Genomic DNA, 64,518 nt, shown 5'->3' on the forward strand with positions numbered 1-64,518 from the left:
TACTCTGCAGATGAAAGAATGCAAGTTGCCTGGCTCACTGCACAACACAGACTAGGTCAGGCCATATTTCTATTGGATCCCCTTATCCATTCCCCCATCACCCAACCCCGGGGGTCATAGTAAGAGAAAGTCACAGGGACTTCCCTGGTGGCTTAGTGGGAAAGAATCTGCCTGCCAATGCAGGAGACACACGTTCGATCCCTGATCCAGGAAGATCCCACATGCCGCAGAGCAACTCAGCCCGTGTGCCACAACTACTGAGCCTGTGCTCTAGAGCCCGGGAGCCGCAACTGTTGAGCCCTTGACCTGCAGCTACTGAAGCCCGAGCACCCTAGAGCCTGTTGCTCCGCAACAAGAGAAGCTACCATGACAAGAAGCCCACACCCCGCAGCTAGAGAATAGCCCTTGCTTGCCACAACCAGAGGAAGCTTGCATAGCAACAAAGACCCAGCACAGACAAAAAGAAAGAAAGAAAAATTTAAAAAGAGAAAATAATGAATTAAGCTGGGAAGGGTTCAGGGTCAAAGGACTCCAGAAATCCCCAGGTCCATGAGGGAGGGCTGACTCAGCTCATCAATCACCCAGCAGGGCCGATGCCTGCTGCTGTATCTCAGAGCCTGCCCAGGTCCCATGCACAGAGCCAGACATTGACCAGGCCTCCACAGCTGAGGGCCCATGCAAGGCATGTCTGACGTGGAGAATGCCTGAGACTCTGGAAACAATGCCCCTCACTCTGGGTATGGGCACAGAACCCAGGCCCTGGAGTCACACAGACTTGGCCTCAAACCCCTGTCCCTCTGGGACGTGGACGTGCTTCAAGGCGGCTTCTCCCATTGCCTTTCCTTGTCGGTTAAAATAGTATAATTTCATACTCTGCAGGCTTTGTCATTCGGGTGCTTAGTTCCATATGTTAAGCACTGATTAGGTGCCAGGCACTGTGCTAAGCGGTTCACACACTATCTCATTTAATCTTCATAACGCCCCCCTTAGGTAGGTATTTTTATTACCCTATTTTACTGACTCTCAGAGGAGTCAAACAACTCGCTCAAGGTCATGAGCAAAACCAGGAATATTCAGAGAAGGGACAGCCTGGCTCCAACCACACTTCTAACTGCTCTTCTGTCCTGCCTGGGGGGCAGGTTTTTGTAACAGATATCAAATAAGCCCCCCCCCACCCCCATAGCACCCTCCCACCCCTAATTTCTCTCCCCCCTGGTACATAGCTGAAATGAGGAGTCAGATCAAGGCACAGGGAAAGGACTGGCTAGGAGGATGGGTCCTTACAGCTGGGGGCTGGAACCAGAGGCCAGCAGGGGCCCAGGTTTACAGGAAATTGCCTGTACTTTCTACTTGCGTCCTGCTCATCCCACTCTCCCTACCCCTAAATTCAAAGCCCTTCAGCAGCTGCTCAGGCTCTTACCCAGGTCCTAGTTACCATCACCTGTCCCTCTCCATCTCCTGAACAGGCCCCTGCATACTAGCACATTTGGGGGGCCACACTTCCATCTGCAAGTCTCTTTCCCTTTCCCCTACCTCACCTGCCTCCACACTACAGCCCATGAACCCCTGGACACAAGGGACCCTCATTTGCATCCTCAGCCCCCACCTCTGCTTACCATGCTGCCTGGCTGGGACTAGCTGGGGTCGTCTGTCTGTCTGCTGCAAGACCAAAGCTGGGGACAGGTCTGTGAGGGACACAGAGCCTGCTGGCCTCCTTATACTCTCTGGTCTGCTCTCAGTTGGGGGGAATGTTGTTAGAAACAGCCCCAGGAGGGCAGGTCTGTTGACTTGGTTACCAGGCAGCAGGCAGGCGCTGGGCCCGGGCCCAGGCAGGGGAGGAGGTGCCTGCAGAGGAGGGGCCTGCTGGTAGCCCCACACAGGTATCCAGGTCTCTGGGTACACGGTGTCTGTTGCTCAGTCACACAACCCCTGGTGCTTCAGCCTGGCCCTCACAGGTGGGAGAGGATTTAGAAACTAAGCTGTCTGAGCTGCAGCACTACCCCCAACCCCTCCCAGCCCCCCAGGGTTGGTGAGGACTGGAAGAGGAGTGGGCGGGGCTAAGAAAAGTCTGCAGTGGACCAGAAATAATGAGTTACCTAGGGCAGGAGATCAACTTGGGCCTTTCTGGGTGGAAACTCAGAATACCAGAGAACAGCAGAAACTAGAGCTCAGGATAGCCCCATCTCCAGGAGATGTAAGAGACATGAGTTTGATCCCCAGGTCAGGAAGATCCCCTGGAGAAGGAAATGGCAACCCATTGCAGTATTCTTGCCTGGAAAATCCCATGGACAGAGGAGCCTGGTGGGCTATGGTCCACAGGTCACAAAGAATCAGACATGATTGAAGTGACTTAGCACACACTTAACTTCTTTTGCCTGAGTTTTCTCATCTGTAGACTGGGGAGAGGTTGTATACTGTGAGATTAAACAAGATGCATGTTCTTAGTCCAGAACTGGCTGTAGTCCACAGGCAAGGCAAGATACTGAGCAGGGTTTCAAGGCCATTCCTAACAGTCTCTCCCTGTTCTAATGCAAGTCTTTGCTTGTCTAGTCTGGCCTTATTTCCCACAGAAGTAGTCACCATATGGCCTGGGACAATAAAAATGTTACTCTCTCCCATTTGTATCCTGCTTTGTTGTTCCCAGGGCAGCCTCAACCCCCCACCACCACCCCACGCCCTTATCTCCTTTGAGTCCCTCAACAACTTTGTGTGAGGTAGGCAAGGGAAGGCCTCTACTCCCTGAGGAAGAAAAGGAAATTGCTGCCTCTTGGCACAAGGAAGTTAATTAGGGGCAGAATTATGGTTTCTCTGGGACTCAGGGTCTGTGCCTCTCCCATTTCCACATGGCAGAGTTTTCAATATTCCTCATCCTCTCCTGTGTTTTTATTTTAAATTCCGTGGTCAGTGGTGATCATTCCCTTACATACTCCTCAACTCCCTTGTCTCCCTTTAGCTTCAGTTTCCTTGACTGACCAAACCACAACTCTGGTTAAATCCATTTGTTCACCAATTCTGCCTGCACTGACCCACTAAACAGTGGCTGTAGAAAACCCCAGAACTATATTGACTGATCTAACTTCAAATGCATGACCACTAACCTCAAATGGTCCCTAATGCTGCCTGGAAACCACGTTGCCTCTCTCCAGTCATACTTCCAGCCAGCGCCGTGACCAGGAATAGGAATGTCAGATTTAGCAAATAAAAGAGTCTTGTCTATTAATAGCAGCCCTCTCCAGGAAGTAGTTTCTAATGTGAATCTTCAGTCAGTATGGCAAATGGTGAAAGAATTATCTTGAGGGCGGGGCTTTATCAGAGCCCTTTTCATCCTAGTATACCAGGGTGTGACCCAGAGTATTAAGATGGTTAACCCTGGTTTGGGCCATGAACTGAGGTCTTCTCTCTCCTGCTGCTGCTGCTAAGTCACTTCAGTCGTGTCCGACTCTGTGCAACCCCATAGATGGCAACCCACCAGGCTCCCCTGTCCCTGGGATTCTCCAGGCAAGAACACTGGAGTGGGTTGCCATTTCCTTCTCCAATGCATGAAAGTGAAAAGTGAAAGTGAAGTCGCTCAGTCGTGTCCGACTCTTAGCGACCCCATGGACTGGAGCCTACCAGGCTCCTCCGTCTGTGGGATTTTCCAGGCAAGAGTACTGGAGTGGGGTGCCATCGCCTTCTCTGCTTCTCTCTCCTACCTGGAACTAAAAGGCCAGGATCCCTGGAGAGAAGACACAGCCAACCAACACTTCAAAGGTGAGAAAGCCCAGTCTACACTGGGTTGATCCACGAAGCCATAGACCTCTGGAATTATTATCCAGATGGAAGGATTTGGGGCCCACTGTGCCCCAGAGTCTCCTGCTAGCACTCCAACTTCTCCCAACTGGTCTTTGAAGTTAGGCATCTCAAAGTCAACCTTGACAACACTAATTCTGCAGAGAAAATTCTCTTCAAGGCAGGCAGGGGGAGGAATCTCATATAAAACAAGAGTAAAGAGACTTATTTTTTAAGTTTTTTTTTTTAATATGGATCATTTTAAAAGTCTTATTTAATTTGTTACAATATTGCTTCTGTTTTATGTTTTGTTTTTTTGGCCATGAGGCATATGTGATCTTAGCTCCTGGATCAGGGATTGAACCCCCACCCCCTGTACTGGAAGCCAAAGCCTTAACCACTGGACCACCAGGGAAGTCCTGAGATTTTTTTAAAGAGCATGTAATGTATCTAAGTTATAAAATGAGAGGTAATCAATATTCTTCATTCCTTGAACAATGTTTACTGTCTGCTGTGTGCCAAGCACTGTTGCCAGAGATACAGTGGTAGTAGACAAAAAGAGTCTGTGCTTTCAAGGAGTTTGTATTTTTGTGGGAAGACAGAATAATTAAACAAACAAGAAAATTTCAGATAGCAATGAACACTTAATGAAAACAAAACAGATAATGGCACAGAAGGAGACAGGGTAGGGGGAGAGTAGGAGAGGGGGCTACTACTGAGAAGAAGCCACTCTCCAGGAAGGTGATGTTTGAAATTAATAAGGAGTGGGACACACCAAGATCTGAATTGTAGTGCTCTAGGCAGAGAGAATAGCAAGTGCAAAGGAGCAAGTCTGGTGTGTATAAGGAAATGGAGGGAGGGAGTTCACAGAGGTAAAGGGACCTGGGAAGGAGAATGGCTTTAAAAAAAAAATTATTTGCTTATTTGGCTGCACCAGGTCTTATCTGAAGCCTGCGGGATCTTTAGCTGCAGCATGCAAACTCAGCTGTGGTGTGTGGGATCTAGTTCCCTGACCAGGGATGGAACCCGGGCCTCCCGAATTAGGAGCTTAGAGGTTTAGCCAATGGGCTACCAGGGAAGTCCTGAGAATGGCTTTTATTACAAGTGTGATGGGGGATGGGGGGTTAAGCAAGCCTCATGGCCTACTTCGTGTTTTGTTTCAGAGAGAGTATTGCAGCTGCTATGTGGAAAGTACATTATAGAGGTTCAAGAGTGGGAGCAGGGAGCTGTGAGGAGACCATGGCTAATATCCGGTAATGAGGGGATGGTAGCTTGGACTAAACTAGGGGTGAGGGAAGTAGCTGGGTTGAAGCTATAGGACATGCTAATCTGGGCTGTGCAGACCTACCCAACAGCCTTACCTGACCCCTGCCTCCATGTCTTCTTTGCTGGCGTGGTCCTGATTTTGTATAATATTTGACCCTTCCACTTGGTCAAGGAAGATGGCCTTTCTCTAGACCTAAGGGTAAGTATGCTACTGCTAAGTCGCTTCAGTCGTGTCCGACTCTGTGCGACCCCATAGATGGCAGCCCACCGGGCTCCCCCGTCCCTGGGATTCTCCAGGCAAGAACACTGGAGTGGGTTGCCATTTCCTTCTCCAATGCATGAAAGTGAAAAGTGAAAGTGAAGTTGCTCAGTCGTGTCTGACTCCTAGTGACCCCATGGACTGCAGCCTACCAGGCTCCTCCACCCATGGGATTTTCCAGGCAAAATACCAGAGTGGGGTGCCATTGCATTTTCCAAGGGTAAGTATAGGTTAGTCCAAACCATTCATGGTAGTTCCAGTCCCCCCTTCCAATGACTAGTTTAGGCCTGAGGTCAGGGAGATACAAGGGAAAGTCTGTTGGGGTGCTTTAAGGAAAGGTTTTTCTCTCTGATAAAAAGAGATGTGGGAGGAAACCACCGCCTCCCTTTCCTGCCTTAGGATGGTGTCATATGAGGGCATGATACTTGGAGCTGTGGTAGTCATCCTGTGATCAGGAGAGAAGACATCACCAGGCCTTTGAGGATGCCAGAGCAGAAAGCTGGATATACTGGACTTATTGGTCACATCACTGAACCAATCCTGGAACTGCCCTCCATTCAGATTTCTTAAACACCCATTGTTTAAGCTGCTGGTAGCTAGGCTTTCCATGATTTGAAGCTAAAACATTCTAATTAATAAAAGAGGGGAGGAAGAAAATGAAATAGGAATAGAGGACAGTCCTCCATTTTTACCTAAGGACTTGGGAGGAAGGTGGTATTATTCACTCAGACTTGGGGCTTCCCTTGTGGCTCAGCTGGTAAAGAATCTGCCTACAGTGCAGGAGACTCGGGTTTGATCCCTGGGTTCGGAAGACCCCCTGGAGAAGGAAAAAGCTACCCGTGCCAGTATTCTGGCCTAGAGAATTGCATGGACTGGTATAGACATGACTGAGCGACTTTTACTTTTGGGAGCCTAGGACAGAAGCAGGTTTGGCAGGGAGTGTGATAAGAATTCTACTTTGTGTTGTGTTGAGATGTCTAAGGGGTTTTCAAGGTATGATATCAAAAAGCCAAACAGTCATGTGACTCTGAACCTCAGAGGAGAGGTCCAAAATGGAGGAGTACTTTTGAGAACCATCAACATATAGGTGATATGGCTTTCTTTTTATTCTATTCTTGCACTGCAGCTTGGGATGTTTATACTCTAGCTATTCTTTTTCGAGTAACCCTAGATAAGTTACAATTGCTTTTAATTACAGACATTTAAGAATACACCCCACAGTAGAGATAACATAATAAAATCCCATATACTCATCACCCACTTTCAACTATTGCTCCTTCAGGGAGAAAAAGCATGTGGAAAGCCTGGGAATGAGCTATGAAGAACACCCTTTAGAGGTAAGCCATCAAAGACCACCAAGAAGGAGTGGCTAGGACAAAAACCAGGAGCAGAAGTGTCATCAAAGCCAAGAAGGAAGTACTTCAACTATGAAACACTATAAAGGAAGGATCAGTTATGTTGCATACTGCTGAGAGGCTGAGAAAGATGAAGAGAGAGGCATGATCTCTGGTTTGGCAAGATGGAGGTCACTGGTGACCTTAGCAAGAACATCTCAGTGGAGCATGTGAACCAAGCCAGCGTGGACAGCAGGAAGGAGAGAAGACATGGAGCTATCCCATAGGAAAGATGGTGCTGTGAGGAGGAGGACAGCTAGTAGACGCTCCAACTGAAAAAAAAAAAAAAAAATGGATGTGCGGTAAGGCTCAGCTCCACCTCTCCCAAATGGAATCCATGGAGACATTTTAAACCTTGATGGGGACTTTCCTGGTGGCTAAGACTTTGAGCTTCCACTGTAAAGGGCTCAGGTTTGATCCCTGATCAGGGAACTAAACTCTCATGTGCCATGTGGCACAGCCAACAGCAAACAAAGAACTTTGATGACCTTGCCACACTGCTTCAAGATGGAGGTGAGACTCTGAAAAGGAGTTAGGAAAGATGGAGATAACAGTAGGCACAGTGAAGAGAGAGAGCTATCCAAAGAGAGAGTTGACACCCACGCTGGGTGAGTGGACTAAACAATACCTCATCAGGGAGTGTTTGGCATTGTCTTCTAGATTCTATGTGAATGTCCAAGAGTTTTCTGTTTGGTAATATGGACTATTACCTGCTCACCTACCAAGAGCTTATGGCCCTTATTCAGGGGATCTGTCTATATCCTGAGAAAATAGATATACACTCAGTCATGCCTGTTTGTGCGTGAGCATGCACGCTCAGACACACATTCCCAACCAGATGCAGACTCTATATTCCACCAACATGCCTTGGGTGTGTCTCCCTGCACCCTTGTCTTCTCCGTTTTCCCTGCCAGGAAGCCTTCTTAGGGCTGTGAACTCATTGCTGCAAGAGCCAAGCTAACATAAATGTGTGATGTGGGTTGAGCATGTGATGTTAAATGACAGTGGGCACTGGTCTTCTGTGTCAGGGAGACACAGCATAATGAGAGCTGGGTGAACTGGAGCAGCTTGTTGCCCATCCTAAGAACATAGCCATCACCCAGCTACATTTGTTGCCGCAATGGTTTCCTATCCAGGCTGTAACAAATTGCTACAAACTTAGTAGCTTAAAACAACACAAATGTATTATCTCACGTTCTGGAGATCAAAAGTCCAAATATATCTTATGGGGAATTCAATATTATGATTTATAAGAAAAAACTGGCTACTCATATGACCAAAATGTATTTCTTATATATTATTTGGTCTTTGCCCATTCTTCTTGGCTCACAGTTCCCAAAACCCTGAGAATTCCCTAAGTGTTGAGAGTGGCCAAGGTGTCTTGGTATGTTAATGAGGTGACTTTTGGACCCACCTAAGGATAGGGGCTGGAGAAGGCAATGGCACCCCACTCCAGTACTCTTGCCTGGAAAATCCCATAGGGTCGCTAAGAGTCGGGCACGACTGAGTGACTTCACTTTCACTTTTCACTTTCATGCATTGAAGAAGGAAATGGTAACCCACTCCACTAGTCTTGCCTGGAGAATCCCAGGGACAGAGGAGCCTAGTGGGCTGCTGTCTATGGGGTCACACAGAGTCGGACATGACTGAAGTGACTTAGCAGCAGCAGCAGCAGCAAGGATGGGGGCTGCTTGCCAGTGGAGCCAACTAAGCAATTAGAGGTTTAGAAATTTCAGTCTCATCATGCCCTTCTGACCTCCTGAGAGTGTTGGGTAGCTGGAGATTGAGTTCAATCACCAATGGTCAGTGATTTAATCAACCATGTTTATGAAATGAAGCCTTCATCAAAACTCAAAAGGATGGGGTTTGGAGACCTTCCAGGGTGGTGAACACATGGAAGATGCTGGGAGAGTAGAGCACCTGGAGATGGTATGGAAGCTCATGTCCTTTTACCATACATTGCCCTCTGCATCCCTTCTATCTGACTGCTCCTGGCTCATATCCTTGTATAATAAACCAGTGATCTAGTCGGTAAAACGTTTCTCTGAACCCTACGAGCCTCTCTAGCAAATTAGTTGAACCCAAGAAAGAGGTGATGGTAAGCTCTAATCTGCAGCCCATCAGTCAGGACAAGTAACCATATGGACTTGTGGTTGGTATCCAGAGTTGGAGGGGGGTTGTTGGAACTTCCAGTTTGTAGCAGGTGGGTCAGAAGCTTAGGTAACAACTGGGACTTGTGACTGACATCTGAAACAGGAAATGGGGGGACAGTTTTGTAGGATCAAACCTTTAACCTGCGGAACCTGATGCTATCTCCAGGCAGAAAGTGCAGAATTGAGCTGTATTCTAGAACCCCTTGCTGGTGTCTGAGGATTGCTTGGTGGTGTGTGGGGAAGCCCCCTCTCCCACCACTGGAATTGGAAACTTATTTACGGATAAATTCAAGGCGTTGGCATGGTTGCTTTCCTTCTAAAGACTTTAGAGGAAAATATGCCCCTTGCCTTTTCCGTCTTCTAGAGGCTGTCCGCATTCCTTCACCATGGCCTCCTTCCATCTTGAGAGCCTTCACTCTGACCTCTCCCCTTCCCTGACTCTGACTCTCCTGCCTCCTTTTTCCATTTAGAAGGACCCTTCTATTTCTCTTGGTAAATGTCACATTCCACTTGAAAGTAGGTGGGTTATTTTCAAATATCTTTTGATATTAATTTCTAACATGATTCTACAGTGATAAGAGGAGCATTCTGTATAATTTCAATACCTTTAGACAGTGAAAGTTTTGCACCTTGTTTTATTCCAGTGTCTTCTAGTTTACAGTCTACGGGAACTTGAACAGAATTTGTATTCTATTGCTGTGTGAAAATTGTATAAATCTTAATTTTGTTGAATTGGTTCATAGTGCTTTTCAGGTCTACTAGATCCTTCTACTCTGTAGAAGAGAATTGTTAATTTTTTGAGAAAATGGTATTGTATTCATTGTATTAATTTTTGAGAGTTTGATATTGAAAGCCCAACTAAAAATCTTAATTCATCTACTTTTAAAAATAACTATAATGTATAGTGGAACTATATGTAACCTTGTTCTGTATTTTCCAAGTCTCCTGTTAATGTGTTATCATACTTTCATAATTTAAAAAAAATTTTTTTAATTAAAAAAAGGACTTGTGATTACACTGGACCCACCCAGAAAATCCAAAATCTCCCCATTTCAAGACCTTTACCTTAATCATATTCACACTGTCTTTAGCCATGGAAGGTAACGTAGTCACAGATTCCAGGGACTAAGATGTGGACATTTTGGGGGGAGTGGTATTCTGCCTATCACAGTTGCTAAATGGGAATGCAGGCCTAGAATAGCCATCTCTTCCAATTTGTTTCATGATAAGCTAGGACCTGGATTTTTACATGATTAAAACAGTTAACCTAGCAGGCCTGAGACAGCTATCCTTGGAAAGGCTTGCTCACATGGTTGCCCCTCGGCTGGCATTTGAGAACTTGGCTCTTAGAGTACTCCCAGTCAACAGCTGATTGATCAGGATGGTTTGTTGTGCCTGGGCAGTGTGTGTAAACAATGTGATTTATGCTGAACACCCATTTTTCTTCTGAGTCTGGAATTTTGGCACATGCAAGGCATAAGTGCCTCTGTGAACAGCCCCCACTAAAAACCTTGGGTGCTGAGTCTCTAATGGGCTTTCTTGGGCAAAAGCACTGCAGGGAAATGTTGCTCCATTTTCATTTAGGAAAACGAGTACATTGTGTAAGCCCTTACGGGAGGGACAGAACATGGATTCCTTCAGACTCCTGTTGTGTCTTTTCCCCTTATTATCCAGCTGTGTATTGTTCTTGCATCACTGTAATAAACCCTAGCTGTGAGTACGAGTTTATGCTGAGTCCTGTGAGTCTGTCTAGTAAGTCTCCTAACATAGGGGTGGTCTTTGGCGATGCCCCATACAGAAAAAGTTCCTAATTTTTTTTTCATATTCTAAACGCAATAGCAGTTAACACTGTGGGGGCCAGATAAAACATTTCAGAGAGGAATTTGTTTTCCAATTTGAAACTTCTGGCTTCTTAAGAATTTTACCTTAATTTCAGTCCCATCTCTATAGTGAAACAATTCATCTGACACACACTTAGCAAATGTTACCATGTGCCAAGTGCCATACTGGGAACTGGGGAACACAAAAGTGAATGAGACACAGTCTTTTGCTTCAGCAAGATCACTGTCTAATAAAATGGACATATGCATGAATAACTGCAGCATAGGTGCTACACGCATGAAAATAAATGAACAAAATGCTCTAAGAATCCAGGCAGCTGGATACATAGTGCTTTATTGTGTACGTATGCATCCTCCAGTTCATCTGGTCCTCACAATCCAAGTTATTATCCCAGTTTTACAGAAAAAGAAGCTGAACCTGAAGAACAAATAGGTTTTGGGTTTTGCCTAAGATAGCACAAGTCTCTTAAAATACTCACTCTGCAGGGTTGGGCTGCACAAGGAAAACAGAGGGCTAGGGAACGTCTGAACGAGGCCATGTGTTCTGTAGTCACCAAGGCTCCTTGCTCTGTAGAGACCGTGACCCCATTTCCCAAAGCAACCTCATTATGTGTCCTTGCCAGGTTTCTTTTCTATGAATGAGTCTTGTTCTCCCAACCATATGGTTAGTCTACTGGGAAAAGAGACCTTGTCATATTTCACTGTATTTCTTTCCATGCCTTGGTAAAGTAAGGTATCAGTTAGCTATTTTGTTGGTAGAAAGTTGCCATTGCTAGTTATTTTATCCTGCTGTGTTACATTGTCAGGCAGTCTTGGCCCTAGGAAACACTAGGAGAAACAAATAGGAGAGACAGGTGAATCTTTTCCCAGGAGACAGGATGTACCAATAGGCACGTAGGGTACTTCTGATGATTTCTGCAGTGAAGAGAGACAGGTAGAAAATGTAAGGCATGCAAGGGAAAGCAGAAGTAGGTTGAAAAGCCCATTCTTGCGAGACATGGGGCTGAAAAGTAGAAAGAAGGAATAGCTTTAGCTGAGACCTCTGCCTGAGCTCCGAGGGCTTTGAGATGCAGGTAGCAGATCCTGCCCATGGCTTAAGGACAGAAGAGGATGGGAAAGTCAAAACCAGCCATGACAGAATCTCCATTTTGTTTTTTCCTCTTCAGGGTCAACAAACGTTATAACACCTTACAATGCTTTCTGGGGGTAGGATCGTTATCTCCTTTCACCCGTGAAGATGCCAAGAACTCAGCGTGGTTAAGTCACTTGCCCAAGGTCACTTAGGGCAGTCAGGATACGAATCCCAGAAGCTCCGGCGGTTCTGGCTGCAGGAAAGTGGGCAGGTGGCTATGGCGAGGGCCGGCTAATAGTGACGGTGCTGATGACGGGGCCACTGACCAGCGGGCAGCTGGAGAGACGCGACAGATTCCGGGGGTCGGCCCTCGCAGACAGACTGTGGGGTTAGGCTCTGCGGAGCAACCTAAGGGATCGGCAACCTGGGGCTCAGACTGTGCAGCTCCCGGTCCTCGGCCGCCCGCGGGCGTTGGCGAAGGCCAGCCGTCCCGGCCGGGGACCAGCAGGCCTCGTGCGACTGCAAGCAGTTCCTGGGGGAAGCGCCAGAACCAGGCAGTCGGCCGGAGCCTCCAGAGAGACGGGGCGGGGAGGGCACAGGCGAAGGCTGGCTGCAGCCACTCCGGAAAAACAGCCTCTGCAGCACCCTGCCTAAGTCAGAACACCTTAGAGACAGGCGCCCCCACAACGCAGGTGCAGGAGAGACACGTCCTGGCACCGCGCTTTGCGTCCCAACAGCGGAGCTCGGGAGCTCCGAGTGTCGGCGCAAAGCCGGGAGAGAAGGGTTTAAGCTCGGGTCGCTACTGCTCACTCACGCGGGACAGGTGAGGGACTCTGGCACGCCCCGGGGAGGGGACTCGCCCTGGCCCCACCCTCTCCGGGCCGCCTACCTTTCGGGGGCGTGGCGTTTGGGCCGCCCGGCTCCTAGTGGGCGGTCGGAGCGCGCGGGCCCGCCTCCGGCATATAAGAGCGGTGCGGCACTGCAGCTAGCGCAGTTCTCACTGAGACCCGTCACCCGGACTCTACGTGAGACCCACCACCCGGACTCACCATGGTGAGTGCGGCCCCGCCGGCATCGCGCCCGTCCCCTAAGTTCTCCTGTTCTTCGGGGAACCTCTCTCTAGGGCTGCTCAGGGCCCTCTATCCGGAGTTTCAGGTCTCGAGGTGTTGTGGGGGGTTGCCTTCCCCCACCCCCTCCCGGTGGCTTTGGCTGGGCCAAGTTGTCCACTTTTGGATGCTAGGGAGGGTGGTAGAGCGGGGTGGGAATCATCAGTAGCAGAGAGGAGTCCTCCTGGAATCCCCTCCTGCTCCACCAAGTATTTGTGTCCTAACCCTCCTGAGGGGAGTCACGCGGTCCTGCGGCCCGTCCTTTCCGCGGTCGAGGGAGACCCCGCTTGGCTGCCCTCCGCCCCTAGCCTCTCTCTCACTCCCGGGTCCTTGGAACTGACCAAACACGTGTTTGGTGCAAGAAGGTGGGAAGGGGTCAGATCACTTGGTTCAGCATCCCCCTTTCCTCCGACTGTGGGCGCATCCCTTCTACCCACAGTACCCCCCCGTGACTCAGCACCCCTCTTTTGATCCTGGAGGGGTGGCGAGAATGGGGTTCGGCCTAGTGAGGCGAGCCGGAATCTCTCCAGCCAGAGTCCGCGTGCACGGACGGGCAGAGACAGCTGGCGCTGAGCGAGAGCGCGGGCCGAGGCCAGGTTGGGGGGAGGGGAAAGAGGTGTGTGTAGGGGGTGGTATTTATAGCCCAGGGACGGGGGCCGAAATCCAATCCTCGCTTTCCACTGGGATGGACCTGGAAAGAATCTAGAAGGGGCGAATACGGGGCCAGAGCGCGGGATGGCGCTCACCCCGCCCAGGGCAAGGCAGGTTACCTTCGGGGCCTCACCGCAGGTTCCGTTTCCTTTTCTGGGTGTTTGCAAACCGTCACCCCGCCATTTCGGTGTCGAAAAGGGAGGCCGCGCCGGCCCTGCTCTGTACCACTTTGGCTCTTCAGAGGTTAATTCCAGACTGGCAGGAATGAGCCTAGGGCAGCGACTGCCCCAGTGCCCACAACCCTCACTGCCGGCGCCTGCCGTTTTTTGCTCTCTGCAGTTTCCGTGAGGGCACCGCAGTGGATGAACGCGGTGAAGATACCCAGGGTGTGGGGGTAGAGATGGGGAGAGCAGCCAGATGGGATTGATCCCCAGAGCCAGATGGGATTTAAAGGTGGTGAGAGCCAGGGCATCCTGCTGGCCAGCATGGTCAGTTGATGCCTGACTGGAAGGCTGAGACACCTCTATAGTTCGCAAGAATGAAAGGGCGAGAGGGTTATATGATATTCTAGTTGTTCATCCTCAAAGCAAAGAATTAATCAACAGCGGACCTCTAGCTATAAATTCGTGGCTCTGGAAAACCTTCTGTCCCTTCTCAGGCACTTGAGAAGCTGATCTGTGGGAGTAGGGATTGGGAACAGCTGAAAAAAATCGCTTGTCCTTGTCTCAGTGACTGCAGTGTCTTGCCTGTCTCATATGCACTTGACCTCTCCGTCCTGCCTGAGTGCCCTGTGAATATGGCAGGGTCATATGGAGCCACAGCTCTTACTTGACAAGGTCCCCATGGAGAAGTAGGCTAAGGGAACTGGCCTGCCCTACTGGGTGCCTCCAGTTGGGAAGTCCTATGCAGGAGAGCCTGGGCAGGATGCCAGCCTCTTTGACCTCTGCTCAGGCCCTTTTGCCAACTGAGTCATCCTAACTGGTAGGTGATTGGATGGGAGAGAGGCTCATGAGGTAAGGACTTATGTATGTGGGGCTTATGCCATGTCCCCTCTCTTTACCCTTCAGCGTGAATGCATCTCAGTCCATGTGGGGCAGGCAGGTGTCCAGATGGGCAATGCCTGCTGGGAGCTCTACTGTCTGGAACATGGAATTCAGCCGGATGGACAGATGCCCAGTGACAAGACCATCGGTGGAGGGGACGACTCCTTCACCACCTTCTTCTGTGAAACCGGTGCCGGAAAGCATGTGCCCCGGGCAGTTTTTGTGGATTTGGAGCCTACCGTAATTGGTGAGCAGAGAAAGAGAGGGTGGAATTAAGGGGCTGGAAAGTGACTCTAAGCTTCTCTCTGGAGAGAGGATGTCTAGACCTGGCTTTCCTGGCCCTGAAAACCCCTTGCCCTGCTGGAAGCTGAAGAAAGGAGGCTGATCGCAGACTGGCCTGGGCAGCAGCTCTGGGTTTCTCTCACACACTGCTATCTCAGGCTGGCAGGAGATGAATGCTTCCATATATCTGACCACAGCCACCAGGCTGAGGGAGGGAGGTCTGTGCTGAGCATAGCCTTGTGGTTTCTGCTCTAACGATGTGGTGTATGCCTTTTCAGATGAGATCCGAAACGGCCCATACCGGCAACTCTTCCACCCCGAGCAGCTCATCACTGGGAAAGAGGATGCGGCAAACAACTATGCTCGTGGTCACTACACCATTGGCAAGGAAATCATTGACCCAGTCCTGGACCGGATCCGCAAGCTGGTGAGAATTGGGGGTAGAAAGAAGGAAGCTTTTGAAACGATGCTAGTGGTCAGAAACATTTTTTTCCAAATCCATTTCATGGAGTCATCTCTAATTGTACATGTCCCAGAGTGTGCTGCAGCTGTGGGATACTCATTAGTCTGCCTTAACACCTGAGAAATTTTAGACTTTTGTGAAGCCAGAACATAAGAGATCCTGAGGCCCTTTCCCCACCCACATTGCTCTTTTCCTTCTTGTCTTTCAGTCTGATCAGTGCACAGGACTTCAGGGCTTCCTGGTGTTCCACAGCTTTGGAGGGGGCACTGGCTCTGGCTTCACCTCACTGCTGATGGAGCGGCTCTCTGTTGACTATGGCAAGAAATCCAAGCTGGAGTTCTCCATCTACCCAGCCCCCCAGGTGTCCACGGCCGTGGTTGAGCCCTACAACTCCATCCTGACCACTCACACCACTCTGGAGCACTCAGATTGTGCCTTCATGGTGGACAACGAGGCCATCTATGACATCTGTCGCCGCAACCTGGACATCGAGCGTCCAACTTACACCAACCTCAACCGCCTCATCAGCCAGATCGTCTCCTCCATCACAGCCTCCCTGCGCTTTGACGGCGCCCTCAACGTGGACCTGACCGAGTTCCAGACCAACCTGGTGCCCTACCCTCGCATCCACTTCCCCCTGGCCACCTATGCACCAGTCATCTCTGCAGAGAAGGCCTACCATGAGCAGCTGTCGGTGGCAGAGATCACCAATGCCTGCTTCGAGCCTGCCAACCAGATGGTGAAGTGTGATCCCCGCCACGGCAAGTACATGGCCTGCTGTCTGCTGTACCGTGGAGATGTGGTGCCCAAGGACGTCAACGCTGCCATTGCTGCCATCAAGACCAAGCGCAGTATTCAGTTCGTGGACTGGTGCCCCACGGGCTTCAAGGTCGGTATCAACTACCAGCCCCCCACTGTGGTGCCCGGGGGAGACCTGGCCAAGGTGCAGCGTGCCGTGTGCATGCTGAGCAACACGACCGCCATCGCTGAGGCCTGGGCCCGCCTGGACCACAAGTTCGACCTGATGTATGCCAAGAGGGCGTTTGTGCACTGGTACGTGGGCGAGGGCATGGAGGAGGGTGAGTTCTCCGAGGCCCGGGAGGATATGGCTGCCCTGGAGAAGGATTACGAGGAAGTGGGCATCGACTCCTATGAGGATGAGGATGAGGGAGAAGAATAGAATCTCTGCCTGGAGCCCACTCACTATGTTTATTGCAAAATCCTTTCGAAATAAACAGTCTCCTTGCACGGTTTCTCGTCCCCTCTGTGAGTGCTTGAGCTTTGCTGCCTTCCCCTTTTGTGCTGCTGCTGCTGCTGTTTCTGCTGCTGCCCTCACTATGTGCTGCTCATGACTTTTTCCTTCCGTGGCTGAAGGTTAGACCTGCCAAGGGGCCCTTGCCAGGCCCGGGAAACATGACCCATGTATTATCCTAGGAGTGCCCAGGATAGGGGGGAGATGAGGACTGGATCTTGGACCTGTCCAACATGAACCATTAAAGGATCTGAGGCTTCACTTCCTTTCCAAGTAGGAGTTTAAGCCCAGCAGTTTCTGTATTTGAGAGTTAGACTGCTACCCTATTCTTCCTGCTGCTCTGCATTCACCGACACTGGAAGCAAAGCTTGGCCCAGACACCTCTGTGCGTTTTAAGGGCTTGGGAGTGGGGCTGAGCAGGCCCAGAGTTCCTGGGCATGGAGCCTAGTCATAAGCTTGGGGGCTGGGAGGGAACAAGGGCGATCTCCTAGAGTTGTTTGTCAGTGCACCTCCCAGCAGCTTTGCAGAGCTTACTTTTGGTCTTGCTGTTTTGCTGGGGCCTAGGGTTGTGCCATTAAAAGTCAGGTCATCTCCCCTCTGTTTGTGCTTTCTTTCTGGCCTCAGCTTCTCTGCTAGCTGGTGGGAGCCTCCTGCCGGGGCCCTGGGGAAAACTTCAAGGTTGCTAATAGGCACTCCAGGACCCACACTGACGTCAGCACTTGGGGTGTAGGCACGGTTGGCAGGGGAGGGGGGCAGGAGCGTCACTCTCAGGAGCAGGAGACGCCAACCCTGCCCTCCCTGGTGATTCAGGGACGCAGTGCCCTTCCCGAGGGAACAGGTTTCCAGCCCAGCATAGGCAGGGCCCCTGTTTACTCAGCAGAGGAGGCAGGAAGTGGCAGCTGGATACTGCCACACCACACAGGCCCCATTAATCATTAACCATGTGTGAACCAGAACCATCTGGGAGAGATTCTGGACTAAAATGTCCACCACTTCCACTCCCCTTGCCCCTAGGCAGAGGCTGGAAACCAGTTGTGTGGTTGTCCCAAAGCTTCCTCAGGTGTCTCCACCCAGAACCCCTTCCTGGAAAACCAGCTCGGCTGCTCTGACTAAGCTACCCAGCCATGGCTATGAAGAAAGAATGAGGTGAGGGTGCTTTAAGGGGGCCCTTGGCCCAGTTCTTGGCGTAGAAACCAGCTCAGGCCAGGGCAGTTTGAAGTTTTTGACTAAGACAAGCTAGGAGAAGTGCCCACTCCCCCACCAGCCAGACCTAAGGTAGGGACACCTGCCTCCCAATGTGGAGGGATGGTCACGCCACCCCCGAGGCTTCGCCAGTCCCTCTTCTCCCCAGGCTCTCCCCGGGAAAAGGCAGCCAGCCTTTGGGCGCCCTGCACCTCCTCTCACTCCAGGAACAACGAGATTGAGATCACACCAAGCTGCTTTCACTTTATTCTTGTTTTATACATTCTCCTGCCCCCAGATTTGGAAGCAGATCATGATGTATGCTCAGCAGTCCTGCTCAGAGCCTTGACTATATTCTATCAGTTCCCCTCTCCCCATCCCCCACCGTGACCCAGGCAGGCCTCCAGTCCAGTTACTGCTCTTGGGGGTGAGACAGCAGAATCAGAGACAGAAGACTGAGCAAACTGTCCCAGCCCCCAGCTGCCCCCAGTGACAGGGGCGCGGTCCTGAACTGAATGGATGGAGATTCTACGGAGGGCGGGCGGCTCCTTGCCAAGGCACAGGGGCCACCTTCTCAACGTGGCCACAGGTTTGTTCAGATGTGGGTAGTGTGCTCATCTCGAGCCGGGGGCTGCAGCACCTCCAACTGACTCAGGAGCAGAGGAATGTGAGGGCGCTGCTGGGGGTCCACGGTCATCATTGAGGTCAGCAGCTGCCGCAAGGCTGAAGAATGCCTGCAGAAGGAGGAGGGGAGGGTGAGGAGGGCGGCCGCCCCCTGTGCTCTGACTCCTGCAAATGGAAGGGAGGAGCCTAAAGTGCCCCTGCTCCTTTCAGAGCTCACCTGGGGCTCTGCGGGATGCTAAGTTGGTTCTGCACTGCAAGGGCCACGCTGTCACCCTTCTGGAACACCATGTCGTAAGGGCCTTCCCCAAACATCATGGCATATAGCACACAACCTAGGGACTGAGCATAACTTGGTTATTCCTTGGAAGGGGACCAATGGAGTCATCTCTCTTTCATTCTGTAGTGAAAGGAGACTACAGTATGCTGACTTTAGTCACGTGACACCACCAGGGCCCCAGAGAAACTGCCAGTTAGCTGAGGCCTCTGCATCTTGCGCTGAGCCGCTGCCTCCAGCCCTGACATTTAGTTATACTTATCCTGCTCAAAGGACAAGATTATACCACTTCCTGAGCAACTGAGTCCAGTGTCAGTGACAGTTCCCAGGAAGGAAGTCGAGGGGGGATTGGGACATACATGCTTCCTGGGGCCCCATGCACTGGAAACCGAAGACTTGCTCCTCCAGTTCACAGCAGCTACAGAGCAGCACTCCTCCCCTCCCACACTCCCACCCACACGCTCCTCACCCAGACATCAGTCCGCTCATCGATGACACAGTGGCTTTGCACGGAAAAGAGCTCCGGGGCCCGGTAGGAGATGGTGCACCGCTGGGCTGCCCAGTCCTGGAACAGTGGCCCCAGAGCTCAGAAGCAGGGCACAGGTCTTGGTCATGTGACCAAACTGGGGCATGCACCAGAAGGGCTTGAGGATGGGGAAGAGATGAGCAAAGGACTCTGGAAACTCTTACCTGGAGGGCCAGAGCTTGGCGGGAGCCCTCCACGTGGATGCATGCTTGATTCATGGACCCCAAGTCCATTAGAACCGGCTGCCCCTCGTTGCCAAGCAAGATATTGGTGGGTTTCAGGTCCCTGCAGGGAAGTAGAAATGACCCATGAGCATCCCTGAACCAGAAGGCCAGGATCCTAGCGGGGCAAAAGAATCACAGAGACTGTTCCTAGAGAAGAGCACAGAGATCTCTCATTTCTCTTGATGAGGCTCTTCCTTTCTGTCCAGCAAGTGCATGGAGCCTCCCACTGACCTGTGGGCATAACCCTTGGCGTGAATAGCCTCAAGGCCTCTGCAGATACCCAGCAGCAGCCGAATGATTTGCTCTTCAGTCAAGAAGTTGCCTTTGTCCTTCAGCTTTTCTATCTCATTCCACAGCGTACCTCTCTGCAAAACAAGTTTCCCCGCAGTTGATGTTTTTAGCCTCCACTCCCTGAGCCTGATTCTTTCCCTATGTCAGAATCTATAGCAATTTCACCACACACCCTACAGCCCCAGGTGGGTTCCTTAAACCCCAAATCTGAAATGCTCAAACCAGAACATGACTTCTGCTTCCTAATGTGCTTGACTGCTCATAATAGCCCTTGGCACACACGGCTCTGTTGCAACCCCCTCCATAGCCAGGAGACTTTCTGACCTTGAAGAAGGGTAGCAGCAGCCAGGCCTCATGTTTAGTGCCTCGCTCTCTCAGACAATAAGCAACGAGGCGAAGGATGTTGGGGTGATGGAAGAGGCGATGCATGTCTGCTTCTCGTTGGGCCTCCTCCTGGTCCTGCTGCTCATGACACAGGATTCGCTTCAGGGCGTAGAACTGTCCATCATGTAACCCCTCCACTAGGTCCACAAAGCTGAACCCACTGTGGGCCAAAGGGGTCAGTGAAGGACCAAGGTCATCTCCCATACTGCTGGGATCCAGAGGAATTCCCTGGGGAGAAGTGCAGGGGAAGGGGGGGGGTGTCTTTCCCATTTACTAGCAACCCTCCCAAGGTGTGACTCTAAAAAGAAGTCTGAAGATTATTAACATTGAGCAAGGACACAGTCACTTCCTAGGTCCTATGGTCTTAATGCAGGGCTTCAATAAATATTAAATAAATAACAGCCAACCTTTATCAAGTGCTATGAATCAGGCAATAGGGGAGACACTTGACACGAATTATCTCATTTAGTCCTCACAGCCCTGCCATTGAAGCACAATTAGCTCTAATAAGCAGATAAAGCAACTAGGTTTTATCAAGGCCATACATGGTGACTCTAGGAAGACTGGTTCCACAATCCACTTTCTTGACCACCAAGGAGCTGGGCTCTGTCCGGTGAATTAGAGGCTCTGTGCTCCTATCCTGTGCTGACTGCTGTCCTTCAAACACCACAATTCTTGGGACTAAATGATTTCCAGAACACTCACCCCTCCCCCAGTTTATGGATGAAGAGATAGCGCTTATGGTCAATGGTGAGAGTTCCCCGAGAACAGATGCAAAGCGCGTGGCCCATAGTGTCTCAGTCATCCTCCTCAAGGACGGCCTGAAGCTGCCAAAGGGTTCGTCCAGGTCGAGTGGTCTCTTTCAGGCAAGTTGCTGGGGCTCCAGCAGATCATGCTGGAAGGAAAAGAATGACAGGTCATGGGCGGGGCACAATCCAGAAGACCCCCTAAAGGGCCAATGTGGAGCGCTCAGGCCCAGGTCTCCGAACCTAGAGAAAATAAGCCCTGGCAACGCCAGCTCCAAAAAGGCTGGGGTCAGGTGCCTTAAAAAGGCCCAGTCCCCGCGGCGACTTCTAGGCCACTTCCTCCAACCCCGGCCCACCTTCAGGCGGCCCCTCACTCGCACACCCTACTGGGCTGCAGAGGCAGGGCACGGGGTAGTTCCGGGAAGAAGTGCTAGGCCCGGACCCACCACTTGCTGAGCCCACTCCGGGTCTCGGTCTGGGTGGGCCAGCCAGAACACCGCACTCACCCGGCTTTAGCTGCAGGGAAGCGCCAAAGACCGGAAGCATTGGGTACGTCATCAGTCCGCGCCGGCGTAACGGCCCGCAGTATCCTAGCAACCAATGAGCTCTAGGACGATGTGGGGGCGTGGAGCTGAGAGGCCGGGGGCGGGTTAGGCCTGGGGGAGAAAGGGTCCCAGGACCCGGGTGAGGGTTCCACACCTGGCCTGCAGTGGGGGTCAAGACGCAGGCACCTACGTCAAAGGGGAGCAAAGCTGGGCTCGGCCCGAGGCCCCCAGGACCTGCATCTCCCAATGCCAGAGGTAGGAGGCGTCATACCTCCCGTGCACCGGGTGGCCGACTGGGGGTCCAGCCCGGAGGTGGATGCTCAGAGCGGGCGGGAGCTGGCAGCCTGCACCCCTTTGCAGCTCTGATCAGTACAGCCTTGGGGGCTCTGGCCTGTATCCTATTACCGTAGTCTCAGTAGTTAAGAGCTCAGGCTCTTGAACTAGACTAGGGTTCTGAATCTTAATAGCCCATTAGCTGTGTCACCTGCACAAGTTACTAGCCTCTAGGAACCTCACTTTCCCTAACTGTAAAATAGGTGTAAGAGTACCAAAAGTTAAATGCATGAACTCTGAGGCCAGACTGCCTCATTCAAATCCCAGCGCTACTAAACTAGTTATGTGACCTTGTTAACAGGCTAATATTTCTATCCTTCAATCACCTCATCAGTAAATGGAGATTATTATCTACTTCATGGAGTTGTTTGAAGATTAAATGAGAGGTGAAGTGTTTACTATAGCGTTTGATGCATAGCCCTGAGTAGTGTCCATAAGCAGAAATAACAATAATAACTATTATTCTTATCCTGGTCTTCACATCCCAGGCTTGGGACTGTGAAGGCAGTGAGTGATGGAAATTCACAAATTTCCAAACCTTGGAACTTTGATGTCTCTTGCCCAGGCAGGGGTAAATTGGAAAGGGGCGCACATCCAAAGATGATAGGATGGCCTAGATGGTCTCTTTTATTGAAACAGGACAGGATTCTCTAGGAAGAAGATTCCTCTTGTAGCCTGATCCCCACCCCAACTTCCACTCCCCTTTCATATACTGAGAAGATATCCTCTGGTTTCCCTTGGGTCTGAATCTGGATCTGACATTCATCTAGATTTAACCTGCCATATACTGAACCCTGTGATAGCAACAGAGGATTCAGGATGGACAAGGCTCTCCCTATCCTCAGGGGGCTCAATGTAGCAGACTTCTCAATGTAACTACTTCTCAATCCTGAATGTGCTCAGAGCACCCAGAAATCTTGTTAAAATACAAATTCTGATTCTACAGGTCTGAGGTAGGGTCTGAGACTCTGCATTTCTAACAAGCTCCCAGGTAATGTTGATGAAGCTGGTTCATGAACCAGTAGCAAGATATAGAGGGTTTTACAAACTAGTAGAGTAGCAGGCCGGAGAAGGCAATGGCACCCCACTCCAGTACTCTTACCTGGGAAAATCCCATGGATGGAGGAGCCTGGAAGGCTGCAGTCCATGGGGTCGCTAGGAGTCAGACACGACTGAGCGACTTCACTTTCACTTTTCACTTTGATGCATTGGAGAAGGAAATGACAACCCACTCCAGCGTTCTTGCCTGGAGAATCCCAGGGACGGGGAGCCTGGTGGGCTGCCGTCTATGGGGTCGCACAGAGTCGGACACGACTGAAGCGACTTAGCAGCAGCAGCAGAGTATCAGGCAGCTGCAGGCTGGAGACAAAGTCCAGGCTAATCGCCTGGCAACTTGCGGTGGTCTCCGCCCACTTGCTCGCTGAGGTTCTCTCCCAGGAATCCTCCACGTGACCGCCGGACCACCGTCTGTGACTGGAAGAGCCCCAAAAGCGCCATGGCTCCCAAGAAACCTCTCTGCCTTCCCTTCCTGCTGCTCCCGCTCCTGACGCTGCTGCTGCCCCAGGTAGGATGGGAGAATCGAACCAGCCGCTGGGTGCGGTGAGACAGGGTCAGATCTGGCGGAGGAGAGAGTGAAAGTGAAAACAACAAAATACTGGGAAGGGCTAGTTCCGTCTCCTCTGCTCTTGGCAGACGCTGACCCCGGACTCCAGCCCCCTGTGAGCACGGTCTCTCCCCTTACAGGCAGACACTCGGTCTTTCGTAGTGGATCGGGATCATGACAGATTCCTCCTGGATGGGGCCCCGTTCCGCTACGTGTCTGGCAGCCTGCACTACTTTCGGGTACCGCGGGTGCTTTGGGCAGACCGGCTCCTCAAGATGCGAATGAGTGGCCTCAACGTAGTACAGCTGTAAGAAGTGCTCATGAGAGCCATGGAAGGGTGGGATTCGCTCCTCCTACCTGCCCTTAAGAAGGGGACCAGGACAGGAAGACTGGCTGGGTATGAGGATTGTAGCTCCAGGGCTTCCTTGCCAAGGGTGGGAAAGGGGAGGGCCAGGACCTCCTTCCCACAGCTTCCTGGAGATTCCTGCAGGCCTGAGCCCCTTGGCCTCCCTGGCTTCTCCCTGTCTTGGGCCCTGTTAACCTCTTCCTTTTTCAGTTATGTGCCCTGGAACTACCATGAGCCAGAGCCTGGGGTCTATAACTTTAATGGCAGCCGTGACCTCTTTGCATTTCTGAAAGAGGCAACTTTAGCGAACCTGTTGGTCATACTGAGACCAGGACCTTACATCTGTGCAGAGTGGGAGATGGTGAGTTAGTTGGAGAAGGGATAGAAGCAAAGCTTCCCATGTGCCCCGACTCTAGGGCCACTTCCATCACTACCCTCAACTCCCTCCCTTCTTACCTACCCTATCCTACTCTCAGACAACAAAGCCCACTCACTTTTTTGTTGTCATTATGTTTGTCTCAGGGGGGTCTCCCAGCCTGGTTGCTGCGAAAACCTAAAATTCATCTGAGAACCTCAGATCCAGGTGGGTAGAGAAAAAAAGACTGGACTCAGAAAAAAGCAAACAATAACAAAATGGGTCATTTTGGTACCCAAAACAGAGATCATTCATTCAAATTATTTACTGTTTTAATCCTGCCCAGCAGGATGCTGGGAACTGAGGGACCAGACAGACTCAGTGTGGAAGACACATTAATTTAAAAAACAAAACAAAACACCCAAAACCTTTATAAGATTATTTTTAAAATACTACACAAGAAAATGGACAAGGAGTTGAGATAGTGAATAACAGGGCCTCTTTTAGGTAGGAAAGCCAGAAAAGGCTTCTCTGAGATGACATTTCAGTTACTCTAGGAAAGGGAAAGCACTGGGCATATGAAGAGTGAAGTCAGAATGACCAGGTTGAGGAATGGTGTGCTATTCTGGGGGGAGGGCGGCGCTGTGAGTCTTGTGGGATCATGGTTCAGATGAGGGATTGAACCTGGCCCCTTGGCAGTGAGAGCTCAGAGTCCTAACTACTAGACCACAGGGAATTCCCAGGTATGGTATGTTTTAAGGCCCAGAGGTAGGACAGAACACTGGCATGAGTGAGGCCAGCGTGGCTGAAGCACAGCGGGTAGGGGAGAGGAGTATGAGAAATTGGAGCTATATAGTGAGTGTTAATGCAGGACCTTTCAGACCATTGTAAGGGGTTTGCCTTTTATTATAAGCACAGTAGAAAGTCACTGAAAGAGTTTAACCAAAATTATCTGATTTGTTTTCAGATTACGTTAGCCTGCATGTGGAAAATGGATTGAGGGGAGCAAGGGTAGAGGTGGAGAAACTTAACTGGGAGACTATGATTGTAGTTGAGGAGAGATGGCTCCTGGTTGTGGTAGTGGTGGAAATGCAAAGAAGAGGGCAGAAATGAGCTATAGGTGGGAGATAAAGGTCAACAGGACTCAACTGACAGATTTTGATGAGAACGGGAGCAGTGGCGGAGTGGCGGGAGGACAGTGTGGGTAGGATGAGGAAAGAAAGGAATCAAGTATCCAGCCAGTCAAGGTGGTGCTGCCATTTACTGACTTAGGGAAGACAGAGAAGACTAGCGGTAGCAGAAGGTCAACATTTGGGGGAAAAACAATAGTTCTGGTCATGTTAAAATTTTATCATTCAAGGGATGCGATTTAGTGTATGCTTGGATTAAAGGAGGCAGTGCAGCCTGGCCCTCCTTTATACAGAACACAAAATGTAAAGGAATTAAATGCTTTAAGAATATAAAGATAGCCTCTAAAACATCTTTCATTAACTCCACCTTTGAGAGTCTGCTATCTGCTAGGCATTGTCCTCAATGACAGGGATGCAGCCAATGAACCTGACAGTCAAGGTTCCTGCTCACTAGTAGGGGAGACCGACAGGAAACAATTACAGACACACACACTTGATTTTAATTTCTTAAGCACTTGAGAAGGGAGTACGAGGTGATGTGAGAGAGTGTAACAGGGGGAATCTACCATCATCTAGGATATCAGAGGTTTTCTTGGGGAAGTGAAATGTAAGTTGAGTCCTGAAGCCTGAGTTGGAGTCACCTAGGTAAGGAGGCAGAGGTCATGCATGAAGACCCTGAGGGTGAGTCAACAAAAATCACCAACAGGAGTTGAGAATTGAAGGCATGCCACCTCATATAATGATCTTTCATTTGCTGACTTAATGTCCTGGACTGGCAGTTCCATCAGGGTGCAGGTCAGATATTCTACAATTTTGTGAATTCCCATACCTGAGTCTGGTGGGAGCCTGTAACCCCTAGAGTCCATGGGGTCACAAAGAATCAGAAGTGACTGAGCACACAGGCACACACACGTGTATGCTACATCATAGCGATCTCAAGTATTATATATGGTTATGTAATAGCTCCATGTGATGTGTTTTAACATTTTTTTCTGACATTTGAAAAGTGAATTCTCAAGAAATACTGCTTTGTTTCCTATGCTCAAATTTCATTGCCATGCAAATATACAAGTGCTTAGGATTCAGAGTTTCCTCTGACAAGTCACTGCTTCCCAGACGGAGTTATGGACAAGTGGGATGATACACAGTGCTTCCCCGAGTTCAGGAGGCACTCAAGATGCTAGCACTGATGTTAGGGGTGGGGGCCAAGGAGGTGGCAGTGCCCTAACCAGCAGAACACTGCCCCTTCCTTTAGACTTCCTTGCCGCAGTGGACTCCTGGTTCAAGGTCTTGCTGCCCAGGATATATCCATGGCTCTACCACAATGGGGGCAACATCATTAGCATTCAGGTACCAGTGGAAAGTTGACTGGGCTAGGGGAAGGAGGTGCCAGTGGCCTTAATTTCTGCATCTCAGAGCTGACCTCCACTTTTCCTTTCCCCTGGCAGGTGGAGAATGAATATGGTAGCTACAGAGCCTGCGACGTGAGCTACATGAGGCACCTAGCTGGGCTCTTTCGAGCGCTGCTTGGAGACAGGATCTTGCTCTTCACCACAGATGGACCTGAAGGACTCAAATGTGGCTCCCTCCAGGGACTCTATACCACTGTAGATTTTGGCCCAGGTCTCCCAAGCAAGGGTTCAGAATGAAGTCTGGGGAAGGGGCACCTGTTCCATGTTGCTTACCTTGCACCTTTGCCTCCTTTCTGCAGCTGACAACATGACCAAGATCTTTGGCCTGCTTCGGAAGTATGAACCCCGCGGGCCCCTGGTGAGGAGCCAGAGGGGAGGCCAATCAAAGCAAGAGGCAGCGTGGGGAATGGGTGGTGCTCAGGTCCCATCTTCCTCACAGCTCCTTTCACTTCACGCTCTAGGTAAACTCTGAGTACTACACAGGCTGGCTGGATTACTGGGGCCAGAATCACTCCACACGCTCCATTCCAGCTGTAACCAAAGGACTAGAGAAAATGCTCAAGTTGGGAGCCAGTGTGAACATGTAATTGGGAAGCACTGGGGCCAACATGAAATCTGTAACTGGGTGTTGGGGATGAAGGTTAAGATTCAATGGGTCAGCTTCTACCTTTCTCCCCACTCTCCCCCACTTCAGGTACATGTTCCACGGAGGTACCAACTTTGGATACTGGAATGGTGAGTCTAGACAGTCTCTGGGGTGGAGGCAGGGAGGCAGCAAGGAATTAAGAGTCTGAGGAATGCGTGAATTAAGGATGTCTAGAAGCTGGATATGGCTACCACTGCCTCTTCTGAGAGCAAAATTCTCTGCATGAATTTCTTTGCTTAGGCCTATCATCTGAAAGATGCATTGAATTAATTAAATTGATTTGACTAGGTGCTGATGAGAAGGGACGCTTTCTTCCAATTACTACCAGCTATGACTACGATGCACCCATATCCGAAGCAGGGGACCCCACGCCCAAGCTTTTTGCTATTCGAAATGTCATCAGCAAGGTGCCCTACCACTTCATTAAGCGCCAAAGGCTTTTACTAATTTAGGGGGAGGGGTGCCCAAATTGTTTGTAAAGGGGTCCCATTAAGTCAGTGATTGTTGTCTGGACCACAAAACCCTCTGAGCAGCCTATAGCAGCATTTCTCACTTACTCAGATGGGACTTCCTGGGGAGATACAAATACATGCAATATTAGAGAATCTTTATGACCCCTGAAGCCCTTCCCTGGACCCCCGGTTAAGAACCCTGCACTAGGGTCTTGGAATAGGGTTTCTTTGTGTGCTTTTCCTATGGCTCCTGAGAGAATTTGGGCTCAGTTCCAGGAAGTTCCCTTGGGACCTTTACCTCCCCCCAGCCCCAAGATGACACTTGGACCTTTGAACCTACACCTGGTAAGCTCCTCTCCATTATTATCTGATTCTGCCCAGCCTGTCCTGCCCTCTATTCTGAAAGTTCCCTTATATTCTGATACTTTCCCCTTATTCTAATAGGATGGGAATTTGCTGGATTTCTTAGACTTCCTATGCCCCCAAGGGCCCATCCATTCAGTCTTGCCAATGACCTTTGAGGCTGTCAACCAGGTAAAGCATAATCCACCAACAGCTATACCAAGGGTCCCCTCAGTTATGCATCTTCCCCACAGTATCCTTTCTTGTCTCTCAGCACATCTTATTTACTCGTTCTTCCACACCTAGGTCCATGGCTATATGTTGTATCGGACCTATCTGCCCCATACTGTTTCTGAGCCAACACAACTCTGGGTACCTAACAATGGAGTCCATGACCGTGCCTACGTGATGGTGGATGGGGTGAGGACCTAATTCCAGGCGACCTGTGAGCCCATTTCCTTTCCTCCCCAGCAAAGTTTCTGGTATCTACCTTTTCCCATTGCCTGCTCACATTTGCAGAGGATAAGGTGGGATGAGGAAGAGTTTGACAAATGATAAGGTTCTAGAAGGAACTGACAGAAGGGCTTCATTCTCTTTGCCCTCTAAATAATAGTGTCCTAATGTAGCTTCCTGGGTGGTGGCCACAAGCTAGATGCTGAGCCACTCCCTTTCACAGATCCTCTCATCCACAGGTGTTTCAGGGTGTTTTGGAACGAAACATGAAACATAACCTATTTTTGATGGGGAAAATAGGGGCCACACTGGATGTCCTGCTGGAGAACATGGGGAGGCTCAGTTTTGGGTCTAACAGCAGTGACTTCAAGGTGAGCTCGCTTTGCCCTCTCCCTCGCCCCCATACTCTTTACTGAACTCCCTAGAAAAGATAAGGGCCTAAAGGAAGAGCTATAGCCTTAGGGCTTAGAGAGCAAAGCAGCAGCTGGTGGGGGATCTGGACATGGCCACTAGGTGCATTCCAGGGCTTGAGTAGCAGTAGTCTGGCCTTAGTACTTAGTGAATGATAAATTTTCATTTGCCTTCTTCACAGGGCCTGTTACAGCCACCAATTCTGGGGCAGACAATCCTTACCCAGTGGCTGATGTTCCCCCTGAAAGTTGATAATCTTGTCAAAGGGTGGTTTCCCATCCAGCCGCTGAAACACTCACATCCTCAGACCCCCTCTGGCCCCACCTTCTACTCTACCACCTTCCCAATTTTAAACTCAGGCGGGGACACATTTCTGTTTCTACCTGGATGGACGAAGGTATTGCTGATGGTGGGGGTGGGGTGAGGGGTAGGGTGGTAAGAGGGGAAAACCATGGAAGAAGGGAGAGCACAAATTATTCCTCTGATTAGGAGCCCCCCAACCCCCCAGCAAGGGGATAATTCTACCCCTCTGAGAGCTGATCCTTCCTTTTCCTCTACTCCCCAGGGCCAAGTCTGGATCAATGGGTTTAACTTAGGCCGCTACTGGACAAAGCGGGGGCCGCAGCAGACCCTCTACGTGCCAAGACCCCTGCTGTTTCCTAGGGGAGCCCACAACAGAATCACATTGCTGGAGCTAGAAAATGTGCCTCCTCAGCCCCAAATCCAGTTCCTGGATAGGCCCATCCTCAATAGCACCAAGCACAGGACGTACGTCTATTCCCTCTCAAGTGCCTCTGAACCAATGGAGTTAAGTGGGCACTGAAAGAAAGGTAATCCTTGGACCTGGGACAAGAGCAGTGGGCAGGATCCCTTCATGCTAGCCATGGTGACCGTAAGGAAACAAAGGCCATGGGCCTGAATGGAAGTATGAGTGCAGTTTCCTTGCCAAACTTTATTGTGATTAAAGTTCCAGAGACAGTACCAGCTCCACACACCTCTGTGGCCCTGTCTTTGCCCTGGTTCCTGAATGTCTTCACCCTAATCTTCCAAACACTCTGTGGTTCTGTGGGGGAAGAAGCAGCCTAGGGCCAGTGGGAATGTGCCCTCTCAGGGCCTAGCACTGGCCCCAGGTGGAGCTTTAAGAGATCAGGAAGAGGGCTTCCCAGCCTGACAGCGATGATCCCGTAGGCAGCGTGTGGAGCAGAAAGAGAAGTCAAGGTAGTGAAAAGGAACAAGGCCTTGGAGAGACATCCCACAACTCCAGCAGCGTCTGAATAAGAGGGAGAAAATGGCTGGAGAGGAATCCCAGAAACATTTCAATCCAAGCTTTCCCCTCCCACCCTGTCACTTCTGTTTTTATTCCAGAGGTTCCCAAAACATCTCAAATCCCTTCAACAGCCTTTCTGAACACAGAGCAGCACTTGCTCTACTTGTACAGAATGGCCCCGCCCACGTCACAGCCTACCCCCCACACCTGCCCCCTCCACATACGGAATATTGCTGACGGTGATGGCAGGGTCGGGGGTCTGAGGGTTGAGGGCTCCCAACTGGGCAGCTAGTCTGCGCTCTGCAGCCAGAGCTCTCTGAGGGGAAGAGAAGCTGTGTTAAGTACAAGGCCTCAGTGGTGGAGAGTGTGTCCAAGAAGTGATGGCTGCACACCAGGGAAGGGATCAGACCTCTGGGGAAGTGTTGCTGTGGAAGGAAGAACCCCCAGCCTCACCTTCTCCCGGTCGCTGAGGGCAGCAAATCGCTGCTGCTCTTCTTGCTCCTGCTTCTCCTGCTCCTGCTGCTTCCGCTGCTGTTCCTCCCGGTGCCGCCGGGCTGCCTTCTGCTCCCTTCTCCGAGTGGCCTGCCGTGCCTCCATTTCTGCTGTTAGCGGCCCCGGCACCTGGAGGATTTCCGGGAAAGCATAAGGTAAAGATCTGTACAAACTATCCTTGATAAGACTGTAGGAGAGTAGAAAAGATCTAGCCAGCATCTCTGATGCCTTCCCATTCTGCTGCTTCCTTCTTCAGCTGACCTGAGCTTTGCTGTAATCATAAGCATCTGGATTCTTCTCCATGAACCTCCGGAACTCATTGCGTGTCGATCTGTCAGCTGCAACTGTATACGGTGGCCGAGCTCGGGAATCCCTAAGTGCGAAAACCCCCCAGACAGGTTCAGTTTGCCTGCTGCACCTCCCAACATTGCCCAAGCAGACCAAGGGAAATACTGTTAATTAAGCAAGGCCAAGATTAGCGTCCAGATCATCCTCTGTACCCTAGCGGAGATCGGCATGAGGACTTCACTTACTGCACAGTGGGGTCCGCACCTGCCTCCAGCAGCAGGCGAACCACTGAGCCTCTCCCAGCTGCGGCTGCTGCGTGCAGGAGAGTGAAGCCACCGGAGCCCAAGGGGGCACTGAGCAGAGGCAGAACTCCAGGGTGTAGGGGGCTGGCAGTGAGTCGGTCCTTCAGCATCCCCACATCTCCAGCTCGGCAAGCAGCTAGAAGCACATCCCAGAGCTCCGACTGACAGGGGGATGTGGCCTCATCCAAGGGAGGCCGCAAAGGGGCTGACCCTGAAAGGGCCTCATCTTCCTTTGGTTGCTGGGAAAGAGTCATTTGTGCCCCAGACTCCAGGTCTTGCTTTCTCTCCCTCTTATTCCTTTTTCTCCTCCTTTGCTTGGGAAATACGTCAAACTCACGAAGATCCAGCGTTCCCAGTGTCACCTCTACTAGCTCCAACTCTACCTGGGAGCCATCTCCTCCTTCTGATTCTGATCCTAGGGGAAAAAAGTTGCTATGTTAGATCCATCTCAGGAATAAGAAGAGGGTAGAAGGGTGTGGGCTGCCCCAGATGCCTAAGAATGTACACAGAGAGATAATCCAGATCACTTGAAATAAAATTGTTTGTATTTTGTCAACCAAGATAAAGTAGCATATCAGGAGCTGAAGCCATTAGTATCATGTGAAGAAATGAGGCTCACAGCCCCAGGGCAGGCCCAGAAGAAGCTATTCAGGGACGAGAGTCCCTGGACATTCCCATAACAGCCTTAGGGTAGTCAAAACAGAGGAGCATGGAGCAGTTGACAGCCATGCAGGTGATAGTCTGCAGCATGGGAAGCAACCCCTAGCTCCAAACCAGTGCACCCAAGAAGGCAAGTAAATTATGTTAAGATCCACACAACACATGTGCCAGCATCGACTTCATGCTAAGACTTTCCTAAGAACTAGAGATACATCACTGATCAAAAGTGATGATAGGAAATTTGGAAAAATCACAAAACATATTTCAGTAATTGCTACCACGTACTGAACAGATGTGTGTGTGTGTGTGGGAGGCGGGGCGGCGGGGTTAGTGTGTAAGGGCTTACCTATAAATAGGGAAGTGGGTAAAGTTATGACAGCAGGAGATTTACCACTGCATTTCTAGGACAGACATCCCCCCAGAGAGAGACCTGACAATTGCCAGGTGGTGTGCAAACCCTGTGTGGGAGCTTCCTTGTTCTGCCTGAGTGCCTCATTTTCATCACTGGGGACTTTGCTTTCTTCCTCGATAACCTTCCTTTCTCTCACTCTCTTCCTGTGTGTCTGAGGTAAATCCAACCTGCTTGTCTTCCGGGGGTCTTCTCCTGCCATAAAACAACAGACTTAGCTGAGGAGAAGCCAGCTCAGGTTTCTGTCAACGAAAATGGCATCAGACTGCAGTCCGAGGGCTAGAAAACCATCTGGATGCACGAATGAGAACCCGAGGCCCGGGTGGAACATTTAGGAAGTATGGGGATCTAGAAGGAAAGCTCACCATGGATGTGTAACGTGGTCAGCTTATGGACTACACGCTGTAGCTCTTGAAAGGTGGGTCTTCGGGTAGCAAGGGGGATATCCCAAAGTCGGGGATCTCCCCGGCGCAGGGGAGCCTCACGGCCCCCGAAGAACAAGGACTGGCCAGAGCGGGGGGCACGCAGAAGTATTGTCCCAGCCTCCTCCAGTGCCTTAGCCCAGGCTGGCCCTGCCAGCAGGTCACGAACTTCCTAGAGAAGACAGTAACTCAGCTCTGTAATTCTTCACTTGCTACTTTTAAACCTCCGACCAAAAACTGACGTACAGATGACGTGTAGGGAATGGGGAGTGGAGAATGAGAGGATTAAGACTCCTGGGCATCCACCCCATTCTACCTTCATCTACCCAGAAAGAACAAAGACAGGAACACAGGAGCCAGCCTCCCTGCTATACCATTTAATCAATCAAGAGGAGAGAAGTGGGGATTAGAGACACACCAGACCTGGGCACGTAACTCACCTTATAGAGTGCGGCTTCATTGTAGCGCCTCAGACTGGCCCCAGCAGAGTGAGCAGCTGCACCCCGGGCATCCCGAAGCCCCTGGGCTGTGCCCCGCTTGGCCCTCACTGTGTAGCGGTGAAAGGTTTTGTGTGTCAACACTTCTCGTCTGTAGACAGCACAGACTTAGTACTGGAAATCAGATGGTACTCCCAGGCTAACAGGATCCATTCCATTCCATCCTTGCCCCATGCAGCACCCTCTCACCCTTGGAAAATGGCACCAGCAAAGTGCCCAGCAGCAGCCATGAGCACCACACAGTCCCTGGGACCTCCACTCTGCAGGTTCTGAAGCAGCAGTTCTGATTCTTCAAGGGGCACCTGGAGACACAGGAGCAGCACAAACCTCTCTGTGGCACTTACTGGGAATAAGAAACAAGTGCCAGTGCTACGTGATTCACAGGCACCATCTCTTTTGATACAACAGCTCCATGCTTGTCTCCATTTTATAAATAAGAAAATTAGAGGTTTGCAGAGGTAGTCAAGACCAAGTAGGAGAACCACAATTCCAACCTAGATCCTTCTATTTCCAAATTGAATTCCACTGCACTTGACCCTTCTAAGATTCAGGCCAGTTCGACTGTGCCATCAAGCGTGACACCCACCCCGAAGAGGAAGGAAGGGAAGAAGTGAGAAACAGACTGTGCTGAGGGGAAATCTAGGCTGAGTGTACAGAAGGCTGGGACTGACCACACAATATGTGCTGGCACTTGCCTGGCGAGGGCCTAGGATACAGCGATAGGCATAAAGAAACTGGCCCTGGGCATTCTGGAAAAGAACCCGATGCGGGTGGAAGCCTCGGGGTCGCGTAGGCTTCTCCAAGTCAGCCCTCTCCTCATCCAGTATCTGCAGGTCCTCCTCACTGTCTGAGTCTGAGTCTTCTGATCCTGAGATGCTGGAAAGATCGCCTGAGAACAACGAAAGATACGAAAGCTTGGTGCCCCATCTCTGACCTTTCTTCAAGCTCCTCAACTAGGGTCTTTCTCCATCCCCATGACTGCTTCGCACATGCTCTCCCACCAGTCATCACCTGTCGAACTCTGCTTTTCAAAGTCCAGGGCAGACAGGAGAGGCTTGTCCTTGAGACGCTGCTTTAGGTTAAACCGATGCCAGTCAAGCTTGTAATGTTCCCTCTGGTATGAGGCAAAGAGGGAAGAACAATGTGGAAATATGCCTGACCCAGCCTTCTATGGTACCCGAGACCTAAAAAAGAACTCCACCAAGTATGACCAGGTAATACTAACTTCCTTACTTAAAATGTAGACCTTCATTAAAGACAAATTTCTACCTCTTTACCCCAACCATGACATTTTTGCTTCCACATTTAGCTCTGCACCTGGTCTTTTACCTGTTCCTGGTGGTTCTGGAAGACTTGGTCACAGGTTGAACAAAACAACTTCTCTGAAATATCCAGAGCTCCCTGGAATGGTCTTCTTTCTGGGCTTATTTGCTCCTCTGAACCTAAAAAAGGGGAGGGTAAACAGAGGTAGAATGGGGACCCAAATCCACACTAATCTAGGATTACACTCAGTGTCTGATACACAAAGCAGAAGATACAAATGAGAGAGAGAGCATGTCATTGCCTTCAAGGAATTTAACAATCTAGTAATCATGAAATAAATGACACAGCAATCACTTTATAGAATAAATATGCTTCTGAAAAGATATGCATAGGATGAATATAAACAGTGTGTAAATAAACAACAGGGATTGTTTAGAGGAATCCTGAAAGTGAAAGTGTTAGTTGCTTAGTTCTCTGACTCTTTGCAATCACATGGACTGTAGCCCACCAGGCTCCTCTGTCCATGAAATTCTCCAGGAAAGAACACTGAAGTGGGTTGCCATGCCCTTCTCCAGATCTTCCCGACCCAAGGATCGAACCTGGGTCTCCCACATTGCAGGCAGATTCTTTACCATGTGAGCCACCAGTGAATGGTTTCTGGTAAGGTTAAGATTATTTTTAAACTGTGCAAATAACTCTTCCCCAATACCATCTTTTTAGCTTATATTTCCAATTACTGTATGCAGTTGTTGTTTTTTTTTTAAAGTATAAGAAAACAGTTAAACTAAAGTAGTATGAAACCAACAGTAAGTTGTTCTATATTCAGCAAGAAGGAATGATTTGATTGGAATAGTTAAATGTGGGTGGTATCAAGGAATGGTGATGTGTTTTTGCAGGCAGTGGTGTTAATGTGATGAGGCATAAGCAATGGCAAGAGATTTGCTTGGAGACAATTCAGGAGCCTGTTCTAGAATCCAGCGATCGAGTGAAATTTTTTTTTTTTTAATCAGAAAACATGTACAAATGTTGCCTTAAATTCATAACAATTAAGAAAAATATACACAAACTTCGGCGTAAAAGTAAAAAACAAGCACTTCAGTTGGGAGCTGATAAATTTTATCCAGTGGAAGGAGATGTCAACAAGAGCTCCTAAGCTGGGAAACACCAGTAAGAATGTGTTCCCTGGAGGAGCAATAAGCTCCAAAGTGTCCTGTCATCTCTCTCAGGTCCACCCCACATCTTCCCAGATACCTGGACAGGAAGTCTGCAGAGACTGGGCCAAGGCCTCCTCGGGAAAGTGGCTCACCAGGCGCAGGCCCTGAAGGACCGGAGCATCCGTGCTGAGGTCAAACAGGGAGACCGACACAGGAACCTGGGTTGCAGCTGGAGCCGGCGACATGGCTGAGCAGAAATTTACTTAGAAGCAGCTGCTGGAGCAGAAAAGTGGTTAAGAAACAGAGCTTCCCAAAGCAAGCTCCTATCCCGCGTCCCCAGCCAGCGTGACTTCGTTTCTCCCACTCCGCAAGGCACCACGGCCACTCACCCGGGTACCAGGGGTGGACCCAAGGTTAATACGTGATCCCAGCCCGCTTTCTGAAATCCCCAGTCTCGGACCACACCAAGAGTGAAATGGGCGCGAACTCAGCAACCAAATCGACTCCAGCAGAGTTAAAATCACCAGTCCCTTAACCAACTTCTCCTCGTTACCCGTGCGGTGAGTTCCAGCAGGGACTACACCGCCTGGACTCGCCCCGGCCCGCAGATGCTGCACTTAAGGTCAGAGGGAGAGGAGAGGCACCGGAAGTCTACAGTTCGAAGCCGGGATTTTTGCAACACCGTAACAAACTCGTCACTACGGAGGAGCGAAGAGGACAAAAGGCGTTGCTTGCATCTGAGCCCCGCCCCAGCTGGAGCGCACAATTGGTTCCCTGACTTCCAGGGCCCGCCTCTAGCCTTTAGTCCCGCCTCGGACGCCGAGCATTGGCCGTCGTGTCTCCACCCCCATGTTCATTGGCCAGGCTAACTGCGGCTGACAGTGAGTGGCAGACGCCGGGCCTAGCGCTCCCGGTCTGGTAGAGCCCAGAGGAGGCGACGGAGCCCCTGGAATCACCCGGGTCACCCTTCCTGAGGTGAAACGCGAGCCCGGTTACCGAAATCTCACGACCCGTGTCGGGCCTGGCCAGGTATGCCCGCGGAGTCCTAAGCGGACTTGCGGCGGGTAACGGGGGAAGGGGCACCGCGGGCGGGGCGGAAGCGCGCAGCCGGAATGTTTTGATAGCGGGGGCGCGCGGACGGGGGCGCGCGTGAGCGGCGGGGCCGCGCGCAAGATTGTCCGCTGTTGGGAGCCGAGCCCTTGGCCTAGGGCCGGGCGGTCTAGGGGCGCGCTGGGCTCGGGTCGTGGCAGCTGGGTGTAGGAAGGCAACCCAGCTCAGCTTGGGGTATCGGCTGTCGGACTGGCTCGATTCTTCCAACGTCCGCAGGAACCCCTGAGCCCGGGCCCGGCTGACAGGGGCTCTATGGGCCCTGGGTCTACACTGACCCTGTGAGTGGTGAGTTCCCTGAGGGCTTGGTCAGATTCTTAGGATCCAGGGCTCTCACTAACTCGGGGAATCCCACTGGGGCCAGGCTGGGCAGTGCTGCACAGCTTCAGGGTCTGCACTGACTGGGTGAGTGCCACCTAGATCATGCCTGTCTCCGGGACCAAGGGAACCCACAGTTGAGCCAGGATCTGGGTCTACACTGACCCAGTCAGGATATCCCATCTAGGAACTTTGGCTGCCTGCTGGGTGTTTGCTAGGGAAGCAACAGCAGCTCCTTTTTAGGAGAGACTCTCTTCTTGGGTTTTGGGTTTGGGACTTTGCAGACCCCAAAAGGTCCACCTAAATCCTGAGGCTGAGGTGGGGCATGGAGAAACAGTCCAGCCCTGTACAGACTCAGTCTCCACAGGTTCATTAAGACACAGCAAGGGACCCTAGAGTTGAATGAGTGGCCTCATATGAGGAGGATGTGTGCATAGCCTTAGGTTAGGAGAGGTGCCTCACAGCCTCCCTGCCACTTGCTTGGCTTCCCCTGAGCGGGGGGTGGGGGAGATTGGGGGGGTAGGGGGGAGTGGTAGGGTTGGGTTTATTTCTGTTTCCACTCCCCACTCTCTGGGGCCTGACACCTTCTCCTCCAGCAGCTGCAGAGCCAGGGCATCGAGGGCTGGAGTGGAGCTGACACTGTCCATGGAGCTGGTAGGGCCATGTGCTTATCTCAAACCTCTGTTTACAAAGTGCTTCCAAACTGCTAGTCTCTTGGGAAACCAGGGTTTCTCTAGGAGGGGAGTGGGAGGGCCCCTTCTCTCCACTGAATAGAAGATGAAACAGACCCTGCTGCCCACCCCCGCAAAAGGGGCAGAGTCTGTCTTCAGGCCAGCAAGGCCTCAGCAGACACTCAGTAAAGGCTACGGGAATGACTGACCTCATTGGTCAGTGAGTGTCTCCCAAGCCCTAAGCATGTTGCTCTCCTTGGGTTACTCCTCTTCCTCTGCCTTTAATCCAAGACGACTAGTAGTGAAGACCAAGCCCAAGGATTCTTTCTCATTCATTTCTGTTCTAGTAGGCAGGAAGAAGATGAAGGCAGGTCTAAACCTGGGTCTCTCTTTCCTCTGTACCCACAGGTTGACAGGGTGGACAGGGGGCGGTGGTGATGGCGCAGTTTGACACTGAATACCAGCGCCTAGAGGCCTCCTACAGCGATTCACCCCCTGGAGAGGAGGACCTGTTGGTGCATGTTCCTGAGGGGAGCAAGTGTGAGTTCTTGGACACGACAGCCAGAACTGGGACTTGGGGGGGAGATTTGGTGGAGGGACGCTGAGGGAGCAAGGGGCTTCCATTTCTTCGAGGCTCTGACATCTCTGCTCCTGTACCCACAGCACCTTGGCACCACATCGAAAATCTTGACCTCTTCTTCTCTCGAATATCCTTTGTGTCTCTGTGTTGGAGCTCTTGAACCTTCAGCCCCTCTCTAAGCCAGGCCCTTTGAGGGGAAGAACTTGGTGTGGGTTTGGCTCTAATCCCTTGAAGAAGAGTGGAGTGCACCTTGAACCTAGAGGCCAGGGAAATAATGACAGTTATAAATAATAATATCTGACATCTATTAAGAGCCATGTGCATTGTACTTTGTAGTATTAATTTATAAGGAACCTCTCTGAGGGTGATTCTCTTGATGGTATGCTAATAATCGTAATAATTAATGTCTTTTGACTTTGTGTCAGTTCTTTGTTAAATACTTTACATGTACTATCTCAGACCTAACAATCCTATAAGACAGGTGCTACTATACTACTACAGACAGAAGCTTAGAGAGGTTAAGTAACTTGGCCAGAGTCACGTGGCTCGAAAGTCAGAGAGCCAGGACTTCATCTCAGATACATGACACCAAAGTCTGTGCTCTTAACTGCTGCCTCTACCCACCACTTTTTCTTAACAATCGCACGTTTATAATCTACACCAGAAGAATGGTTTCACTTGTATGCTCATCGGGGAGATCTTTGAGCTCATGTAAGTACAAGGATGGATGGTGCGGTGAAGGAACACATCACAGTGTTTCCTGTCTCTGAGCTCAGCTCCTGGCCCAAACTGCCAGTGCAACTAGGTGCAAAGCTCCAAACCGCAAACCTTTATAGTTTAAGGCTGGGTGTGACACCAAGTTTTACAGCCTTATCTTTTTTAATCACTCTTATAAGGAAGGCTTTCCAAGTCCTGTCTCTTCCACAAAGAGAAGTCAGACTCATCAGAGCTCCAGTAGAATGAGCATGGTTCAGTCAGGAGGTATCAGATGCCAGATGCTTACTTGAGAAAAATGTCTCTGTTCTGCCTTGGATGTACCTTAGACCCGCTGCTGAGTAGAGGGGCTTCTAGGAGGAAGGAGCCATGTTGCTTTGCCAAAGAGTAAAGGGTGGAAAACCTGCCCTCTCTAAGAAAAGAATTCAAATCTGCAAAGGGGTTCTACAATCTCAACAGGAAATCAGGGACTGGGGACCAGAGACCACACAGTCTAAAAACCTTTAAAAGAGTGAGTGGTGGCAAAGATTACCATGAGATAGAAAAGCAGGCTGATTCTGTGGTACCTGAAGCTAAGAGCCAAAAACAGGTGCTGCCTTGGGTCTCCTGGGGCCAAGCAGTAGAGAGAGGCCCTCCATTTCCCCAGAGGCTGCTCCCTAGTCTTGGTCTGCCACTTCCAGACTCTCACTTTTTCCCAGTTATTTCACTGGTGTCTCTCTGACTCTCAGACCGCACCCCCTCTGCCCAACTCCCCAGGCAGTTCCTCTTTGTGGTTGCCTTTACCACCTTCCTGGTCAGCTGTGTGGACTACGACATCCTATTCGCCAACAAGATGGTGAACCACAGTCTTCACCCGACCGAGCCCGTCAAGGTCACTCTGCCAGATGCCTTTCTGCCTGCCCAAGTCTGTAGTGCCAGGTAAGCACTACAGGTCAGAGGGCACTAGAGCCTGTAGTTCAGCTAGCAGGTCGGGGATGGGGTGTGAGGCGGTAACATTCCCCAGAACACAGGCTCAGCCTCTCCGAATCTTTCAGGACAACATCATTTCTGCCCAGAGGCCTCAGGCCACACTCTTTCTCCCCTTCCCTGTTCCCCCACCAGGATTCAGGAAAATGGCTCCCTTATCACCATCCTGGTCATCGCTGGTGTCTTCTGGGTCCACCGGCTCATCAAGTTTATCTATAACATTTGCTGCTACTGGGAGATCCACTCCTTCTACCTGCATGCTCTGCGCATCCCCATGGTGAGACTGGGAAGCTGGGCAGTTAGCACCACAGTCCAGGATGTCTTCCACCGCCTGGGAAGGGTGGGGTATATTCCTGGGCATCAGGCAACCTCCTCCATCCTTGGTAGGTCAGGCAGGGTCTGCTTGAAGGCTCCCAAGGACCCCTGAGCCTTACACCTCATGGAGGGCAAGGGGCTGAGGCAACCACCCCACCTTCCATCCCCCGTCTCTTCCCCACCCCAGTCGGCACTTCCATACTGCACATGGCAAGAAGTGCAGGCCCGGATCGTGCAGACCCAGAAGGAGCACCAGATATGCATCCACAAGCGTGAGTTGACAGAGCTGGACATCTACCACCGCATCCTCCGGTTCCAGAACTACATGGTGGCACTGGTGAACAAGTCCCTCCTGCCCCTGCGCTTCCGCCTGCCCGGTCTCGGGGAGGTTGTCTTCTTCACCCGGGGCCTCAAGTACAACTTCGAGCTGATCCTCTTCTGGGGACCTGGCTCTCTCTTTCTCAATGAATGGAGCCTCAAGGCTGAGTACAAACGTGGGGGGCAACGGCTGGAGCTGGCCCAGCGCCTCAGCAACCGCATCCTGTGGATCGGCATTGCCAACTTCCTGCTGTGCCCCCTCATCCTCATCTGGCAGATCCTCTACGCCTTCTTCAGTTATGCCGAGGTGCTCAAGCGGGAGCCGGGCGCCCTGGGTGCGCGCTGCTGGTCGCTCTACGGCCGCTGCTACCTCCGCCACTTCAACGAGCTGGAGCACGAGCTGCAGTCCCGCCTCAACCGAGGCTACAAGCCTGCGTCCAAGTACATGAATTGCTTCTTGTCACCGCTGCTGACACTGCTGGCCAAGAACTGCGCCTTCTTCGCTGGCTCCATCCTGGCCGTGCTTATTGCCCTCACCATCTATGATGAAGACGTGCTGGCTGTGGAACACGTCCTCACTACCGTCACACTCCTGGGGGTCACCGTGACCGTGTGCAGGTGGGCCAGGGCAGCAGGGGGGGAGCAGGCTGACTGTCATTTCCAGGGAGGGCTTCCGTCTCACCACAGCCCTGATCCCACCAGGTCCTTTATCCCAGACCAGCACATGGTGTTCTGCCCTGAGCAGCTGCTCCGCGTGATCCTCGCTCACATCCACTACATGCCTGACCACTGGCAGGGTAATGCCCACCGCTCGCAGACCCGGGACGAGTTTGCCCAGCTCTTCCAGTACAAGGCAGTGAGTGGAGTTGGAGTCAGGGCCTGCTAGAGACTGGCTGACAGCTCGGTGCCGAGGGCTGGTCTCCCTCCTGCTCTCTTGTGACCTCGATCCCTTTCTTCCTCTCTAGGTGTTCATCCTGGAGGAGTTACTGAGCCCCATTGTCACACCTCTCATCCTCATCTTCTGTCTGCGCCCACGGGCCCTGGAGATTATAGACTTCTTCCGCAATTTCACCGTGGAAGTTGTCGGTGTTGGAGACACCTGCTCCTTCGCTCAGATGGATGTTCGCCAGCATGGGCATCCCCAGGTATTAGGAAAGGAGCGGGGCAGTTGGCTAGAGGTGATGCTGGCCTATGCAGCATCTTGGGGCAAACTGCAAAAGATACCCCTTCTGAGCCAACGCATCACAGAGTGGCACCCAAAATGCACCAGGGCACACACGGCTTTGTAAACAGGAGCCTGGAGTGGATTATAGCCTTAAACTTGTACCCGTGGCCAAGCTCCCCTGAGAAAGGCACAAACCAAGCAGCTAACACAGTATGTGGCTACTCGTAGGGTGGCCACTAGGGCCCCTGGACAAAATACAGCAGTGCAGTGTGGTCTCTGTCCTCCAGGGGCAAGGCCTCCCCACTCTGCCGCAGGAAAGATACCAAAAGGGCTTCTGTAAGGGGCCAGTCCTGCTCACAGCAGCCTCCTTTGTGCAGTGGCTGTCCGGTGGGCAGACGGAGGCCTCAGTGTACCAGCAGGCCGAGGATGGGAAGACAGAGTTGTCACTCATGCACTTTGCCATCACCAACCCTGGCTGGCAGCCACCACGTGAGAGCACGGCCTTCCTAGGTTTCCTGAAGGAGCAAGTTCAGCGGGATGGAGCAGCTGCTGGCCTTGCCCAAGGGGGTCTGCTCCCAGAAAATGCCCTCTTTACGTCCATCCAGTCCTTACAATCCGAGTCTGAGGTGCGTTCCTAGGGACTAGGATATGATGGGCAGAGTGGATGCCAGGAGCTGGGACTTGAGGGTGTGGGGCAGAAGGGTCCACCCCGTCAGTTTCCTTCTCTCTGTTCATTCAGTCTGTGCCACTGGGTCCTAATGTGCAGAGTCGTCAGGGACCCAGAGGCCTCCCTGTGCCCTGAGAATTCTACCACCCCTTTTATTCACAGCCACTGAGCCTTATTGCAAATGTGGTAGCTGGCTCATCCTGCCGGGGACCCCCACTGCCTAGAGACCTGCAGGGCTCCAGGCACAGGGCTGAAGTTGCCTCTGCTCTGCGCTCCTTCTCGCCTCTGCAGCCTGGTCAGGCTCCCACGGGCCGGGCTCCCAGCACCATGACAGGCTCTGGGTGAGTAGCAGTGGGCCATGAGGGGAGGGTGTGGCAGTAGCCCCCAGCAGTTTGTGCCGGTCTCAGAAATGTTGATGACTGCTGTCTGTGCTGGCGGCGGGGACAGGGTGGATGCCAGGACAGCCAGCTCCGGGAGCAGCGTGTGGGAAGGCCAACTGCAGAGCCTGGTGCTGTCAGAATATGCATCCACTGAGATGAGCCTACATGCCCTCTACATGCACCAGGTGAGTGGGCAGGAAGGGGCAGGGCCGTAGAACCAAGATGGCAGCTGAAAATAGAATTGAGGGTTTTAGACATGGAGAAGCAAGACATGGGCTCGAATCCCTTCTCTGCCATTTACCTGCTCTGCAATTTCCATTCCCCATGTTTCCTCTTCCCATCCTTTTCAGACAAGCTTACTTTCACCCAGGGCTTTTCCACACTTGTGGTTTCCCCTGCTAAGAATCCACTTCCCTGACATATCCACATGGCTCCCTCCTCATTCAGGTCTGTACCATCTCTGGCCACCCTGAGTCAAAGCCTCCCTTGCCTAGGGATCTGAATCTTCCAGTTCTGTTTTTCTCTCCATAGCATTTAGCATCATCTGACACTGTATTTTTTGCTTATTTATTTGTTTATTGTCTATCTCTTCCCACCCCATCCAAGTATATAAGCCCCAGGGAGTGAGTTGGGGTTTTTGTCTATTTTGTTTACTGCTATATCCCTAGCACCTAAAAGAGCTCCTGGCACTTAAATTCACAAACAATTTATTCTGGAATCAAATAACTGGGGAAAATGAGAGCCATTACAATCTGTGCACAGGGTTTTTCCTGGAATCTGCTGAGAATTTAACTTGGAAAACATTACATGTATTGTACATGTTATTAACATGACAGGTACTCTGAGTGAGTGGTTCTAGATGAGGCAATATAAATCAGAACTGGCCAATACCATGGTGGAGGGAAACTATTTTAGATACTCTTCTGTCCCCAACTGCTTCCCTTGTGGCTCAGCGAGTAAAGAATCTACCTGCAATGGGGGAGACCTGGGTTCGATTCCTGGGTTGGGAAGATCCCCCTGGAGAAGGAAAAGGCTACCCACTCCAGTATCCTGGCCTGGAGAATTCCACAAAATGTACAGTCCATGGGATAGCAAAGAGTCAGACACGACTGAGCAACTTCACTTTCTGTCCCCAACTAACGAATCCCCCACTTCTCAGCTCCACAAGCAGCAGGCCCAGGCTGAACCTGAGCGGCATGTGTGGCACCGCCGGGAGAGTGATGAGAGTGGGGAGAGTGCCCCTGAAGAGGGGGGAGAGGGGGCCCGGGCCACCCAGCCTATCCCCCGCTCTGCCAGCTATCCCTGTGCTGCACCCCGGCCTGGAGCTCCTGAGACCACTGCCCTGCAGGGGGGCTTCCAGAGGCGTTATGGAGGCATCACAGGTATGCACTGGGGGTACAGAAGACACAGAGCCTTCAGGGAAGAGTGGTCCTTCTGGGGCCTCTAGGGGAGGAAAGAGGTCAGAGGGACCAGATCCAAGGAGACTAGTCCCTCCCTGGTGCCTCCAACTCCCCCAGCAGCCCCAGAGCCCGTCTCCTCATTCCTGTCTGTGTGCAGACTAAGAGTACTCACTTGTGTCTGCAGATCCTGGCACAGTGCCCCGGGCTCCCTCTCACTTCTCTCGGCTGCCCCTGGGAGGATGGGCTGAAGATGGGCAGTCAGCATCAAGGCACCCGGAGCCTGTGCCTGAAGAGGGCTCAGAGGATGAGCTCCCCCCTCAGGTGCACAAGGTAAGGGCTCCAAGACCCGAAACCGACAGCCAGAAGTAGTAACTTCCAGGCTGAGGTCAAGGTTCTCATGTGAAGGGAGGTGGCCTCCTGAGCAAATGACGCTGCAACTTCTCCTCCAAAGTAGACTTCCTTCTCTCCCCTCACCAACTATGAAACCCAGGACTTGATTTTTCCTTTGCTTACCTGCCCCAGAATCAAAATTTCCTTTTCCTTTATATCCAGGCTTCTGTTGTGTAAGCAGATTGCTGAAGACCATCTCCATCACCAACCCATTTCTCTCCACAGGTATAGACAAGGCGGAGGAGGGTCCCTATGCCTCAGGATGGAGGCCGTCGTTGCCCTATCATCCCAGAGGAGGGTCCCTGTGCCCCAGGATGGAGGCCATTGCTGCCCTGCCATCCCATCCGTCTGTCATGGAGGGCTCCTGAGTGCTGCCTGGCTCCACGCGTGTGGTGTTTGTGTGTCCGTGCCTGGCCAAGGGAGGTGCCAATGCTGGGCTCGCCACAGCCCCAGGAGAGAGAGGGGGGCCTAGGAAACAGGGCACACGGGACTCTAGCCTCATCCCCAGAACCCCCCTTGGCTCAGAGTGTGGTGCTAGAAACTGGTCCCCAGCCCAGCCCCAGTACTGCCACCTTTGCACCCACCCCTGCAAGTCTCCAGAGGACTGCCCACCCCAGAAGCTGCCAAGCAGGGAGAACGTGTGCCAACTGTGGAGTGGGGAGGTTGGGCCTGGACCCTCAACCTCTGCAGCCTCCCTCCCCACCCCCGAACAGATGAGCAGCTCAGGCTGTGGCCCTTACCTCACCCCCAGTTCTCTCCCAGTGCTGCAGCCTGCTCACCTCTCCCCTGCTTCCTGCACATACATCACTGGCATGTTTGCCACTTGCTCCCCTTCTGTTCCTTTGCTCCCCCCTTCTGTTCAGCTTTTGCTTTGTGTTGGTGTGGAAGCTTTAGCTCCCAGCTCCCCTCATGCTATCTTTTGACACTAAGAAGGAAGGTTTCTAAACTGTGGAGCAGGGATGGAAAGTCTTTGCTGTCCTCTCCAACATTTTAGGATGGGCCCCTGGGAGACTTGAGGCCTTCCTGGCCCCCATTGCTGCTTATTGTACCCCGTACCACCTGCACATGGGATGGAAAGGGCCGGAGTGTGACTTCGGCTGTCTGTCTCCCAGCAAGAGCGCTCTGGCCTGCATCCCGCTGTCCCGAGACGGGGATGGAGGGGCGACAGGATGGCTTCGCCCTCTGCTGTGGGCTGCCGCATTGCATGCTGGGACCCAACTCCTTTCCCTCCCCCCGCCCCCCTCCCCCAGCTCGGGTCCGCTGCGGGTGAGCGGTTGAACTACGCAGCCGCAGCCGAACTTACAGCGGAAAGGGGTGGGGGACCGTGTACAGCTTGACAACCTTTAATAAAGAAGGGACTGACTAGGTCGCGGCTTGTTGTCCGGAGCGGCCAGGGTTTGGAGGGGCAGGAGGGGTGGGGAGTCTGTGAACCACCCAGGTGGCTGGGAACTGCGTGTCCGCCCCGTGAGAAAGCTGGTCTATGCGATCACTTGGATATACCGACCTAGCGGGCGAGCAGAAGGGCAGCTTCCCGAACCATGGTTCCTTGGAGGTCAAGGACTTCGGCAGGACGTGCGGTCAGATTTCCCGCCCTGAGCACGTGACCATGCCGGCTCCGCCCGTCTATTTTGCCCTTTGCGTGCACCATCCCCCTCCTCGCCCCTTCGGAGACTTTCGACCAATGGGGACCTGAGTAGGGACCAGGGGCGGCCCCGGTGGGCGGGGCTGCTGAGGAAGAGAGTCGCTGGAGTCGGACGTTGAACACTCCCGTGGGTTCGGACCCGGCCGGAGGGCCACCTGCCGCGAGCAGCGGCCGAACGGCGGAGATAGCGTACGTGCCCGGCGTGAGTGCGTGGCGGCGGCGCGTGCGCGAAGCGAGTGGGTGGTGTGGCCGGGTCCACGTGCGACCCTGCCCGGCGACCCCCGCGGCTCAGCGCCCAGAGGATCCATGACCCGAGATACTCGGGATTCTGCGCCCCGCCCCGAGCGGCCGCCGCTCCAGTTCTTTTGTCCCTTAGTCCCCGCAGTCTCGGTCGGTGACCACGCATTGCCATGGTGACTGTGGGCAACTTCTGTGAGGCCGAGGGACCCGCGGGTCCGGTCTGGGCGAAGGGTGGGCTCAGCCCCTGCTTCTTCTTTACGCTCGTGCCCTCGATTCTGATGGCCCTGGGGGCTCTGGCCTTGGTGCCGGCTTTTCCCTGCAGACGTCCGGAGGGGCCTGGTGGCGCCGACAGGGTGTCTTGGGCAGCCGGCCCTCGCGTCGCTCCCTATGTGCTGCAGCTGCTTCTGGCCACACTTCAGGTAGCGCTGCCCCTAGCCGGCCTCGTTGGCCGGGTGGGCACTGCCCAGGGTGCCCCATTACCAGGCTACCTTTTCCTGGCTTCTGTACTGGGGACTGTGGCCAGCGCCTGTGGTCTGGCGATGCTCGTGACCGAACGGAGCCAGGCACTGCAGAAGCTAGCAATGGGCGTCTGGATCAAGTTCAGGCACAGTCCGGGTCTCCTGCTCCTCTGGACTGTGTCTTTTGCAGCCGAGAATTTGGCCCTGGTGTCTTGGAACAACCCACAATGGTGGTGGGCAAGGGCGAACTTGAGCCAGCAGGTGAGGGACCTCGTGGGGGGAGGGGGAAGCGTGGCGTGTCTGCTAACATTGCTTCCAGGCTTTTCAAATGCCTTTAAGAAAGGGAAGAAAGGAGGGGCCAGTGCTGCTGGGAGCTGATAGCCAGCTGGTGGGGAGTGGCAGTGCTGAGTCACTGTAGACTTTTTTAAAACCTATTAGATGCTGGGCCCCTGAAGAGGACCTGGGTGTGTGTACTACCCCAGTGCCCAGCCCTGTTACAAGTAGTGAAAATGGGACTTTGGCCCTCAGTGATAGTCTCCCCGCCTATGTTTAATTCTAGGTTCAGTTTAGCCTGTGGGTGCTGCGGTATGTGGTCTCCGGAGGGCTTTTTGTCTTGGGACTCTGGGCCCCTGGACTTCGACCGCAGTCTTATACCTTGCGGGTCAATGAAGAGGATCAAGATGTAGAGAGGAGCCAGGTACATCTCAATTTCTAAAACTTAGGGTCTATTGTAATTCCATTCCCCGTCATCATTTCTACTCATCGTAATAACTCACTTCTTTCCTAAATCTAAATCCCTGTTAGCCTTTCTGAGCCCATCAGGGGTCACGTGTGGGTCCAAGTTAACCTGGGAGCTATAATCCCATACGTTTTCCTTAGGGGGTTTCTGGCTAATGCCATTTTGATTTCTGAGCTCCCCTCCCCTACATGTTTCACCATCCTAGGTTCCATCAACAGAGGGGCCACCGAGGTCTACCTGGCGAGACCTAGGCAGGAAGCTCCGCCTACTGAGTGGCTACCTGTGGCCTCGGGGGAGTCCAGCTCTGCAGTTTGTTGTGCTCATCTGCCTGGGGCTCATGGGGTTGGAGCGGGGACTGAATGTGTTGGTCCCCATCTTCTATAGGGACATAGGTGAGGGGGAGAAGGATGGGGTCAGCTTAGCACTCTGGTCCTTCATTGGCCTGGATGGTGGCAGAGACTAGCCCAGGGAAGTGTGACAGAGTTGAGAACTGGGTGGTTAGTAGAGGCTGTGGCTGGTGCCTAGGGCAGTTTCTCCCAAAGAGAGTGCTAGGGTCTCTGAGTGGGCTTGGACTCATTTTCTCCATAGTGAACTTGCTGACCCAGAAGGCACCTTGGAACTCCCTGGTCTGGACGGTCATCATCTATGTCTTCCTCAAGTTCCTCCAGGGGGGTGGCACTGGCAGTACAGGTATGAGGGACTCTGCTCTCACCCCGGTTGGTATTGGCCGCTGTCCCTCCTCCCACAGGCATCCCTCCCCCAGGCCCCTCGGTGCTCTCAGACCTTTCACATCTTGCTGCTGGGCTGACGTCATTGGGCCACTCAGCCCTACTGAGGCCTTCCCTGGCTCCCCGCAGGCTTCGTGACCAACTTGCGCACGTTCCTGTGGATCCGGGTGCAGCAGTTCACCTCGAGGCAGGTGGAACTGCGCCTCTTCTCCCATCTGCACGAGCTTTCACTGCGCTGGCACCTGGGGCGCCGCACAGGGGAGGTGCTGCGGATCGTGGACCGGGGCACGTCCAGTGTCACGGGGCTGCTCAGGTGCCATGCCAATGGAAAGGGAGGGCAGGGCTGGGGACGCTGGTGGAGGGGCTGTCAGGACAACTCACCCAGCTGGAGGAGTTGCCTCTCTGTCCTCTTTTTTTTTCTGAAATTATAAAATTAATATACACATGCCCTCATAATAATTCCAATGAAGCAGACAGAGCAAATCTCTCTTGAATTCCACTCACTAGAGGTTCCCACTCTGTTTAGTATGTAGAGTTCTGCTTTTTTGCATTTTTTTACATATGTACATGTAGAACTAGTAGGTATTGTGGAGGTGTTTCCTAAAACAGATGGTATCATGATGTAGGTGTCATTTCTCAGAATGGCTTTATTATCAAAATGTTAGGGAGATGTGTTCTTATCTGGGCTTCCCTGGTGGCTCAGTGGTAAAGAATCTGCCTTCCAAGCAGGAGAGGCAGGTTCAATCTCTGGGTTGGGAAGATCCCCTGGAGAAGGAAATGGCAACCCATTCCAGTATTCTTGCCTGGAGAATTCCATGGACAGAGGAGCCTGGCGTGCTACAGTCCCCAGGGTTGCAAAGAGTCAGACACAACTTAGTGATTAAATAACAACATTCTCATTCATACGTGAAGATCTTTCTCATGCATTGTAATTGATCCAAAGCATTCTATGGTTTATTTAGCCATAATAAGGGGCATTGATTCTTAAGGGGCATTTAGCTTGATTCTAGTCTGTTGCTATGGAAAACAAAACACTATGGCAAAATCCTCCTAGGTAGAATTGCTGGCTCTGAGCCCTTAAACTATTCTTCGTTGCTTGACTTTGCCTCCTAGCTACCTAGTATTCAACATCATTCCCACACTGGCCGACATCATCATTGGCATCGTCTACTTCAGCATGTTCTTCAATGCTTGGTTTGGCCTCATTGTGTTCCTGTGCATGGGTTTTTACCTTGGTGAGTGATGAGAGATGGTTTGATGAAACCATCTCCCTGAACCATTTATGGAGTGCCTTGAACATGAGTCCTGCCCCAACTCAGATGGCCCAGCTTTGAGAGGCTGTAGATCAGTGGGCTCCAATAGGCTCCTGCTGCTCCCCAGTGTGATGGATGAGCATCCTCTGTCATGGAAACCCCAACTCTCCCTAGGGAAGGACATCCTGGTCACTTTAGATTCCCGCTGTGAATCTCAAGTCAAGGAGGAACTTCATGTGATAGGATGCAGCTTGCTTCCATTGGTTCACCAAAACTGTTTTCACACAGGCTTTATGCGGACTGTGATGATGTATTGGACACAGCCCCTTCCCTCAGGGAGCTTAAGACTCCCTTCCTTGGGAATCTGGGTCCCTGGGTTATAGCACAGGGTTATTGTACACGTGACCAGCAGCAGACATACATGTGGTCGCTGCTGCTGGGAGTGACTTGCTCTCTTCTGTTCCCTCTCCCTCTCCTGTCACTCTCTAGCCCTGACCATTGTGGTCACTGAGTGGAGAACAAAGTTTCGACGGGCTATGAATATGCAGGAGAATGCTACCCGGGCCCGGGCTGTGGACTCTTTGCTAAACTTTGAGACGGTAACGGAGACCTCGGTGGCAGTTTTGTGAGGTTTGGAGATGTAGAGGAGTGTGCCTGGGGTCATTGGGGCTGACAAGGAGCAGGGAGGATGCGAAGTGTGCTGCTTACAATCAGGGAGGAAGGATGGGGAATGGAGCTGAAAGCTGTGGCTGTGTGAAACAGCACTGGTTTGAAATTCATCAGGTGAAGTATTACAACGCAGAGAGTTATGAAGTGGAACGCTATCGTGAGGCCATCATCAAATATCAGGTGAGGATGCTGGTTTGAGGCCTACTGAGAGCAACAGCCGGGACTTGTGGAATCACCAGGCCTGAGAGGAGTAAAATTTGGGCTGTGAGGTTGATGTGCCTGGGCCCAGGTTGGGATTTGGTGACTGTCAACATGTATATGACATTCCTTCCTTGTTTGTCATTGCCCAAGAGTTTAGAGTGGAAGTCAAATGCTTCACTGGTTCTGCTAAATCAGACCCAGAACCTGGTGATTGGACTTGGGCTCCTCGCCGGCTCCCTGCTTTGTGCTTACTTTGTCACTGAGCAGAAGCTACAGGTGAGGGAACTGTCCTGGGCCTGGGTACTTTGTCTAGGCCATCAGGTTCATGGGTGGGAAGGAGGTAGCGGGTAGCTAGTGGGCAGGGTGACAGCCCACCAGCCTCCTGTGACCCTGTCCTCATCCCTGTATGTCCACAGGTCGGGGACTTTGTACTGTTTGGCACCTACATCATCCAGCTGTACATGCCTCTCAACTGGTTTGGCACCTACTACAGGTAACCTGATGCCAGCCCTCACCTGTCCAGGGTGCACTGTTATCTCCCCAGCTCCCGAGAGGAGCTCCAACCAGCCCTCTTCTTGCAGGATGATTCAGACCAACTTCATCGACATGGAGAACATGTTTGACCTGCTGAAAGAGAAGACAGAAGTGAGTGAGGAGAGAGGAGTGGGTTTGTAGGGAGTGGGAGCTGGCATGGTGTTCCTCGTGTCTGGAAGATACCAGGCCTGTAATGGCACACAATGGTGGCACTCTCCCAGGTGAAGGATCTTCCCGGCGCAGGGCCCCTTCGCTTTCAGAGGGGTCAGATTGAGTTTGAAAACGTGCACTTCAGTTATACTGATGGGTGAGCCCCTCCCCTTCCACTGTCCCGCAGTCCCCTTTCCGTGTCCATTTACACACTGCTCCTCCCCTTGCCCCACCCTCCCCCCACCCCGCTTCTCAGCCCACCACCATCTGGGAAGACAGCCTGAGTGAGAGGTAGCAGGGCCCAGCAGTAGCTCTCGTGGTGGAGGGGACCCTGGCAGTACAGCCAGCCTGTCGACCATGCTCACCCTTCCTTGCAGGCGGGAGACCCTGCAGGATGTGTCCTTCACCGTGATGCCTGGACAGACACTGGCCCTGGTGAGAGGAGACCCAGCCAGCTGACCCAGACTCCTTGAGCTTCCCTTATTTCAGTGCCCATGGTAGCTGGGGACCCAGGCTGTGGAGGTCAGAGAGCCGTGTCTTATTGGGTCACAGGACTGAATGTGGCAGCCTCCATGGACATTGATGGCCTCTTGGAGAGAAAGCCTTAAAAGCCAATGGGCCTGAGAATGTTTTTCCTTCCTTTTTTAAAAAAAATTTTTTTTTTTGGTTGTGGTGGCTCTTAATTGCTGTGTGAAGGCTTTCTCTAGCTGCAGTGAGCAGGAGCTACTCTGTTGCAGTGCACAGGCTTCTCATTGTGGTGGCTTCTCCTGTTACAGAGCACAGGCTTCAGGCACATGGGCTTCAGGAGTTGCAGCACGCAGGCTCAGTAGTTACGGCTCTCGGGCTCTAGAGTACAAGCTCAGTAGTTGTGGTGCATGGGCTGAGGTGCTCCGAGACATGTGGAATCTTCCCAGACCGGGGAGCAAACCCATGTGCCCGGGTGGGCAGATTTTTAGCCACTGCACCACCAGGGAAGTCCTTTCTCCCTCTGTTTTTCATGCAACAGGTGGGCCCATCGGGAGCGGGGAAGAGCACAGTTTTGCGTCTGCTATTTCGCTTCTATGACATCAGCTCCGGCTGCATCCGAATAGATGGGCAGGACGTTTCACAGGTAAGGATGCTCGAGGGAAGACTATAATTTATGGGCCCATATGTGAAAGAATGGTGGGTGCTGGGCATCCAGGGAGTAGAGAAAGAGCTGTCACCCCTGCAAAAAGCTGGGTCAGGAGACCTCAGCCTTTCTAGCGGCACATGGTCTGTATAAGGAAAGTAGTCATAGGAGTGATTCCTAGGATGCCGTATGAGGCACAAAGATCTGCAGCCATCCAGGGCAGCAGGGAGAGAAAATGAATTTACTATCAACAGGGAAACAGAGAGATTAAGTGACTTGCCCACACAGCTGAGGTCTGGGGAGGTGAAGGCAGGACTCTCATGCAGAGTCTCTCATCTCATGTGCTTCCCACCAGCCCATCCTACCTTCCAGGCCTGGAGGGATCTCACAGTCCAGAGTATATGGTCTTTTGGCCCCAGGTGACCCAGGCCTCTCTCCGGTCTCACATTGGAGTCGTGCCCCAGGACACTGTCCTCTTCAATGACACCATTGCCAACAATATCCGCTACGGCCGCATCACAGCTGGGAACGACGAGGTGAAGGCTGCGGCTCAGGCTGCAGGCATCCACGATACCATCACAGCTTTCCCTGAAGGTGAGCCTCCCCTTCAGGGTCTACCCCCACCCAGTTCAGGCCTTTTACTGCCTCTGACATCCATTCTACCCCGTCCTTGCCCATCTGGTCACAGAAACCAAGTGTAGTACATGTGACTTGAGAGAGGTGGGCAATTTCCGCAGGGTATGATACCCAGGTGGGCGAGCGGGGACTGAAGCTGAGTGGTGGGGAGAAACAGCGTGTCGCCATTGCTCGCACCATTCTCAAGGCTCCAGACATTGTTCTGCTGGACGAGGTGAGGGCCCTGAGATGCCTTGTCCCCCTCCTTCCTCCCTGAGCCTGTGCCCAGCCATTCCTGCTGAACACCGTTCTTCATGTAGGAGAGCCAGCACAAATGCATGTTTTACAAAAATACATAACAGTTTTCAAGCGCAAAACAAGGTCCTTTTTGATTCCTGAGGCCTCAGCCCGCCACTTGCATCCTCCTCCCACCAGGGACCTGGTGGGAGGGACAGTTTTACCTAAGTCCCTCTCTGTAGGCAACGTCTGCGTTGGATACCCATAATGAGAGGGCCATCCAAGCTTCTCTGGCCAAAGTCTGCGCCAACCGCACCACCATCGTGGTGGCACACAGGTATGGGACAGGCAGCAGGTGGGGGCCCCCCTCGGGTGTCGTGGTGGGTGACTGACTGACCTCTGACCTCTCAGGCTCTCCACGGTGGTCAGTGCTGACCAGATCCTTGTCATCAAGGATGGCCGCATCGTGGAGCGAGGACGGTAAGGGACACAGCATGATAAACAGGGAAGGACCTCTGAAGTGGGGGCCCCAAGGAAAGGTCGTGGAATCCCAGGGGTTTCTGGAAGGATCTCCCTCACCAGTTCCTTGTCATCTCAGACTGGTGGCAAGGACTCTTGGGGTATAAATAACAGTTGGTTGGGACTTACATTTTTCTCCTTGCCCCAGGCACGAGGCTCTGCTGTCCCGAGGTGGGGTGTATGCTGACATGTGGCAGCTACAGCAGCAGGGACAAGAAGTCCCTGAAGACACCAAGCCCCAGACTAAGGCATGATGACAAAAGCTGTGGCCACTTCCTTCCTGAAGGATAGCTCTGATGGGAATACACTGTATCCCTCTTCCCTGCCATGTTTCATCCTGGTCTTGGTGCTAGCTACAGTGATGGAACGGGGACTTTCAGAAGAGCATTGTGGGGGAAATAAAAGTGTGGACTGTGTTAGGATCACTGACTTTGTGGTGTGGGGAACTACAGCAGGCCTCCACGGCAGGTCAGATGAGCATTCTTGATGGGACTCTTCTGTTTTTGATTGGAAAAGAGAAAGAAAGACACCACTTTGTTGTCTTACAGACTGCCCATCCTTTATTGTTTCTAGGCCCCCCTCCCTGCCCCCTATACATGGAGGGGAGCCCCAGTATATGGGGGATGACAAGATGCAGGGGGGCCGAGTGGGACCTGGCCAGGGAGCAGTTCAGAGCGGCTCACTCCCATGCAGCTGGAGCGGCCAGCAGAGCCCTCTGTAGGCTCAGCTCCACATGCTGTTTCTCCAGATGCTCCCTGGAGGTGGCCTCCACGTCACTCCTCTTCGTCTTCACTCTGGCTGCTCCGGGCCTCCTCTCCCTGTGGACCCTAGAGGTGCGAGGGCCACAGTCTTCCTCAGCTGAGCCTCCCTCCCCAAGCCCAGGACCCTAGCACAGGTTGCAGTTGGACGGCTTCAAGCTGCGGCTTTGAGCCTGGAGCAAGGGGAAGGGAAGGAGAGGAAGACAGGGTGCAACGTCAAGGAAATGAGGGACAGTCCTTACTGCAGAGCTCAGCATGCGCTATGAGTGGAGTCATAAGGAAAATAAAAGGATAAACACCATCATAAACTCTACCACTTGGAAGAACACCCTCCCTGCCTTCCCCCCTACCCCGAAAACTCCTTACTTACTCCCAGCACAGGGCCCATCTCTACGCCATCCTCATACCTGCTGCTGTCGGTATTCTGCCTCACTGGCCGATAGTGCTTGTGCTAAAGCTAAGTCTTCTTCCTCCTGAGAACTGGGAGGGAGGAACAGCTTAATTAGTATCTAAAATGTGAGCATCTCCTCTGTTAGGCATCACTGTGCTGAGCCCTTCTAAGTACTGTTTCAATTCTCACATGTAGGTTTTTACAGGATCTTGGTATTGTCCTTATTTTATTGAACATATTAAGACCCTAATGGGCCAAAGAACTTGTCCAAGGTCATATAGTTCAAAAACTTAATTTTGAGCCCAAGTTCCTATTATCCTGCATTGGATGACAGCAGTCCCACCTCCCTCCCTCCAGACTGAGCCTTCATCCACACCCCACCCTTTTACCAGTGAGTAGGTACCTTGGGACCTGGGGTTTGGTCTCTGCCAGGGACAGTTCCAGGGCTCGTTGCAGAGCCTCATCCTCACTCTGCAAAAGGAAAAATAAGACCAGGTGCCTTGGACTTCACTCTCTGTGGGTCTGCTTCTGTCCATCCAACCTCTGCCCCACTCACCAAGCCACTTTGCAAAGTAATCACTGGAGCGGCTGTCCGGGTTGGAGACTGAGTTTTGGCTCTATGGCAGATATTCAAGAGGCTCAGGTCAAAGATGCGAAGGGAAAAAAGGGGGAGGGGAAACAGGCAGGCCTACCTGCTGGTAGAGGAAGACGAAGGCAAGGTCTGGTTTGGGCTGGGGGTGGTCTTTGTAGAAGAAGCCAGGGTTTGTGCTCTGGAGATGGCAGCCAGTCTGTAGGAAGAGACACTTTGGGCATGCCTCCAGGCACGTTTGCCTTACAAGTTCCTCCCACCCCTGACCCAGGAAGTCAGGAGGGGAGCTCCTCCAAAAGATCTGGAAAACATGCACTTGAAAAAGAAAGAAAAGACTCCCTAGCCAAAGGAGATAGGGTGAAGCTTCCCAACTGTTATGACAAAGGTTCATTCAGGTCCCAAAGGCAAGTAGAGAACTTGGTTGCAATTACCCTGCCCTACTGGTGGGGTGCCCCTCCCCAGAGCAATCATGGTCCAGTGGGTGACGGTGCTTGATGCAGAAATTTCGGCCACAGCGGTCGCAGGTCAGTTTCATCATTTCCCGCTGCCGGCAGCCAGCGCGTTCACACTTATTGGTGAAGATCTGAGGTGGAGTAGGAAGGATTGTCTCTGCTGAGATCTCTGCTCCCTTTTCAGTCCTGTCCTAACAGCTGTGCAGAGTTCCAGGCGTTTGTAGTCCCATGTGACCATGGTTGATCCCTCTAACACTTACCTTACGTTTTTGTTGAGCTGGATCTGAGCGACAGTCTCGGTCAATGTGCTCCCCAACAGCACGGTCAGGGGACTCCCCTCTGGCCACAGGTACAGGCACGTTACAGAGCGGGCATACAGGTACCTGGATATCCTATAGTTAGGGAGCAGGGTTCGGTCTGTGGCCTACTCCCAGTCCAGCCAGATCTCTGGTCCTGAGAGAATCCCCCTGAAAGAGCCTGGACATGCCCTCCATAAACGCAAAAGGAAATAATGTTCCCAGCACTGAGCCTCAAGAAGACAATAAAGGAGGGGAAATGTGAGGCAGAGGGCTTCCGGAGATTTTGCACGCATCCTCCACCCGCCCCCTTTCATCCTCAGACCGCCCCCTCACCTTTTGGTAAGCAGATCCACAGTGATGCTGGGCGTAGGCCACATGGTCTGCGCAGAAGATGCCCGAACAGGCATCGCACTTGAGCGGCAGAAAATCTGCAGGAAATGGGTCAGACTGCAGGTCCAGTGGGACCTCGACGTTCCTGCTCACTCAAGCCTTCCACTCAGGGGCAGGAAAACACTGCCGTACTAGGAACCAACTGGACCCTGGCCCTACTCCACTATCTCCTACGCCACGCCCCAAGCTCGAGCCCCGCCCTCCTCGGGCACTGCCAGCCCAGGAGCCCGCCACTCCGCCCGGCCCCGCCTCTCGCGTGCTCCGCCCCTCACCCCTTCACCCGCTTACCCAAGCGCTTACAGCTCGGCTCCGAACAGTGAGCCCCAAGGTCCGGAAACTCCATCGCCGGGCCGGACGGGGACCTGCTGGGAGAGGACGCGATGCTGAGCTCCCCGAGGGCTCCAGCTCTGGGTCCAAATCGCGACCCCGTACTCTGGGGGGAACTCCTTGTCCCGCCCCTTCCTCCCCCCGACCCAGCCCGCTTTACCGGAGCGTCAGAGCCTCCCGGACCGCAGTTCTCACTCCTCCCTTGGCGCGCGCGGGCGCGTGACGTCATCGCGCAGGGCGGGCACGTCTCTCGCTGTCGGCGGGGGCGGGGCGCATCCCGGAAGAGCCGAGGCTCGCCCCTCCTGTTTTGCCAGGCGTCCGGGAGCTGGATGGTGTCTCCAGGGCTACCGAGTGGCCGCGGGTGGGTTTGGCCTCGAAGGCGTTAGGGCGGGCGAAGACAAGGAGAGATTACATCTTCGAGGCTCAGGTGGTTTGGGGTCTTTCACAACTGGGTCCTTCGCCTGCTTCTCGGCACCCTCCCCCAGCCATTTAGTTCACAATCGCTGCTATACCTACTCTACGAACTGAAAACACCCATGTTTCTGTGAGATACACATTTTTCTTCAGAGCCGTAGCTCCTCCACGTTTGGTTTCGCTGTCCTTTGGTAAGACTTCTCTGACCCTCCTCAGTTTGAGCCCAGTGCATCTCTTGTGGTTTCCCGTCGTTCTTTTCTAGCATCCTATCACCTTATTGTAATCATCTCTTCTCTCACTCCCTCACTGCCCCCTTCCCACATAAATATAGTGGTAAGACGAACCACGTCTGCCTTCGCTTGAGTCGGGCCCAGCACCCAGTGCAGTGCCTGGAACTGTGAATCACCTGCTTTAAAATGCGGATTCCTGAGCTCTCGCCCCCTCCTCACCCCCGGAAGCACGGGAGAGAATTCAGACAGATTATCCATTTACTACAATTTGAAAAACACATGCCTGGAATATTCTGAATGCTTACTTAATGTTTCTTGAATGAAGCTAGAGAGTCGCTGGATTGGTGTCCTGCGTGACCCTAGGGGGCCCCAGGTTGAGACTTCCATTTTTACACATTTTCTCACATGCCTCTCTGGCCCTTCGTGCATGGGCTTGCTTGCCCTCAGTTCAGCTCACTCAGTCGTGTCCGACTGTTCGCGACCCCATGAATCGCAGCACGCCAGGCCTCCCTGTCCACCAACTTCCTGAGTTCACTCAGACTCACGTCCATTGAGTCAGTGATCCCATCCAACCATCTCATCCTCTGTCGTCCCCTTCTCCTCCTGCCCCCAACCCTCCCAACATCAGAGTCTTTTCCAATGAGTCAACTCTTCGCATGAGGTGGCCAAAGTACTGGAGTTTCAGCTTCAGCATCATTCCCTCCAAAGAAATCCCAGGGCTGATCTCCTTCAGAATGGACTGATTGGATCTCCTTGCAGTCCAAGGGACTCAAGAGTCTTCTCCAACACCACAGTTAAAAGCATCAATTCTTCGGCGCTTACCCTTCTTCACAGTCCAACTCTCACATCCATACATGACCACAGGAAAAACCATAGCCTTGACTAGATGGACTTTGTTGGCAAAGTAATGTCTCTGCTTTTCAATATGCTATCTAGGTTGGTCACAACTTTCCTTCCAAGGAGTAAGCGTCTTTTAATTTCATGGCTGCAGTCACCATCTGCAGTGATTTTGGAGCCCCCCAAAATAAAGTCTGACACTGTTTCCACTGTTTCCCCATCTATTTCCCATGAAGTGATGGGACCGGATGCCATGATCTTCGTTTTATGAATGTTGAGCTGTAAGCCAACTTTTTCACTCTCCACTTTCACTTTCATCAAGAGGCTTTTTAGTTCCTCTTCACTTTCTGCCATAAGGGTGGTGTCATCTGCATATCTGAGGTTATTGATATTTCTCCCAGCAATCTTGATTCCAGCTTGTGTTTCTTCCAGTCCAGCGTTTCTCATGATGTACTCTGCATATAAGTTAAATAAGCAGGGTGATAATATACAGCCTTGACATACTCCTTTTCCTATTTGGAACCAGTCTGTTGTTCCATGTCCAGTTCTAACTGTTGCTACCTGACCTGCATACAAATTTCTCAAGAGGCAGGTCAGGTGGTCTGGTATTCCCATCTCTTGAAGAATTTTCCACAGTTTATTGTGATCCACACAGTCAAAGGCTTTGGCATAGTCAATAAAGCAGAAATAAATGTTTTTCTGGAACTCTTTTGCTTTTTCCATGATCCAGCGGATGTTGGCAATTTGATCTCTGGTTCCTCTGCCTTTTCTAAAACCAGCTTGAACATCAGGAAGTTCACGGTTCATGTATTGCTGAAGCCTGGCTTGGAGAATTTTGAGCATTACTTTACTAGTGTGTGAGATGAGTGCAATTGTATGGTAGTTTGAGCATTCTTTGGCATTGCCTTTCTTTGGGATTGGAATGAAAACTGATCTTTTCCAGTCCTGTGGCCACTGCTGAGTTTTCCAAATGTGCTGGCATATTGAGTGCAGCACTTTCACAGCATCATCTTTCAGGATTTGAAAGAGTTCAACTGGAATTCCATCACCTCCACTAGCTTTGCTTGTAGTGATGCTTTCTAAGGCCCACTTGACTTCACATTCCAGGATGTCTGGCTCTAGGTGAGTGATCACGCCATTGTGATTATCTGGGTCATGAAGATCTTTTTTGTACAGTTCTTCTGTGTATTCTTGCCACCTCTTCTTAATATCTTCTGCTTCTGTTAGGTCCACACCATTTCTGTCCTTTATCAAGCCCATCTTTGCATGAAATGTTCCCTTGGTATCTCTAATTTTCTTGAAGAGATCTCTAGTCTTTCCCATTCTGTTGTTTTCCTCTATTTCTTTGCATTGATCGCTGAGGGAGGCTTTCTTATCTCTTCTTGCTGTTCTTTGGAACTCTAATTCAGATGCTTATATCTTTCCTTTTCTCCTTTTCTTTTCGCTTCTCTTCTTTTCACAGCTATTTGTAAGGCCTCCCCAGACAGCCATTTTGCTTTTTTGCATTTCTTTTCCATGGGGATGGTCTTGATCCCTGTCTCCTGTACAATGTCACGAACCTCATTCCATAGTTCATCAGGCACTCTATCAGATCTAGGCCCTTAAATCTATTTCTCACTTCCACTGTATAATCATAAGGGATTTGATTTAGGTCATACCTGAATGGTTTAGTGGTTTTCCCTACTTTCTTCAATTTAAATCTGAATTTGATAATAAGGAGTTCATGATCTGAGCCACAGTCAGCTCCTGGTCTTGTTTTTGTTGACTGTATAGAGCTTCTCCATCTTTGGCTGCAAAGAATATAATCAGTCTGATTTAGGTGTTGACCATCTGGTAATGTCCATGTGTAGAGTCTTCTCTTGTGTTGTTGGAAGAGGGTGTTTGCTATGACCACTGCATTTTCTTGGCAAAACTCTACTAGTCTTTGCCCTGCTTCATTCTGTATTCCAAGGCCAAACTTGCCTGTTACTCCAGGTGTTTCTTGACTTCCTACTTTTGCATTCCAGTCCCCTATAATGAAAAGGACATCTTTTTTGGGTGTTAGTTCTAAAAGGTCTTGTAGGTCTTCATGGAACCGTTCAACTTCAGCTTCTTCAGTGTTACTGGTTGGGGCATAGACTTGGATTACTGTGATATTGAATGGTTTGCCTTGGAAACAAACAGAGATCATTCTGTCGTTTTTGAGATTGCATCCAATTACTGCATTTTGGACTCTTTTGTTGACCATGATGGCCACTTCATTTCTTCTGAAGGATTCCTGCCTGCAGTAGTAGATATAATGGTCATCTGAGTTAAATTCACCCATTCCAGTCCATTTGAGTTCACTGATTCCTAGAATGTTGACATTCACTCTTGCCATCTCTTGTTTGACCACTTCCAATTTGCCTTGATTCATCGACCTGACATTCCAGGTTCCTATTGCAATATTGCTCTTTACAGCATCGGACCTTGCCTCTATCACCAGTCACATCCACAGCTGGGTATTGTTTTTGCTTTGGCTCCATCCCTTCATTCTTTCTGGAGTTATTTCTCCTCTGATCTCCAGTAGCATATTGGGCCCCTACTGACCTGGGGAGTTCCTCTTTCAGTATCCTATCATTTTGCCTTTTCATACTGTTCATGGGGTTCTCAAGGCAAGAATACTGAAGTGGTTTGCCATTCCCTTCTCCAGTGGACCACATTCTGTCAGATCTCTCCACCATGAACCGCCCATCTTGGGTTGCCCTACGGGCATGGCTTAGTTTCATTGAGTTAGACAAGGCTGTGGTCCTAGTGTGATTAGATTGACTAGTTTTCTGTGAGTATGGTTTCAGTGTGTCTGCCCTCTGATGCCCTCTTGCAACACCTACATCTTACTTGGGTTTCTCTTACCTTGGGCATGGAGTATCTCTTCATGGCTGCTCCAGCAAAGCACAGCCGCTGCTCCTTACCTTGGATGAGGGGAATCTCCTCACTGCCACCCTTCCTGACCTTCAAAGTGGGATAGCTCCTCTAGGCCCTCCTACGCCTGCGCAGCCACTGCTCCTTGGTCGTGGGGTTGGTCCTCCCGGCCGCCCCTGGCCTAGCTTCCCATAAATTTGGGCATGGAGATAAGTAAACAGATGAAATGCTTAGAGTTGAAAATGTCCTCCAAAATGGAGAGAGAACCAGCTACAACTGGGAATGAGACAGCTTTCTTCTCTTCTCCCTCTCTCCCTCCAGCTTTTGGTTTTGTTTCCCTCTGTGTCTGCTGCTTACATCCTTACAGCTCTAAGGCTACTGGATGGAGAAGGCAATGGCACCCCACTCCAGTACTCTTGCCTGGAAAATCCCATGGATGGAGGAGCCTGGTAGGCTGCAGTCCATGGAGTCGCACAGAGTCGGACACGACTGATCGACTTCCCTTTCACTTTCCTGCATTGGAGAAGGAAATGGCAACCCACTCCACTGTTCTTGCCTGGAGAATCCCAGGGATTGGGGAGCCTGGTGGGCTGCTGTCTATGAGGTCGCACAGAGTCAGACACGACTGAAGTGACTTAGCAGCAGCAGCCGCAAGGCTACTGGAAATTAAAATCATTTTTCCTGGTTCCTCAAGCAGAAGGCCTAATTTCAGTTCCTACTGTGCCCATTTGCCTTGACTTGGATTGTCTGCCAAGCTCTGACCTGTGGCCTGGGGTCAGGGTATGTGATGTTCTGATGTGCCAGGTCTGAGTCTCATGTTTGGGGGAAGGGAGTCAGCAACACTAAAGTGAAAATTACCAAACTGGCTTGGACAATCCTAGAAAACCCGAGAGAGTCCATTCCATTCCTCCCTTCATTCAGCAATATACTGAGTATCCTCCCATGTGCTGTCACTGGATGCCATAGGCAAAGACTAGGAAGGACTAGGCAAGACGGCAGTGCATTTCAGGTACACCCATTCTGGAGTTGACAAGGCAAAACCTGAAGGGTAAGTAGATGTTGGCTAGGTGAAGGCCAAGGGAGAAAGGAAGCAGGTGGAAGTAGGTGCTATTTCAAGCAGAGGAATCAGCAGGGACAAAGACCTGGAGATAAGAGAGAACAAGATCCTTTAGATAAAGCTTTTAAAAAGCTGATAACATCAGGATCTTAGAGTGTAAGAAACAGCTTGGCAGGAGATAAAGCTGGAGAGTTAGCAGGGGTAAAATCTCCTCAGATCATGGAGGCCACATTAGTTGTTGAGAATTTTAACATAAACATAATATCTGCTTCCCTTGTGACTCAGTGGTAAAAAATCTGCCTGCAATATGGCAGACTCAGGTTCGATCCCTGGGTCAGGAATATCCCCTGGAGAAGGAAATTGCAACCCACTCCAGTATTCTTGCCTGGAAAATCCCATGGACAGAGGAGCCTGGCGGGCTACAGTCCTTGGGGTCACAAGAACTGAAGAACAATAAATGAACTATAGATAGCTTTAAGAAGGAGAGTAATATGATCAGATTTGTATTTTGGGAAAGTCACTCTGGCTTCAGAGTGGAGAACAGATTGGTAGAAGGGAGGCTAGGCTGAAGGCTGTTGCTATAATAGAAGCAAGAGATAATGATGGCCTGAACTAGGTGGGGATGATACTTAGAATTAATGAAAGCTCAGTATAGAACTTAGATGTGAGACAGATATTTTAAAATAAGTAACTTTCAGGACTTCCCTGGTGATCCAGCGGTTAAGGCTTTGTCTTCTAATGTAGAGGGTGTGGGTTCAATCCCTGGTCGCGAAGCTAAGCTCCCACATGTCTTGGGGCCATAAAAGTCGAAACTTAAAACAGAAGCAATATTGTAACAAATTCAATAAAGATTTTAAGAATGGTCCACATCAAAAATCTTTAAGTAGCTTTCCAGTGTATCACTGAGAAGATAAAATGGTTAAAAAAAAAAAGAAAAGAACTCTTTGGACTTTCCTGGTGGCATAGTAGATAAGAATCTGCCAGCCAGTGCAGGGGACATGGGTTCAATCCCTCCTCTGGGAAGATTCCACATGCCACAGGGCAACTAATTCTGAGCGCAATAACTCCTGAGCCCATGCTCTAGAGCCCATGAGCCCCAACTACTGAGCCCTCGCCTAGAGCCCGTGCTCCACAACAAGAGAAGCCACCACAAGGAGAAGCCTCTGCACCGCAGCAAACAGTAGCCCCCACTTGCTGCAACTAGAGAAAGCCCATGCAAAGCAACAAAGACCCACAACAACCAAAATAAAAATAAATAAATGATTATAAAAAAGAAAAAAAATTTTTGGCCACACCACACGGATTATAGGATCTTAGTGCCCCAATAAGGAATTGAGCCCCAGCCCTTGACACTGAGATCAAGTCTTTCAGGGAAATTCTGGCAGCTTCCTCTTAAATCCATCCTCACCCCTGGGATAGGCTCTGGGCAGCAGTGTTTCTGCCAAAGATGATTGGTCTGGGAGTGGTCATCTGACCCACACTGGGTATCTGAGTTTGTGTTCCCCAAAAGCATAACCTGAAGCAAGGATTTTGATGCAGATAATTCATATAGGAGGTAATCCTAGCCAGAGTAAGAGAGTAGGGAAGAGGGAGACAGGGAAGGAAGGAAAACCAATGAAGAGTTATTGAACTGGTTACTACTGTGTTTCCCAGTTCCACTGGGAACCCTCGGAGAAGGCATATAAAATATGCCTAAGAATCATCCTTCTAAAAGACAGAAGGATGGGCTGACTCCTGTCTTCAAGTTGAAAGTTTCTCTGGGAGATGATGGCTCCCCCATATTCACCTGGCACAGTGAACCTGTACCTATGTGCAAGCTGATTCAAGCTTATTGAAGTATGAGGGATTTGGGGGAAATCCTGGAGGCAGAAATTCTGAATCTGGCTTGGCTTGGAAGTGGGAAGCCATCAGGACTCATAGGAGCTGTCCACAGTGACATCTGAAGTCCAAGGTGCACCAAGCAGGCAAGGCACCAGGGGCATCTGCTATATTTGAACAATCAGATTCCTTCCTGGGAATTTGAAATAAAGGCCAGAAGAATCAGTATTCATAAAGCCATTGGATCTGTAGCATATAAGCTATGGGCTTGCCATCTGCCATACTACCATACTGTCATACTGACTGAGGGACAGGGAGGGATTGTTATCTACCATCCTCTGACTGATGGAACACAGTCCCATAAAAAGAGGCTGATCTTGTAGCTTACACAAGGGTTTTAAGTCAT

At 51.5% G+C, this 64,518-nt stretch overlaps 8 protein-coding genes and 1 long non-coding RNA gene across 73 annotated transcripts in view; 4 read left to right on the forward strand and 5 right to left on the reverse strand.

Moving 5' to 3' along the window:
• The window catches only part of LOC147377811 (tubulin alpha-1D chain), a 6,017-nt gene extending 4,286 nt beyond the window's left edge, over positions 1-1,731 (reverse strand). For all 3 annotated transcript variants that reach the window (XM_086338583.1, XM_086338594.1, XM_086338571.1), the window contains exon 1: positions 1,617-1,731. Coding sequence is in view for 1 of the 3 variants with exons in the window: in XM_086338571.1 (XP_086194697.1) it covers positions 1,617-1,619 (3 nt within the window). In the remaining 2 variants the exon portion in view is untranslated. The remainder of the gene's footprint in view (positions 1-1,616) is intronic.
• Positions 1,732-12,743: 11,012 nt separating this feature from the next.
• LOC147377812 (tubulin alpha-4A chain) lies at positions 12,744-16,551 on the forward strand. Its single transcript, XM_086339042.1, has 4 exons — positions 12,744-12,806; positions 14,578-14,800; positions 15,114-15,262; positions 15,507-16,551. Exons 1-4 carry the CDS (start codon positions 12,804-12,806, stop codon positions 16,476-16,478), a joined length of 1,347 nt encoding a protein of 448 aa, XP_086195168.1. The 5' UTR covers positions 12,744-12,803; the 3' UTR covers positions 16,479-16,551.
• Positions 16,552-17,976: 1,425 nt separating this feature from the next.
• On the reverse strand, positions 17,977-23,117 carry STK16 (serine/threonine kinase 16). 11 transcript variants are annotated; one of them, XM_086339078.1, is made up of 8 exons: positions 22,782-23,117; positions 20,761-20,950; positions 19,996-20,215; positions 19,612-19,745; positions 19,321-19,441; positions 19,100-19,195; positions 18,574-18,695; positions 17,977-18,466 (listed from the first exon to the last, which is right to left on the reverse strand). In XM_086339078.1, the coding sequence occupies exons 2-8, from the start codon at positions 20,844-20,846 to the stop codon at positions 18,328-18,330; spliced, it is 918 nt and encodes a 305-aa protein (XP_086195204.1). In that variant the 5' UTR covers positions 20,847-20,950; positions 22,782-23,117; the 3' UTR covers positions 17,977-18,327. The 11 variants fall into 11 exon arrangements, with proteins under 11 accessions (XP_086195204.1, XP_086195183.1, XP_086195230.1 ...); XM_086339057.1 differs by lacking the exon at positions 22,782-23,117 and adding an exon at positions 21,308-21,348; XM_086339104.1 differs by lacking the exon at positions 22,782-23,117 and adding an exon at positions 21,308-21,348 and having other exon boundaries at positions 19,996-20,283.
• GLB1L (galactosidase beta 1 like) lies at positions 21,401-29,821 on the forward strand. 6 transcript variants are annotated; one of them, XR_015141804.1, is made up of 17 exons: positions 21,401-21,601; positions 23,117-23,243; positions 23,423-23,679; positions 23,839-23,989; positions 24,151-24,211; positions 26,369-26,463; positions 26,562-26,736; positions 26,825-26,883; positions 26,987-27,108; positions 27,220-27,260; positions 27,460-27,578; positions 27,894-27,968; positions 28,068-28,157; positions 28,272-28,410; positions 28,658-28,789; positions 29,011-29,226; positions 29,395-29,821. XR_015141804.1 is itself a non-coding variant. In XM_086339004.1 (17 exons), exons 3-17 carry the CDS (start codon positions 23,603-23,605, stop codon positions 29,650-29,652), a joined length of 1,785 nt encoding a protein of 594 aa, XP_086195130.1. In that variant the 5' UTR covers positions 21,401-21,601; positions 23,117-23,243; positions 23,423-23,602; the 3' UTR covers positions 29,653-29,821. The 6 variants fall into 6 exon arrangements, 4 of the variants coding, with proteins under 4 accessions (XP_086195130.1, XP_086195123.1, XP_086195140.1 ...); XR_015141801.1 differs by having other exon boundaries at positions 23,423-23,589; XM_086339004.1 differs by having other exon boundaries at positions 28,272-28,385.
• On the reverse strand, positions 29,762-36,208 carry ANKZF1 (ankyrin repeat and zinc finger peptidyl tRNA hydrolase 1). Of its 12 annotated transcripts, none has more exons than XR_015141793.1 (14): positions 36,137-36,208; positions 35,681-35,856; positions 34,496-34,608; positions 34,178-34,280; positions 33,862-34,055; positions 33,356-33,468; positions 33,110-33,257; positions 32,613-32,841; positions 32,296-32,442; positions 31,141-31,593; positions 30,850-30,961; positions 30,550-30,717; positions 30,321-30,412; positions 29,762-30,099 (listed from the first exon to the last, which is right to left on the reverse strand). XR_015141793.1 is itself a non-coding variant. In XM_086338930.1 (14 exons), exons 2-14 carry the CDS (start codon positions 35,826-35,828, stop codon positions 29,976-29,978), a joined length of 2,163 nt encoding a protein of 720 aa, XP_086195056.1. In that variant the 5' UTR covers positions 35,829-35,856; positions 36,137-36,208; the 3' UTR covers positions 29,762-29,975. The 12 variants fall into 12 exon arrangements, 9 of the variants coding, with proteins under 9 accessions (XP_086195056.1, XP_086195067.1, XP_086195040.1 ...); XR_015141792.1 differs by having other exon boundaries at positions 35,973-36,208; XR_015141791.1 differs by having other exon boundaries at positions 32,269-32,442; positions 35,973-36,208.
• Positions 36,209-36,495: 287 nt separating this feature from the next.
• ATG9A (autophagy related 9A) lies at positions 36,496-45,939 on the forward strand. 29 transcript variants are annotated; one of them, XR_015141740.1, is made up of 16 exons: positions 36,496-36,612; positions 37,605-37,662; positions 38,088-38,219; positions 38,343-38,386; positions 38,906-38,970; positions 39,730-39,891; positions 40,075-40,216; positions 40,442-41,190; positions 41,275-41,369; positions 41,538-41,717; positions 42,115-42,363; positions 42,567-42,745; positions 42,852-42,969; positions 43,944-44,166; positions 44,369-44,514; positions 44,800-45,939. XR_015141740.1 is itself a non-coding variant. In XM_086338714.1 (16 exons), exons 3-16 carry the CDS (start codon positions 38,117-38,119, stop codon positions 44,803-44,805), a joined length of 2,520 nt encoding a protein of 839 aa, XP_086194840.1. In that variant the 5' UTR covers positions 36,496-36,612; positions 37,605-37,662; positions 38,088-38,116; the 3' UTR covers positions 44,806-45,939. The 29 variants fall into 29 exon arrangements, 20 of the variants coding, with proteins under 20 accessions (XP_086194840.1, XP_086194947.1, XP_086194855.1 ...); XR_015141756.1 differs by having other exon boundaries at positions 39,734-39,891; XR_015141745.1 differs by having other exon boundaries at positions 37,608-37,662.
• Positions 37,999-46,243, reverse strand: LOC147377817 (uncharacterized). Its single transcript, XR_015141838.1, has 2 exons — positions 46,079-46,243; positions 37,999-38,515 (listed from the first exon to the last, which is right to left on the reverse strand). It is a non-coding gene; the product is annotated as an uncharacterized LOC147377817 (long non-coding RNA).
• A 94-nt stretch (positions 46,244-46,337) lies between these two features.
• ABCB6 (ATP binding cassette subfamily B member 6 (LAN blood group)) lies at positions 46,338-54,092 on the forward strand. 2 transcript variants are annotated; one of them, XR_015141706.1, is made up of 19 exons: positions 46,338-47,175; positions 47,474-47,611; positions 47,859-48,045; positions 48,242-48,343; positions 48,511-48,694; positions 49,495-49,616; positions 50,124-50,233; positions 50,418-50,483; positions 50,655-50,780; positions 50,921-50,997; positions 51,086-51,149; positions 51,260-51,345; positions 51,566-51,623; positions 52,195-52,299; positions 52,655-52,893; positions 53,037-53,149; positions 53,394-53,488; positions 53,563-53,631; positions 53,819-54,092. XR_015141706.1 is itself a non-coding variant. In XM_086338702.1 (19 exons), exons 1-19 carry the CDS (start codon positions 46,627-46,629, stop codon positions 53,922-53,924), a joined length of 2,532 nt encoding a protein of 843 aa, XP_086194828.1. In that variant the 5' UTR covers positions 46,338-46,626; the 3' UTR covers positions 53,925-54,092. The 2 variants fall into 2 exon arrangements, 1 of the variants encoding a protein (XP_086194828.1); XM_086338702.1 differs by having other exon boundaries at positions 52,719-52,893.
• A 111-nt stretch (positions 54,093-54,203) lies between these two features.
• On the reverse strand, positions 54,204-57,095 carry ZFAND2B (zinc finger AN1-type containing 2B). 8 transcript variants are annotated; one of them, XM_086339207.1, is made up of 10 exons: positions 57,037-57,095; positions 56,850-56,911; positions 56,493-56,587; positions 56,121-56,252; positions 55,840-55,991; positions 55,512-55,607; positions 55,376-55,436; positions 55,223-55,290; positions 54,836-54,908; positions 54,204-54,497 (listed from the first exon to the last, which is right to left on the reverse strand). In XM_086339207.1, exons 2-10 carry the CDS (start codon positions 56,890-56,892, stop codon positions 54,444-54,446), a joined length of 774 nt encoding a protein of 257 aa, XP_086195333.1. In that variant the 5' UTR covers positions 56,893-56,911; positions 57,037-57,095; the 3' UTR covers positions 54,204-54,443. The 8 variants fall into 8 exon arrangements, with proteins under 8 accessions (XP_086195333.1, XP_086195348.1, XP_086195293.1 ...); XM_086339222.1 differs by having other exon boundaries at positions 54,204-54,601; XM_086339167.1 differs by having other exon boundaries at positions 56,838-56,911.
• Between the last annotated feature and the right edge of the window lie 7,423 nt (positions 57,096-64,518).

This window comes from Bos grunniens, chromosome 2, assembly GCF_055505025.1.
Source record: "Bos grunniens cultivar Pamir isolate PY7600 chromosome 2, Bosgru_T2T1.0, whole genome shotgun sequence".
NCBI classification, from domain to species: Eukaryota; Metazoa; Chordata; class Mammalia; order Artiodactyla; family Bovidae; genus Bos; species Bos grunniens.

Excerpts from the sequence above, each read along its gene's own strand:
- STK16 (XM_086339078.1), bottom strand. The coding sequence starts at position 20,846 with ATGGGCCACGCGCTTTGCATCTGTTCTCGGGGAACTCTCACCATTGAC. Across the intron at positions 19,746-19,995 it reads TGCTGCTACCCTTCTTCAAG|AGAGGTACGCTGTGGAATGA; the intron begins GTCAGAAAGTCT and ends CTTGTTTTGCAG. Across the intron at positions 18,696-19,099 it reads ATGAGCGGACTGATGTCTGG|TCCCTAGGTTGTGTGCTATA; the intron begins GTGAGGAGCGTG and ends AGTTATGCTCAG.
- ATG9A (XM_086338714.1), top strand. The coding sequence starts at position 38,117 with ATGGCGCAGTTTGACACTGAATACCAGCGCCTAGAGGCCTCCTACAGC. Across the intron at positions 42,970-43,943 it reads ATGCCCTCTACATGCACCAG|CTCCACAAGCAGCAGGCCCA; the intron begins GTGAGTGGGCAG and ends CCCACTTCTCAG. Across the intron at positions 44,167-44,368 it reads GCGTTATGGAGGCATCACAG|ATCCTGGCACAGTGCCCCGG; the intron begins GTATGCACTGGG and ends TTGTGTCTGCAG.
- ANKZF1 (XM_086338906.1), bottom strand. The coding sequence starts at position 35,828 with ATGTCGCCGGCTCCAGCTGCAACCCAGGTTCCTGTGTCGGTCTCCCTG. Across the intron at positions 32,443-32,612 it reads GACCACGTTACACATCCATG|GAGAAGACCCCCGGAAGACA; the intron begins GTGAGCTTTCCT and ends GTTTTATGGCAG. Across the intron at positions 30,718-30,849 it reads ATGATTACAGCAAAGCTCAG|GTGCCGGGGCCGCTAACAGC; the intron begins GTCAGCTGAAGA and ends GAAATCCTCCAG.
- GLB1L (XM_086338997.1), top strand. The coding sequence starts at position 23,175 with ATGGCTCCCAAGAAACCTCTCTGCCTTCCCTTCCTGCTGCTCCCGCTC. Across the intron at positions 26,884-26,986 it reads ATGAACCCCGCGGGCCCCTG|GTAAACTCTGAGTACTACAC; the intron begins GTGAGGAGCCAG and ends TTCACGCTCTAG. Across the intron at positions 27,261-27,459 it reads CAACTTTGGATACTGGAATG|GTGCTGATGAGAAGGGACGC; the intron begins GTGAGTCTAGAC and ends TGATTTGACTAG.
- LOC147377812 (XM_086339042.1), top strand. Across the intron at positions 14,801-15,113 it reads TTTGGAGCCTACCGTAATTG|ATGAGATCCGAAACGGCCCA; the intron begins GTGAGCAGAGAA and ends ATGCCTTTTCAG. Across the intron at positions 15,263-15,506 it reads TGGACCGGATCCGCAAGCTG|TCTGATCAGTGCACAGGACT; the intron begins GTGAGAATTGGG and ends CTTGTCTTTCAG.
- ZFAND2B (XM_086339167.1), bottom strand. The coding sequence starts at position 56,892 with ATGGAGTTTCCGGACCTTGGGGCTCACTGTTCGGAGCCGAGCTGTAAG. Across the intron at positions 55,992-56,120 it reads CAGCTCAACAAAAACGTAAG|ATCTTCACCAATAAGTGTGA; the intron begins GTAAGTGTTAGA and ends ACTCCACCTCAG. Across the intron at positions 55,291-55,375 it reads TTACTTTGCAAAGTGGCTTG|AGTGAGGATGAGGCTCTGCA; the intron begins GTGAGTGGGGCA and ends TTCCTTTTGCAG.
- ABCB6 (XM_086338702.1), top strand. The coding sequence starts at position 46,627 with ATGGTGACTGTGGGCAACTTCTGTGAGGCCGAGGGACCCGCGGGTCCG. Across the intron at positions 49,617-50,123 it reads GTGCATGGGTTTTTACCTTG|CCCTGACCATTGTGGTCACT; the intron begins GTGAGTGATGAG and ends GTCACTCTCTAG. Across the intron at positions 50,234-50,417 it reads CTTTGCTAAACTTTGAGACG|GTGAAGTATTACAACGCAGA; the intron begins GTAACGGAGACC and ends GAAATTCATCAG.